At 40.1% G+C, this 72,089-nt stretch overlaps 1 long non-coding RNA gene across 2 annotated transcripts; it reads right to left on the bottom strand.

Annotated features, from left to right (window-relative positions):
- Window positions 1–33,650: 33,650 nt before the first annotated feature.
- Window positions 33,651–69,826, bottom strand: LOC143653229 (uncharacterized). 2 transcript variants are annotated; one of them, XR_013161180.1, is made up of 4 exons: window positions 69,614–69,826; window positions 66,088–66,188; window positions 42,392–42,471; window positions 41,292–41,386 (listed from the first exon to the last, which is right to left on the bottom strand). It is a non-coding gene; the product is annotated as an uncharacterized LOC143653229 (long non-coding RNA). The 2 variants fall into 2 exon arrangements; XR_013161179.1 differs by lacking the exons at window positions 41,292–41,386; window positions 42,392–42,471 and adding an exon at window positions 33,651–33,964.
- Window positions 69,827–72,089: the final 2,263 nt, after the last annotated feature.

Raw genomic sequence — 72,089 nt, 5'->3', positions numbered from 1 at the left:
TGTACTGTTCCTGGTTATTTAGTAGCTGCTCTGGAGGATGAACTAAATCCCACACCTCGCTAAGCCACCATCTTGGCACTCTCTCCCCCTCATTTGCTTTTATATGAACTTAACTTCGACAGTATCCACAAACCATGTTCCTATACTTCTCCATCCCCTCATCTTTATGTAGTCCTTTTTACAAATTACAGGTTTATACATTGAGTCACAAACCATTGATTTATCATTATATTTTATGCATTTGCCTTTTTAAGACCCTGTAGGAAGTAAAAAGTGGAATTACAAACCAAAAATACAATAGTACTAGCATTTATATTTATTCATGTTGTCACTCATACTGGAGATCTTTATTTCTTCATGGGCTTTGATCTATTGCCTATTGTCCTTTCCTTTCAACTTTCAGAAATCTTTTTAGCAACTTTCGTATGGCCTGGTTCATGGTGAAGAGCTCCCTTAGCTTTTGTTTATCTGGCAATGTGTTCATCTCTCCCTTATTTTTTGACAGTTTTGTCAGATATAGAATTCTTTCACCACTTTAAATTTGTCTTCCTACTGACTTCTTGTCTCCATGATCTCCAATGAGATATTGGCATTTAATCTTATTGAGGTTCTCTTGTACAAGGCCTGTGGCTTCTCCCTGTGGCTCTCAGAATTCTCTTTTTATCTTTGGCATTCAACAGTTTCACGATAATATGCCACAGCCTGAGTTTATTTGGGTACATCCTGTTTGGAATTCATTGAGCATCTTGGATGTGACTATTCATGTCTGTCGTTAAACTTGGGAAGTTTTCAGCCATTATTTCTTGAATATTCCCTTTGCCCCTCTTTTCCTCCTCTTGGACTCTCACGTTGCACACATTGGTAACTTGATAGTATCCTACAGGTTCCTGGGCTCTGCTCACTTTTCTTCATCCTTTCTTCTTTCTGCTCCTCAGACTGAGTGATTTCGATGGTTTTATCTTCAAGGAATCACTGATTCCTTCTTCAGCCAGCTTCAACTTGCTGTTGATCCACCCTAGGGAATTTTATATTTCTCTTACTGTGGTCTTCAGCTCTGTTTGGTTTCTTTTCATAGCTTGCATCTCTATTGATATTCTCTTTGTGTTCATCTATTGTTTTCCTTATTTTCTTTATTTCTTTGTCCATGTTTTCCTTTAGTTCTTTGAGCATATTTAGGACCATTTTTTAAAAATTAATAGTTGTACAATTAACCCCTTAGGTGCTAGCTTGATGCAAACATGTAACACAACACAAATTTTAAAATACTTTTTATTCTATATAAAAGCTGTCAAAAAGACCATCTTTTAAAAGTCTTTGTCTGGTATGTCTCAATTCTGGTCCTCCTTTTGATAGTCTCTAATGCTTTAATTTTCTCCTTTGCCTGGGCCATTCCTTTCTGTTTCTTTGTGTGTTTTATAATCTTTTGTTGAAATCTGGACATTTTGCCTTTTTAATGATGTGTTGTTCCTGAAACATAGACTCTGAGGCTCCTGTTCCTTAAACTATATATTTAAGTAGTGTTATGACAGCTTCCCTTAATTTCAGGAGCCAGCCCCCCAAAAGAAAACATCTTTTCTAATCTTTGCAGATGAACCTGTACAAGTGCTCTCACTCAGGGCTATCCATACAATGAGTCTAGATTATAGTCCTAGTGGTCTCCCTGCTCCTTTTTGCACAAGCGTCTTTTCTTGGGCATGCATATATGGCACTAGTTCACCAAATAGTTTCTTCTCAGTCCTGGTTGCACTGAATGTCCTGTAGCCAGCAAGCCGTTGTCTCAGGCAGCATAAATTGACTGTTCTCCCTCAACATTCTATAGGAGAGTTCAGTGATTGGTCTTTAACATACAGGACACGTTCTGGGATAGCAAGTCCCTCAGGCCACCACCAGATAGATTGGGCAGGGATTTGCACTGGGGGCATGGGACTGGTTCTGCACTGACGCAGTGAGGATTGGGCAGAAAGATCCTACTGCTTTTAAGTTGCCTTTTTTTTTTTTTTATTACAAATTCAGTGCTTACCCTGTTACTCCTGTTCTTTGACTATTTTCTGAAGCATTGAGAAAGATATCCAAAGCTTCTGTAGGGGGACTGCCCTGACGAGTCTTACCTGGTCATCTCAACTGGGGTGTGGCTCCTAGGGATTTTTAAGTTGGTAATTTTTAATAAAGTAACATTTCTCATTACTCAGTAATTACTTTATACAGAACATATAAAAATATATTTTAAAAGAGGGAAATAAAAATGGAGTTTATTAAGGGTTTTACTGGTTCAGATGAAAGTTTCAAGTATGTTGGAGAAAAATAAAAAGACCCTAATAGGAATTGTTTTATAGTCTGGCTTGCCCATTTTATATAGATGCTGAAAATGAAATTTGTGGGGAAAAGTCTGATTTTGCTGGATTTTCACTAACATCCCTTGTACAGCTGTAAGCTGGGTTTGAGCTGCAGTTTAACAAGACCCCCAGGTGATTCATATTCACATAGCAGTTTGAGAAGCACAGCATCCACAGCTTTTGCTATTCTTTGCATCAGGATAACTCTCCCCAGATTATTTCCATGAGCTGCAGGTGGACTCGCCCTCCCTTGCCAGTGAAAGGATTGTGCTACATAACAAAAAGGAAAAAGAGAGGACTCTATTTCAGCCCTACTCTTCCGTGAAACCTTCTTTGATCAACCTTTTCGCTACTCTGAATCACTTATTTATGAACCATTTTGGTAACACTGACCAAGGAGTATAAATAAGCTTGTATCTCTTATACCCTCTTTAACACAAGAGGGGTGGGAAAGTGCAGTGGTTAATATCATAAGCTCTAAAGTGGATGGCCATGGTTCAAATTTCATCATCTCTACTCACTAGCCAATGACCTTGAACAAGTTACTCAACCTCTCAGTTAAGAAGTAATTGAGCAATGCATGCAGGGTATTTAGAACAGTGCCCAGCACACAGTCATACTCAACAAATGGCGTGTTCATATTATCAAGGGTAAAAACTACATTACTCTCCTTAAAATCCTACCGAGACCTGATACAGTACCTGACTAACAAAAAAGTGCTCTGATCACATAAAGAAGGATTGTGGTAAAAACTAATCACCTCACCTCCTACAGAATTTTATTTCTTATTTTTATTTCTACCAATAAGATTGCACATTTTACAGGCCCCACCTATACTCCATCACGTTTAGAAGATGTAGGTGGTTACTTGTGTTGAAGAAACTCCCAGTTGTTACATTTCAAATATTACCTTCTGGAGGAAAGAAAGCACAGACAATAGCAACAACAACAAAGACAAAACAGGGTTCATATTAGTTCCTGCACTTGGGAGCCAACACTTTAAATCTTTTATTTGTGGACACATCAGTCCAGCAGCAGTTGACAAAGCCATTCAGTCCTCCAATTCTTTAAATAGCTACCATGTTATTGCCTTCCTGTCCCCTGATTAATGTTGACATCCTTTGAAACACCCAATGTTTTAGTTTGCTAAAGCTACCAGAAGGCAATATACCAGAAATGGTTTGGCTTTTATAAAGGGGATTTATAAAGTTATAAGTTTACAGTTCTAAGGCCATAAAAATGTCCAAACTAGACCTGCAGAGAAAGATATCTTGACTCTGATGAAAGGCCGATGTCTATCACATGGGAAGGCACTTGGCTGGTGTCTGAATACCTTGCTCCTAGTTCATTGATTCCAGCTTCTGATTCTGGTGGCTTTCTTTCTGTAAGCATCTGTGGGCCTTCACGTCTCTGGGGCAAAACTCTGGGTTTCATCTCTTGGCTTAGCATCTCCTGGGGCTGGAGATTTCTTCTCTTCAAGCATCTGTGTCTGGTTTCATATAGTTTCTCTAAGCATCTCTGTTGGCACTCCAGGAATCTCTAAACATCTGTGTCTGTGTCAGTTCTAAACTCTTTCTTTCTCTGTGAGCTCTCTTAAAGACTCCAGTAAACTAATTAAGACCCACCTTGAATGGGCAGAATCATATCTCCATCTAATCAAAAGGCCACACCCACAATTGGGTATGCTACCTCTCCCTGAAAACAATCTAATCAATAGGGCCCATCCTACAGTATTGGATCAGGATTAAAAGAAGATGGCTTTTCAGGAGTAAACAATAGTTTCAAACCAGCACAACCAACAAATGGAATGATATGTGAGTTTTAAGTTATCTTTTCATCTGCAGAATTTAGAGTTGTAGCCAATATCTTATTACTGGCATGAGGAGTTACATTAGAAGGAGTGGGTGCAATTTCTCTCCTTCCCCTTCTAGGGAAGACTATTTTTTTCATCAGTGAGCCAAGGATCACAAAGATCATGAGCCACCTATTCAAGGGGTAAAATGGTCTATACTGATTTTCCTACTGTCAGATGGGGGCTCAGCAGCAATGCTTCTACTTCCTGTCCTGAAACTGAGATGGACAAGTGTGTGGCAAGATGAAAAAAATTGCTAATATTTTGGTGGGAGATTTTACAGTCCATATGTACAAATTTCTATTAAGTTTAGTCCTAGCAGTCATTCTTAGAAAATTTTCAAAGATATGTCTTAATTTTATAAAACATACTTTTTGTGAACACCAGGGAGGCAGTTAGAGGTCACGTATTGAAGAGACAAAAATCCTAATATTTTTAAGTGCAGATTACTGTCATGATTTACTAGGGCCATTACTGCTGCTATTACTGTTCCCAATAACAATGACCGTGGCACTGCGTGTGGGCACCCCATTGTTCAGTGTAAGAGTACCTGGTCTGACCTCTGACCTGCATTTGGTTTATCCAACAACACTATGCATCATGTAGTACAGGAGTGGGCACCCCCTTTCCTGCAGCTGGGGGTGCTGAGGTCAGTGGGATAAAGTGATTTGACCTTACAGGGGATCAGGGACAGAGTGAAGATCCCCAGTCTGCTCTTTCCTCACAGAGCAGTGGGGACCAAATGACCATGACTGTGGAACAGCGTGGCACTGCGCTGGGGTCAAGAAGAACACGCCATTGCAAATCCAGAGATTGACATCCTGAGCCCAAACTGGTTCCTCGCTGCCGTGGATCTTAAACAAGTCATTCAGTTTCAGATTGCTCCCTCAAGAGTGAGGATGTTGGATAAGGAATCTCTAAGATCCTCTGCCTTATCACTTTGAAGCTCAGGAAGAGGTTCCAGAGCATGAAAGACCTGTGCCTTCTTCCCTGTGGCCCTTTTTCAGTAGAGTATTAGAAAAGGTGGGGGAGAATGGAAAGCTAAAGCCCCAGTGGAACCATCCCCAATGACTATCATGCCCAGACTCTGCATCCCTCAGAGGCATTTCTCTAGGATCCAGGTATGTCAGTGATCTAGAAGAGCCCACTGGTTGGAGTCCATAATAAGAAATAGGATTGTGGACCTAAGAGGGCATCTGGGTACAAATTCCAGATGAAGACCTGGAGCTTCAGAGAGGAAGGGAGTTTCCTGGTTTTCACTGTAAAGCAGCAATAGGATCAGGGTACTCTGTCCACTGCCCTTCCAAGGACGACATATTACCAATGAAGTTCATTTGTGGGTGGTAACTTCATGAAAGTAGGGCCAGGGATCTCTCTTCTGCTCCTGCATCTCCAGTTTCCAGCACAGTTGGGTGCTCAGGAAATAGCTGATAAATAGTTAAATAAGACAATGAACCAATGAATGAATTGTTGAATGGAAGGACGCATGATTTAGATCTTAGTTTCATAGCCTCAGATAGACTACACTCCATCCCTGTTGCAGGCCTCTTCATGTAGACTTTGGATCTGAGGTGTCCCAGGCAAGAGAGTATATAGGGATCTGTTCATGTCCATTCCAGCTCTTAGTAAACAAACTCACAAGGTGCATGTCCCATGCTATCACCCTCACCCCCATAACTTAAAGACAACTAACTTAAGGGGCTCCAAACTGGGCCAAGACTTGCCTTGGAGAAGCCTGTCCATGTGGGCAGAAACCAATCCAACTTTAACATTTGATTCAGTTAGGAGGCAAGGCTGGCCTCTGGGAAATTGTGAAATTGGTCCATTTAGTCTTTGGTTGTCATTCTCCCCAACCAACAGCCTATTAGTTCCAGTGTTCTAGATTTTTCTCTCATGGTGCCTGGAAGTGCCAGTTCTCAATTTGTGACTTTGACATGGCCACCGTCAAAGCTCCCATTGCCCAGATGCCTTATTTTCAGCTGTTGGAGTAAATGAAAGATCTGATAAGTATCTTCCCATTGAGTCATTAATATTTGATTAATGTTTCCCAGGGTAACTCTCTGAGGGATATTTGCCTTCAACGTATAGGGTGAGGCTCTTTTCTGACACAGGTTTTGAAGGAATATTATAGTGATGGAGATGGAAGGGGATTCATGTCTCTTAGATTCTCCTCTCCAGCCAATGGCCTTGTACACATGTGTGCACATACTTCAGAGGAAATAGGAATCCTGGCATAGAGCCAGTTCTGCCTCACTTGTATCAGGGAGGCTGGGTCTAAAACTTAATATTAGAGCTTCTCAGTCTAACTTCTTGTCCTCCTTCACCCCCTAAATAACTATTTTATTTGCATAGTAAAAAAAAAAATTCCTGATGGATCTCAGATTCTAAGCATTTGTAAGCTGATAATAAAAAGTACTTGTGTAATTAGGAATGCTTTTGTTACTAATTAATAATTGTTAGGCCATGTGAAAATGAGAAATAAAAAGTTGATATTGTGAATTTTATTGCATCAGCTGAAAGTTTTAAATTTTATTGGGGTAGAATACAGATCCCTACTTGGAATTGGTTTTATAAAGCTGGTGTGTGTCTTTCCTCCTTTCCCCTCTGCCCACATCTCCCAGGTCAGCTTGATGGAGGCTTTGCTTTACTCCATCTCCAGCTCCACTGAGTCAAAGCCACCTCCTGCCCACGCTGGTCCCAAAACCTCCTAGTTAGTCTCCCACTCTTTTGCCTCCAGCCCAGGAGGGTTATGTTGGAGGAGCAGCTCTTCTAAAGCCCTGCAGTGTCTGCCTCTAGTTCTGAGCATGGAATCTCACATCCTTACTAGGGGTGACAGCACTCTGCAGGGGCTCACCTTGCCTCCCTCTTATGCTGGACTTGCACAAGCCCTTCTGGGCTCCACGATCACTTCATGGATGAGACCTTGCCTCCCCTCCTCAGGGCCTTTGCATATGCTTTTCTTCTGCTTTGAATGCTTTTTGTCTCCCACTATCCCCTTTAAGTAATTATTTCTGTATATTCTACAGATCTGAGCACAGTTCTGAGTCTTCGGGAAGCCTTCTCTGAAACCCTGCCCAGATTACATCTCCATTCATTCACCCTCATACCACCACGTGCGTCTCTATTGTAGCACATGTTTCTTGTCATTTTACAGGTATCTCTCTGCACAGTTGTTTGTTTTAGTTAATATTGAAAGAACTATTCAGAACATATACAATAAGTAGTAATGCCAAGGGAAGGAATGGAAAGAAGAAATGAGACTACTTCTATAAATTTGTGGCTATCAATTAGTCTCAATAAATATTGACTAACCATAGCACCGACTACTGCTATTACCACTGATAGAGGATGGCTAAAAAACTAAATTGAGAATATTAGACATGAATAAAAAGGGAGCCATCTGGGCAGGATTATAGTCAAGGCCTTTGAGCTTATTTTGTTAGGACGGGGCTAGGGATCACTTTTTTTTCATTCAGTAAATATGTATTGCACAAGGGCACACTGAGTCACACACTAGTGAGAGAGCATAGCTCTGCTCTCAGGAAGCTTTCACACATGACTGAGAGAAACAGACTCTGCAAAACTAATTTTCAGTTATTATTTCACTGAATAATATTTCACTGAAATTGTGATAAATGCTTTACAAAGATGTCCTGGTGTTATGAAACCTAATAAGTTTTGTAAGTACAAATTCTAGTTGGTAGGGACATTTAACTCTATTATCTCCTAGGCTTTTTTTTTTTACATTTTTTATTATGAAATATAATAATATATAAAAGTGATAAATTTCAAAATACATTTTAACAAGTAGTTATAGAACAAATTCCAAAGTATGGAATGGTTTACAATTCCAAAATTTCAGTTATTTCTTTCTAGCTGCTCTAAGACACTGGAGACTGAAAAGAAATGTCAATATAATGATTCAGCACTCATACGCATTTGTTAAATCCTATCTTTTCTGTTGCAACTCCTCCTTTTCCTTTGATTCTTCTCCAAATCTTGGGATATTTGGACAAGAACCATTCTAACACCTTCATATTGAGAAGGGGTGTCAACATTATGGGTTAGTAGTCTGCAACTGGTTTATATTCTTGGAGAGACTGGTAACAGTGGGTTTCAGGACTTATCTGGCCTAGGAGCCATCTGGAGATATTAGGTTTCTGAAAAATAAGCTTGGTAAGTGAAACTTCTATGAAGTCTCAGCTAGAGCCCTGGGTGTTCTTTCAGGTTAGCAAAAATGATATTGGTTGGGGCTTGGCACACCATGGCAATGAGCAATATCTCGTTGAAGCTTGCGTAAGAACAACTTCCAGAATAACCTCTCGACTCTCTTTGAACTCTCTTAGCCACTGATATCTTATTTTGTTACATTTCTCTTCCCCCTTTTGGTCAGGTAGTCATTGTCTATTCCCACGGCGCCAGGGCCAGGTTCATCCCTGAGAGTCATGTCCTATGTCGGGGGGAGGGTAATGATTTTACTTGCAGAGTTGGGCTTAGAGAAAGAAAGGCTACATCTGAGAACAAAAAAAGGTTTTCTGGAATTAACTCTTAGGCACAACTATAGGTAGGCTTAGCTTTTCTACTACGGAAATAAAGCTTCATAAGAGCAAGCCTCAAGATCAAGGGCTTAGTCTATTGACTTGGGAGTCCCTTAATGTTTGAGATAGTATTAAGGGTTTCCCCAGTGGTAAAGTTTAATAGTTCTATATGTTTTCTCCAGTTTCTCAAGAGATTTTGCCAGATGTGGCCTCTCTCTCTCTAAGCCCAACATTGCAAGTGGGTTTCCCATATTCCTGAGGACAATTTATCTTCCTTGGCTTATGGCCATGCCCAGGGAACTTGCCAGGGCATAACCAATGGGAGCCACCAACCTATCTCTCAAAAATGTCAATGGAAAACTTTACTGTGTAGAGCACATAGTTAAGCAACAAAAGTCTGTTTGTGTCCTGTTAGTATTTCCAGGTGCACATTAATCCCACCACATGGTACTTACAACACAGGATGGTGCCCACCTGGTGAGTCAGACTACTAATGAAAGTGAGGGCAGATGACCTGCTGTTCTGACAACATTCATTTTGTATTTTATATACAAATAATCTAATTAGTTTTGGAATATTCCTAGAATTTGTTACAGGTGTCACCTGGTTCTTCAAAACTCTTTACTGTGAACAATTGTGAGGCAATCTCAGATTGCACAACAATGCCATCTAGATGTTAACTATTAAACAAAAAAATGTAGTTGTCTTTTTTACATGATTTACTATTGGTGTTACTATTTTTAATAACAGTAACTTAAAAAATGTGATTATAGCACTTTTCAGTTCAAAAGTGTCTTTGCATATACTAATGAACTGTTTTAGAGTCATACAACCATGCTATAGGTTAGATGAGGGGATCAATGCATTTGTTAAGGGCCAAATAGTAAATATTTGACTCTGCTGGCACACAGTCTCTGTCTTAACCAGTACTCAACTCTGCTGTTGTACGCACAAGTGGCCATAGACAATATGTGAATAAATGGGCATGACTGTGTGCCAATAAAATTTTATTTACAAAATAGGCAGCAGGCTGGATTTGGCCCACATTCTGCAGTTTGCTGAAGTCTGAATTAGATCATGCAGGATTTATCATCCCTCCTTTTGCATGTTTGAACTCTAAGGCCAAAGGATAAAATGGTTTTCCCAAGGCCATGCCGTGAATTAGTGAAAGATCAGTCTTGGCCCCCTGTCACCTGATGCCCAGTCCAGCTTTCCTCCTATTGAATTGCAATGGCAAAATTATAAATACAGCATAATGTTGGGGCCTCCTGCTGCGTATCAGGAAGGGCACGTCACTGCAAACTGCAGATCTGGGCCCTGGCTCCCTGTTGGCTCCTCTTCATCTGTGTAACCTTAATCAATACATTTAGCTCCTGTTGACTCATTTAAAGAGCAAGGAAGTTGGGTGAGGAGTCTCTAAGGTCCCCTCTGGCTTTAAAATTCTGTGTTCTTAAGATCAGGGATAGGGAAGGGATGATTTTTATTAAGTATTGAAGTGGATCAGTTATTGAAAATTTTGCAGCATTTGTTTACACAGAAGTCATTATGAACCAATAAATATTTATTGAGCTTATCATGCCATGAAACGATGGAAAACATATGACATATGACATAGTCTTTGTCCTCAAGTAACTAATAGTCTAGGTAGAATAGCATTTTCTAGCACTCATGGAAAATGAGTAAATAAAGAGTATGTAAGAAAAACTGCTGGGTAGACATGGCGACTTCTTTTGGGTTTCTGAGGGCAGACATCAGTAGGCACAAGAGGTCTCAGAGGAGAACATGTGGAAGGGGTAGACAGTACCCTGAGTTGAGGGGAGAGTGGAGTCGTGGCCAGCAGAAGTGTTCCAAGGCTGACAGGGGCAGACATGAAGACCATGTTCAGAAGTTGTTCACAGGAGCCATAGCAGGAAATGGGTTTGTTTAGGGTTGATGGGGTACATTGGAGAAGCATGGAAAGAACTGACGTTACATCACTTTGTGGTTAGTTGGAATATAGCGTCATTGAAAAAAATACATAGCACAAAAAGTTTTTAGCTTTACCATTTGATACAGACAGGGCTTAGCTCCAATTAGTGCACATGGGTGAGGTTTGCATGGATTTTATCCTGTTCTATGCCTCATAATGAGGCAGCTCTCACAGAGCAGCTGAACGTTCGTGATCATTCACTCAGGTTGCTTATCTCAAATTCTCCCAAAGGAAACTGGGCAGTCTTCTGCCTCCTCATAGGTGGTCTGTGGGGCAAAGGCTTCATTAGTTTCATCCTTGAAAACCCAAAGATAGAAATGAGGTGGTATCTTCAATCCCACCTAGTTCATTTTCTCAACCAGGGAGACAATTGGGGTGGGTATTTTGGTAGGGTAATTAGACGCCAATTCCCTTCAGTCACCAAAGGTATTTGGCTTGGCATCTGGTTTATTAACCTATGTGTTTCACCACCAGGTTCTCTAACACTGATGTCCCCTAATTACCTTCACCAGACCTCTGAGATGTTCCTTGCAGAGTCGATTGCAAAACATAATTGGAGCATTACACTGTGGCAGGTGCTATGGCTATTTCAAAAAGGAAAAGATTTAGAAACCTTTGAAGTAAAAGCCTGGGACACATCTGCCATGCCCTTTTAATCAACATCCTTATGCTGCTAAAGGGATGGTAAAGCTGCCCTGTGCTTTCCAGTGATGAGGCTAGCATTTTTGTTGAGAATTTTCTAAAGGCCAATCATTGTGCTAAGTTGTTATTTTTCATACATTATTCTCTCCAATCCTGGCAATATTCTATTTCTACACTCCTTGTACAGATGAAAAGCCTGGCTCTCACTGAGGCTAACTTGCTCAAGTTCACACACATGGGTTTGGAAGAGTGCAGTTTGATTCCAGAGATTTCATGATTCATCACTAAGTAAATTCATCAGGTTCTGACAAAGAAAGGGGTCAAGGAATTTAACCCCGAGACAGGTAGAAAGGCAGAGAAACATTTCCTTAAGGTCATCATGACACATCCCCCGGTTGCCATGGAGATACTGCTATGGGTAAGAGATGAATTGAGGGAGAGAGATGGGATAATCACAGCGTTATCATTCCAAGGCTCAGAAGACTTTCCCGATTGTATCAACGCACATTCAGTGCTCTTTCCCCTTTTGGCACAGCAGTAATTTGGGCCAGTTGATGATACATGGGAAAGCCAAAGCCTCAGTGAAACCACTCCCAGTGCCAGTTTCTCCTAGCCTCCTCAGCTGTCAGTGAGACTTTTAAGGTTCTACATGGCTCTCTTTCCAGAGATGCCTGGTTGCAGGTAATATATGGGTAGGGTCCTGAAGTTTGCAAAACTTGCTCTCAGGGCCCCAAAAGTCCTTCTAACTGCAAAAGGCATTGTGCATGTTGAAGTGAACTGGAAATGAAAATTTAACCTCCAGAAAATGATCAAAATTAAACACCCTTTAAAGCACTGAGACTTGTATCTCAATATCAAGTGAAAAATCAGGTAATGGGACTAGGGTGTTTATAGACAAGTTGCTTATTGCTATAATCCTCAGCGTTTCAAACATAAAATGAAAATATGAAAATCTACCTGAGTTTTCCCAATGACCAAATGAGAAAATGCCTACCATGGGCCCCAGCAAGTACTTAATGGTGGCTACTGCAGTAAGCTGTAAAATGTAATGATCACAGTAGCTCTGACTCTTACAAGCTCTGTGCCCTTGGCCAACATAGTCTGTGCCTCAGTATTCACAACTGTAAAATGGGAATAATGATATTCCCCATGCGATGTGGCACTTAAGGAATTAGACTAGGTAGTATGGGTAAAGTGCCTAGGATGATGTTGGTACAGGGTAGGCTGCAGTCAACCCAGTCATCGTCATCATCATTGCCATCATCACCACCAGCCTTACCATCCTCATTGCATCAAAAGTGCATTTTTGGGCAGGCCAGGGTGGCTCAGCAGGCAGAGCTCTTGTCTGCCATGCCGGAGACCTAGGTTTGGTTCCCGGTGCCTGCCCATGCAAAAGAAAAAAAAAAAAAAAGTGCATTTTCCCTTACCAGTGAGCTTCAGGTCAAAGACTAAAGTCTTTGCAACAACAATACTTGTGCCTTTTCTTTTATAAGTTATGAAGTAAAAGATAAGACGATTGCTGAAGAGGAAAAGTCTCTTTTCCAGGTAACAGCCACAACATCCTCCTAAACCATTTCCAATGTTGCTGCAGATTACTGAAAGTGCTCCTCCTCTCTGTACCTCTTTGGAGGCTAAAACAATCACAGAGAACTTGTAAGATGGGAGGGCTATCTGGGTATGCCACCTCATCCTTTGTTGCATTAGTTATTAAAAAAAAAATTTCCTCAATTACTAACTTGTTTCCAAACTGATATTTGATGGTAAAAGTAATATCCGTGTGAAGCACTGAGTTATAAGAAAAATGCTGAATAATTTGACAGCATTAAAATTATGCTGTTAAAGATTCCATTTTCTCAGAACCGTCTATGTCCCGTGATTTCAGTGGCACGGTATGTCATGAAGGTGGTGAGATTTATTTCTCTTCTAATTGTTCCATGGAAGCCAGTTTTACAGGAAATGTAAGTGTGGTGCTCACTTTTCAGAGGGGTGCAAAATCCATGGCACCACTGATGCGGGTGTTTATGTGCACCATTAGGAGAATGGCTGGTAGCAAAGCAGTCAGAGGGCCACAGGCTTAATGAAGCCCAGGGATGCTGATGGAGATTTAAGACAGTAAGCATCCTCCTTCCTGGGAATGGGAGTTTGACCTCTTTTGTGCAATTTTCTGTTTTGCATTTTCATGCATTAAATATACAGCATCCATTATTCACCCTTTACAGCCATTTCAAGGTCTGTGTGGCTTCCCCTTATAACCTCAGAAATTTGACACATAATTCGTTGGAGACAGATAATGATTTAGTGCTTAGGACCAGGGAGTAGAGCCAGTCTTGCTTTTCCTCCTTTGATCTGCTACTTGTGTCATTGTAACACAGTGTGGTTGATCTGCATTTACTCTGAATCTCCAAATGTTCATCTGTGTTCAGTATCATTCATTGAATGATTTTAAAGGGCACTTGTTTTGTGTTATTACTGAGGTCCATAGTCAGGAAATAAAAGCTATGTACCAGTCCTCAGAGTACCTGAGAAGGATATTGAAGAATTAAGACTTGTATTTATGGAAACCTAGAGGATGAAACTAAATTCTGTTCCCTCAGGTACCAGTGGGATACAATTAGAGGCATCACTGAGTGGCCAGCAGAGCTCAGTTACTGAGAGCGCAAATTTCAGCCTCAGGTTTTCCAGGCCCGGATCCCAGCTACACCACTAACCAGCTGCATGACCTGGTAGCTATGGGAGATTATACCATGCATGGCTAACCTGGTCTGAGCCTTGAAGACCTCCCCAAAGTAGTGTGGCCCAAGGTTATGTGGCATTTGCTTGCAAAAGTGGGAGTTGGTGTGCAGAAGTAGTGGCATGTGCAAAGGCCCTGAGCAGAGACAGAGTATGTTTGACTCATTTAAAGAAAGAAAGGAAATGATTGTAACTCTACAAGAAGCATGAGAGTGTCAGAGATGAGTTTGAGAAGGTGCAGGGGATGGGGGGGCGGCGTGGTTGTGGCAGGGGCAGACCACAGTTGGGATTTATTTTTTTCCTCCCTCAATATGTATATATATATGTATGCTGTATGGCTGGGGACACATTTCATTCTTTTTCTGTGTGAGCATCCCATTACTGCAGCACCATTTGTTGAATTTTTTGTTTGTTTGTTTGTTTTCTTTCTTTCTTTGCTTGTTTTTTGGGAAGTGCATGGGCAGGGACTCGAACCCAGGTCTCCTGCATGGCAGGTGAGAATTCTACCACTGCATTACCCTCGCACCCCCCAAAAATATATTTTAAAAATTAATAGTATGTGCACACGCATGGTACAGAATTCAAAAGGTACAAAAAGGTATTTAGTGAAAAGTTTCCCTCCTTCTTCTCTTCCTCACTTATGCAGTTTCCTCCCCTAGAGACAAACAAGCAAGCTTGCCACTATTTTGTTGGGTATCCTTCAGGACATGTTTTTCATCTCTATAAGCACATATGCATGCATGTTGTTGGTTTTCATAGCCATTGGCAGCATGCCGTACATTCTGTGTTGTATCTTTCTCCAGTCATGGAATGATTTTGGAGACCACTCGACACAAGTACGCAGAGAGCTGCCACAGCCTTTTTGATGGCTGCTTTGTATAGTTGTGTAGTTCCAATTGCTAGACATTTAAATTATTTACAAGTCTTATTTGCAAGTATATCTGTGGGCCAGCTGATTGCTTATATTTACTCTTCTAATTTTCAGATAATACAATCAACTCCTTGATATTACAGTTTTGAAATCAGTATATTTCAATCACCTCTCAAAATGCACCCCCTGCCCCAGATTATGATAGATTATAAGGTTTATTTTAGGGTTTGCCTTTAAACACTAGAATGTTTTTGTATGGTTGGTTGACAGTAATTATCCATGGGTCTCTTGTGTTTCTGCATGTCTTGCATCAGCTTTTGTTCCGGACTATCTTTTCAAGGCTGCTCATGTAGCAAACAGCTTTGGAATATACAGTGTACTCTCCAGGACAGAGGGAAGGAAGCTTTATTTTCTGTCTAGGATAATAAAGATAATGTACCCCTCTGGGCCAAAGGTTGGGCAGGGTTATTAGTAGTCTCCTTATAAAAGACTGAGGTTTTATAGGGTCCACCTGTGATGCAGATCTACTGTATGCAACATATCTGACCTCAGCTGCTTCAATTGCTCCTGTAGGACTTGGGGGACAAGGGGAACTGATGGGAACATGAAGTTTCTGCTGTTTTGTCTCTGAGGCACGGGTCTCATGTCCTCTGTAAGGCCCCATAAAACTGTCCTGTTAGCTTGCAAGCAATGTAAAATCTCAGTCCTTTCACATTTTTTGGCATAAGCTTCTATTATTTGATTTACCAGCTTTAGAGTATTTATACCACTTTACATGTTTTTCTCCTTCTTCCAATCCCAACTTTGTTCTATCATTTCTACTTTGTCAGAACTTCTAAAATATTTACAATCTATTCCATCACTATAACTCCCACTTTTTTCCAGTCTTAACTGTACACTTAATCGGACTAACTTTTTGTCAGATCATCTGTTGGTTGGTTGAAATTTGCCCTTTAGAATCTTCTAGAAAGTTATTTTCTATAAAGACTTATATTCCCAGGTTCTTATATGCTTAGAGATATTTGTTGCCTTTATACTAGAATGGTACTCTGGGAATAAAATTCTTGATTCCATTTTTTTCTTTCCTTGAGGACCTTTACATATTGCTGTATTGTTTTCTAGATTGACTCTGTGAGTAAAAAAGTATGAGGCAGATTGATTATTTTTATATGAATTAATCCTTGTGCCTGGTTCCACAGGGACTTCTTAAACTTTGAAGTTCAGTAATTTTGTGTGCATTTGATTTTGGCATGAACATTTTGCATCATTTTTTTTCAGAGACACGAGATGACTTTTTGATCTATAAAACCAAGGTGTCTTTTGTTCCTAAAAACTTTATGGAATTTATATACTTAAATATTTTTACAGTCCAGTTATTCTGTACAGGAACAACGATTTTGCATATGTTGGATTTGTTTAATCTTTCCTGTTATTTTCTCCATATTCTATCGATTTTTAAAAAAAATTTCTATTTACTTTTACGTGTTTTTTTCTTAAGTCTATTTTTCATGTTTCTAATGAACTTTCAGCCAGGCTAACCTCCTTTGTACTTCAGATATGACCTCCTTTCTGTAATGGTATTCATTTCTCTTCCACTTTTGTCCTGAGAACAGTTTTTCTTTTCTTTCTGTGGGGCCACTTTCCCTGAGCCCTTTTAGTTCTCTTCTTTGAATTTTTGTTTTATTGAGCAACTGCTTAAGTTCCATTTTATTTTAAAATTCTGGCAATATACTTGCTCAAAGTTTTTAAGATCTGATTTGTGGCAACGTTTATCTTGTGAGTGAACTCCCATCTTCTGGTCCTGCTCCCTTTTCCCCCCTTTTTCTGTATTTATACAGATATGTGTTTGGTTTACATATATTTACTTACTCATCCTTGAATGAGGTGAGTTCTCTCTGGATTTGCCTTTGGTAGGAATTTTATGGGATGGAGGAGCCAGGGCAGTGTTCTGGGTTAGCAGGACTTTCCCCTGATTTTTTTTTTTTTTTTTGGTATGCCATATGGATGGGTCACCTTTCATTATTTTTCCATGTGAGTACCCTGTTATTGCAGCACCATTTGTTGAATTTTTGTTTTGTTTGTTTTGCTTGTTTTTTGGGAAGTGCATGGACCGGGAATCGAACCCAGGTCTCCTGTATGGCAGGCGAGAATTCTACCACTGAACTACCCTTGCACCTGCTACTTTCCCCTGATTTACAATGGGTTTCTTATGACCTAGGGTTTACGTATAAAGTTGGCTTTGCTTTTATTTGTCCCAAGCCAATAGACATGAGCTATTGTAGAATGTCCCCAGTGCAGAATTTCTCTTTTCTACCCTCTTTCGCCAAGAGAATCCTTCCCTAAAATATGGCAAATTCATGTGATTCTTCATTTAGCCCCCAAACTCTTCTCCTGCCTAATGCTTTAACAGGTCCAAGGATGCTCCTACTGGCTCCAAACCCACATCCCAGCATTCTAAACAAGGAATTGTTGGGTTTCCTTCAGGGTATAGCACCCCCTCCGGAAAACTTTGCTCTGCCATTTTGCTTGGAGTACGAATCTGTAAACATTCTTTCTCTGTATTCTTCCTTCCCTCTCCTGTTTGACAATCACTGCTTTTGATGACTTTTCCTCTTACATTGTGGCTCAGGATTCCAGACGTTATCTAACTTGCCAATGTTAGAGCTTGCATTACTTGTTCTTGTAATTCTTGTTCTGAGTTGATTTCTCAAAGAAGGGGGCAACGTCATTAGATAGTAAACAACCAATATACATTTATCATATTCCTAATATATGTCAAGCCCTGTTAGGCATTCAAGGTATTAAGTAAATACCTCCCAACCAACATACATATTCTCAGATCTCTTGATTAATTGTGGAAAGAGTTAAATCCTGTAAGAGACATTCTAAAGTGATCCAGATGGTGGGGGAGCCTTTACATTTTTTGAGCTGGAGACTGACCAGTGGAAACGGCAGGCTTTACACTATGATGGGGTTGAGGGAAGGTCAATGCTACTAAACTACTCTAAATGACAGCTCAGATTTACAAACATGAATGGTTGGTCTTAAAGAAACAATGTCTTTTATCCAGTGGAGCTTTATATTTTGGCCTCAGTGAAAATTATTGCCCCTATTATTGTAGCTAGTTTCCAGACTGTTCCCTCTTATTCCCAAACCTACAAATGGGACAAATAGTGCTCTGTATCTCCTTCAGTGGACCTTGTCTTAAGAGATCATCTTGGACAGCTTCTCAGTCATGCTTGTCCCTGCCCACTGCTCCTGGACATCTACTTCTTTTGTACTTTTGGGAGCAAAATATTTATCAACAGTGCTTTGGTAATGTTCCTTTAGCTCAGATATTATGCAGGGCATGTACTATTAAGTGCTGCTTATATAGAGAATCCTCAGGTCTATATTTAATTAGCACTATGTTTAATTACCTGTGAATGTTCATGGCAGCTTATATATGGTATGTGTGAAATCAATGTTGATATTTAAGACTTTGCCTTAGATGTAATTGGGTCTCTAAACACAACGTTTTGTTGTGGCCTCTATAAACCACCTCATTGTTAGCTGAGTTTTGTTTGAGTACCTTCAGTATGACCAGCCCTGCACTGGGTGCTATGACTTGGGTGAACTTGAGCACACAATCCATCCCTGCCCTTGGGCGCAGGTCCTGAAACTTGGCTTGTCTGAAATTCAGTGCCCTCATCTGGTAAATGAGAATTGAAATATCTGGTCTACCTACGTCACACTATTGCTGTAAAAATAAAATGAAGACACAATGGTTAATTACCATGTTAATTATAGTAATGGCAACATTTGCATAGTATTCACTAGGTGCCAGGATCTTGTTTAAGTACCTTCTATTTATTATCTCATCTAATAAAAATTTTAACTGGCAAAATATGATATAAGGGCAGGTGACACTATTACTCTTCAAGACAGGGTGAGATTCTGTGATGTATAATGTGGATGCTGGAGGATTTCAGAGGGAAATGAGTCTAAGGAGGCCCAGAAGAGGTGGTCTACAGTTTAGGGCTATGATTGGTTCAAAGCTGGAAGGTTCCAGGTCTACATTATTGATTAAGATCACCAGCAATATAATCAGTATCACCCTTGTCATCATCATCACCACCACCACCACCATTAGTATTTTTTGAGTGCTTCTTTTCTTTTGAGCATTTCACATCCACCATTTCATGTAATGTCCACAATTCTGGGTGGTAGCTACTGAAAGTTCCATTTTATGAAAGAGGTAACTGGGGCTCAGAGTGCATACCATTTTCTCAAGTTGATTGGTGGAACAGAATAGAGTACAGTAACAGACCCAACATATGGACATATATGGACAACAGATTTTTGACCTAGGTATAAAGCCAATGTGCTGGAGAAAAGATAATCTTTTAAGTGGTGCTGGAAGAGCTGGGCATCCACTTTGAAAGATAAACTGCTATCTGTACCTTGCACTTTGTATACAAATTTACTTCAGATAGATCATGGATCTAAATGTAAAACCTGTAACTATAAACCTACGAGAAGAATAGTAGGCTCTCGGGTTAGGTAACGACTATTTAGCTATGATCCCAAAAGCACAATCCATAAAAGAGCAAATTAATAAATCAGATTTCCTAAAAAAAAAACAACAACAAAACATCTGCTCTATGAAAGATTATGTGAATGGAGTGAAATGGCAAGCCACAGAGAGGGAGAAAATATTTGCAAATTAATCATTTATCCTGTAATAAATCACTTAAAAAAATTTTTTTTTAGCTTGGGCAGGCACAGGAATCAAACCCAGGTCTCCGGCATGGCAGGTGAGAATTCTCACACCGCCCAATAAATCACTTTTATTCAGACTGTTTAAAGAACTATCCAATAATAAGAAAGTAAACAGTTAAAAATGGGCAAAAGATTTGAACAGACATTTCACCAAAGAAGATATATGGATGGTAAATAAGTACATGTAAATATGCTCACCTGTTAGAATTGCTAAAATAAAGAACACTGACCATACCAAGTGTTGCTGAGGATGTGGGGAAATGGGAGGTTTCATGCACTGCTAGAGATAATGTAAAAAGGTACAATCACTTTGAGAAAACATTTCCAAATAATTTCATTTATAGGAAATTCTAGAAAATCCAAACTATAGTGACAGGAGAGCAGCTGCTGCCTGGGGATGAGGCAGAGGTCAAGGATGGGTGGGAGGAGGGTTACAAAAGAGAACTAGGAAACTTTTAAGGGTGATGGATATGTTTATTGTCACGTAGGGATGGTTTTATGGGTATAGACCTATGTCAAAACTTTTAGGAACATTTTATTTTAAGACCACTGTACCTCAGCTTTATGCTGTTCAAATATAAAAGAACAAGGTAGGAGATACGAAATCACAAAGTATCCTCCATTCCAGCTTTGCCAGTAATAAATATCAAGTTTTACCAGTACAGATATCAAGTTAATGTTTATTTGGCTCTTTTTTTAACTGTCTGTTATCGGTTTGGTTAGAACAGAGAGAGGAAGATGGAGTGTAATTAGCACAGCTAACATCTCAAGAGGGTTTATTGGCTCTTCCAACTTCACAATGATTATGATTCAAACTCTCTTTTCTATTCTTGAAATAGTGTGGGTCTACTCTATAACTAGAGGGTTTCAAATAATAATTTTGGCAATTACTTGACTGGAGGGCTGATGAAATGGTCGTGCTAATTCTGGAGAGGACCAGACAGTTCACTTAGCTCAGCCTCCTTATTTTATAGATGAGGAAAGGCAGAGAAAGTTGTTTTCCCTTTCTTGTCCTGAGTCACACAGTTCATGTATAGCCTTGTGTGGGGAAAATCCCACATCTCTTTATATCTAGTACAGTCCCTGGCACAATTGTTGAAAAAGCTTCTTCTTGCAAGTCAGATAGACCTGGGTTTAAAATCTGTCTAACAGATAAAGAAGCTAGTGTGGTGCTCTTTAGTCATCATCAGAATTTCCATTTTTCAGATTTATGAACTGAAGTTCTGAGGAGTTAGATTATTTGCACTATTCATGGAGTTGCTGTAATGATCAAAAGAGATCATTTCTTAAAGCCTTTGGCATAGAGCATGCATTTGATAAATGAGAGCTGCTGTCAATATTATGATTATTGTTTTATTACTCCTATTTCTACTACTTCTACTACTGTGGCATCAGAGCTGCTCTCAAATCTTCTCAACATCCGTCAGTTACCTGCATTTAAGTTTCCTTCCTTGTATTCCCTTCCCAGTAGACTCTGTAATGTGTTTCCTTAGCCTGGATTCCTTGTCTGAGCCACATTTGGTCCTTTTTTAAAAACCTTCCCATTTGTTCCACCAACATCAGTTCCTGAGCCTCTGCCAGAAGAAAATGACCAGTGACAGCTGGTAATCTTTTACCACCATAAAGCTCATGTGATAAAACAAGAAGGAACTATAGAGAAGCAAAGGTTGTAGGATCCTAAGGAATATATGTCTGTTTCAGGCAGTTTATGTAAGTGGCAGGATTCAATGAGTTAATGCTTACAGAAGTCGGTTTCAGTTAATGAAATGAAGCATTTAAGAACACAGGTCTATTGCCATGACTTGCCATGGAAAGCAGTGGATTTGTTATTTGTGAATGTGACTGTATTAACAGAAGTGCCATTTGCTCATATTGAAATACTCCCCAGAGCAGTGATTTCGTTAATAAAGATAAAGGCCTTATGTTGGCTGTTCAATGTTTTTCTCCCGCCCTTGGAAATCTTCCAAACAGCTTCCTGGGTGTGGGACATGGACATCCTGGGACTTATACCCAGAGATGATCCAATTCATGTGGTATATTCACCTGTAATTCAGAGCCAGTGTGGCTACTCTGAGCTGGGCCCCAAGTTCCTTCAGTGGCTACTTGCTGTCTTGAGTTCATGTGCTTTTTGTGTGAAGCAGGGTATAAAGAGATGAGAATCCTTGCATCTCAGAGCTGAAGTGGCGCCATGCATTGTAGTGGGAAAATTATCCAGCCCCTCACTCCACATCTCAACTGTCCTCCTCACAGCCAAACTTGTTGACAGAGTTTTCTCCACTTTCTCCCCTCTCCCTTACTTCTCTTCCCACTGTCCTGTGGCAACTGTGCCTTCATTCTACTCGAATTGCTCTCATTCAGGAAATCAATGATCTCCAAGTTATGGGACAGACAAATATTGTTCAGTCTTCCTCTAACTTCATCTATCAGAAGAATTTCCAACTATTGGTCAATTCCTGCCTTTCTTGGTTTCCATGACTGCACACTGCCTTGAATTTCCTTTATTTTTTCTTGCTATTCTCCTTTTACATTCATGTTCCTCTAACCTCAGCTGAGAAATGCTGGTTTCCTTGAGGTTCCGCTCTTGGCCCTGTTTTTTTCTTACACTTTGCTTTATCCTGAAGGATGTATCCACATGCATGGGTTCAACTGCCATCTGTGTGCAGGTGGCTCCCCTCTGAGCTGTGGTTCCCTTAACCAGCTGACCCATTGAGGCATTGCAAACCCAACTCAAAATGTCCAGGTTCCAATGCATGAGCTTCCTGAAACATGGGCCTCTTCCAGCTCTACTATCAATTCTGAATTTAATGAATCAGGGATTCAGACATTACTCCCAATTACTCCCTCCTTGTACCCCATAGCCAGTTCATCAGCATATCCTACCTCATTTCTTAATTATTGCTCAAATCTCTTTCCACCCCCAGCCCCTGAAATAGAACCTGGCATATAGAAGCCCTCAGTAATTATTTGCTGAAAGAATGCATCTCCACCAATGGCCCTCTACTCCAGGCTACCATGCTCTCTGGCCAGAACAGTTATCAGAACCTCCTAACATAGAACTTGCCAAGTTTGCTAGCTGCTGCAATGCAATATACCAGAAATGGAATGGCTTTTACAAAGAGGGAATTTAATAAGTTACAAGTTTCAGTTCTAAGGCCATGAAAATGTTCCAATTAAAGCAAATCTATAGACATTATTATTGATAAAGCAGGTCTATAGAAATGTCTGATCTAAGGCATCCAAGGAAAGATACCTCGATTTAAGAAGGCCGATGAAGTTCAGGGTTTCTCTTTCAAGTGGAAAGGTACATGGCAAACGCAGTGTCATTCACTAGCTTCTTCTCCAGCTCCTCAGGAGGCACTTTCCTTCTTCAGCTCCAAGAGTCACTGGCTGGTGAACTCTCTGCTTCGTAGTTCTGTGGCTTTCTCTGCTCTCTCAGAATCTCATGGCCTTCTCTCTTGTTGTTCTTTAGGTTTTTCCAAAGTGCTTCTTCTTTAAAAGAATTTCAGTAAAACCAATGAACACGTCCACCTAATCAAGTTTAATACCCTTACTTGATTGAGTCACATCTCCATGGAGATAAGCTTATTAAAGTTTCCAACGTACAGTACTGAATAGAGATTAGGAGAAACTGTTGCTCACACAAGGTTGATTAGCATTAAAACATGGCTTTTCTAGGGTACGTAAACCTTTTCAAACCAGCACACTATGTTTCCCCCACTCTAAACAATTCTTCATGTTATAACTAAAAAGATCTTCCCAAAAAGGTGAATTTGAATTCATCCCCTCTTCCTCAGCTTAAAACACTTCAATGGTTTCTCATTGCTGCTAGGATGAATTTGTAAATAAAAATTTGTAACATGAGAAATGCCTTTGTAGTCAGTTTTCCCCTGCTGATCTGCAACCTCATCTCACCTCATATTCCACCTTCTCTCCTTACTTCAAGCATGCCAGTTGTGACACCCTGCTTTACCCCTTCACGTTTGCCACACTTCCTCCTGCCGTAGGAACTTCTGCCCGATCCACTTTTCTCCGCCCCCCTCCCCCCCACCCCCCAGTCATCTCCTGGTTAACTGGTACTTATACTTTAGCTCCTGGCCCATGTGTCACTTGTGTCCTTGGGGTCTGTATAGTGAAGAACTAACCCAAAGAGAAGCCTGACTATAGCCCATGGCTACTGGGAACCAATCTCTAGACCCCTGGCATGTCCTGCCTTGTAGGAGTGTCTTTATTTGCCTGGAGCTTTGCCCACCAGACAATCTGAAAATGTGAGCTGTGTTGGGGGCTTTGGGTTATGTTGGAAATCAATCTTTGGAGAAACAGATGACTGGAGACAAGAGATCAGCCACACAGCAATATTTGATTGAGCCTCAATAGGATCTCCGGACACCAAAGTTTCAGGTGAGCTTCCCTGGTGGGGAGCTTCTTTGAGTATTGTCAGGCATCTTGATTGGGAGGGTGAGGAAGTTCATATTTGAGACTCTCTCAGACCTCACTCTGTGTTTCTCTTCTTTTGGCTGGTCTTGCTTTGTGTTCTTTTTGCCATAATAAAACTGTAATTGTAAGTGCAGAGGTTTCTTGAGTTCTGTGAGTCATTCTAGCAAATTATTGAACTTGAGAGGGTAGTGGGAAGCCTCAAATGAATAGTAGGAAGCAAGTATGCACTTGGGAATCCTGAATTTGCAGCTGATGTCTGAAATGAGGGCAGTCTGTGGAGAACTTTGCTTTCAGCCTGTGACTTAACCATACTCTGGGTGAATAGTGTTAGAAGTCTTTGCAGGTTCACTTACCCCAACCCTCCACATAATGCCAATCCCTTCAATTTTATGATCTCAAGACATCATATATCTCTGAGAGTTATACTTTTCATGTATTATTAAAATTTAAATTTAATAAATTATTAATATACTTTTAATATTATTTAAATAATGCCCATCTCTTCCCAGAATGTGAGCTCCATGATGACAGGAGCAATATCTGGCTCTGCCTTCTGTTGTGTCCTCACAACTCAGCAGAGCTGGTGCTCAATATTATCTATTAGATGCATTAAATAATTGAAAACCAAGAGGCCTGGGGCTGCTTTGGCTCTGCCTCTGATAACTGCATGACCTTAGGCATGAGGGAATGGTGCTTGGATTACAGAAACCTCTGTCCTTCATTATTGAGATTTATTTGTAACAGCACAAATGCTGCCCACCGGGGAACCCAGTCCCTTTCCTGATAAATCATGTAAGCGAAGGTCTCAGTTTTTGGAAGCTTGGATCCAGGTGAATGGCAATACTCAATTGCTTGAATCTGATTTCCCCAATCCCCTCTATTAGCAGCAGAAAATGCCCCAGGGTGCAGGTTTGACCTGAATTTTGTATTAGGTACCTGTTCAGGTAGAGATTCTTGTGGGGCTGCAGAGATAGAGAACATGCACAGCTGATAACACTCTGGGCTGCCTTGGCTTGCCCTTGTTGCTTTATGCATGGAGATTCCATTCAAGTCTGTTGCCTCCTCCTTCTCAACCCTCTATTTCTGCAGCACTTACATCAAGTGGGCACGTAATTTATTATAATTGAAGACTGTGAACAATTATGACACATTTTCACAGGCTTTGTCACATTTTACCTTTGAGAGAATCTTGTAAGTATTGTTTTAATTCCAGTTTTTCAATTAGGAAACTGAGATTTAGAGGAAGCAAGTGGCCTATTCTCTATGACTGCTTTTTTTTTTGTTTCTTTTGGTTGGTCAGGAAAATGCAATACTATGCAATGGGTCATCTTCCACAATAGGAATTTATTAGTTCATGGTTTTGAAGCTAAAAGAAAGTATAAATTAAGGTCCCATCAAGGCAGGGCTTTTTTCCCAAAGACTGGCACTCTAGGTCTGGCTGCTGGTGATCTTTGTGCTTTAGGTTGTCACCTAAGCATATGTGGCTTCTTCTGGTCCTAGTCTCTTCTCTTCCACTGATGTTCAACTTCAGGCTGCTCCTGTGGCTTTCTCTCTGTCTGAATTTCACTCTGCTTGTAAAGGATTCCAGTAATAGGACCCATCCTGATTGAGGTGGCCCACATGTTAACTGAAGTAACACGGTACTAGCAGGAACCAAACTTTCCTTGGAAACATGGTGGAAAGATCTGTTGACTCATTCACATTATAATGATAAGAAGACAGACTGTCAGCTGCAGGCTGGGCTCTGCTCCCTCTCTCTTGAACCCCTCTTCACTGGGCTTCCCCAGAGGGGCAAGCTATCTTTCCACAAGAACAATGGCTCCATCTGAAGGCTGCACAGCCTTTGATGGACAGTAGCCTCCATTGTTTTCAGGAAATGGCAGCCAAGCAAAAGAAATAAATCTCAAGAAGGCTCAGACAAATGCTCTTGGGTGGGTGGAAGGCCTTACCTGGCCTCAGTGCTGCCTTTGGCTGTATTTGCCATGTCATCGCCTCTATCTAGAGCAGTTACAGGCGGAACAGCAGCTATGCAAGACTTACTCTCAGGGAGGGGATTGGAGGGAAATTCCTGGGTTTACACCATAGCCACATACCAGAAGACCTGTGGATAAAATGGTGCTTACAGAATTTTGGGTCCTCTCTTGGATAAGAGATGCTGCTGGGCCATAGATGGTACTATAGTCCACCCAACTCTCATGGTGTGGCACCTCACTTTATGTAAGAGTAATCAGCAGTGCTCCTGAAAAGTTGGGATGGTTTAGTTTTTTAAAGTAATTTTTTCTTCTAGAATAATTTTAGATTTGCAGAAAAATTGCAAAAACAGTACAGAATTCCCATATATACTCTGTACCTAGTTTGCCCTGTCATTAACATCCTACATTAGTATGGTATGTTTGTCATAATTTATGAGTCAATATCAGATACATTATTATTAACTAGAAACCTTACTTTATTAATATTTCCTTAGTTTGTAACCTAATGACCTTTCTCTTTTCCAGGATCCTATCCAGGTTACCACATTGCATTTAGCTGTCATGTCTCCTTAGGCCCCTCATGTCCATCAGTTTCTCAGACTTTACTTGTTTTTGATGACTTGACAGCTCTGATTTTGGAGAATGCCCCTCAACTGGAATTTGTCTGATGCTTTTCTCAGGATTAGAACATGGTTATGGATTTTGGGGGATGAAGACCTCAGAAGTGAAGTGTCATTTTCATCACATTATATCAGGAGTACACACTGCCCCATGACCATCATGGTTGGTGTTGACCTTGATCACCTGACTGAGGTCATGACTGACGTCATGTCTCTGTAAAGTTACTCTCCCCCACCCCATCCTGTACTTTTTGGAAGGAAGTCACTCTGTACAACCCATGCTTAAGAGGTGGGGATCAGTTTTCTACCTACTGATGTTTGAGCCAGTTAGATTTTATAATCTGAATCCTATTTATAATCCAGGACAACTCAATATTTGAGGGAAGCACGAAGTGAATCATTTGGAATCTCAAAGATTCCCTTATTCTGTGAAGAGCCATGGCTCTCAGAAAAGTGCTGAATAACTATCCTAAGTTTAGTTTTACATTTTGGAATGTGGACGCCCACAATTTTCCTTCAGAGCAGTTCTGCTTATTCTTAGGCATATGGTTCTTCATTTTAAATGATGAGCGTTGGTTTTTACTTTGTGGTCAGCAGATTCCCTTCCAGAAACGTACTCTTCAGGTTGGCATCTCTAATAATATCATGCTAAAATCTACATGTGATAAACATATTACTCAAGATTGTGTTCAGGGAAATGGAGGGCTAAAAGAAGCTAGCATATGATGTCTTGCTGCCTGTTGGGGAACAGAAGCACTGTGCTCATCATGCCATCAGGAAATATCACATGCCCAGGACATGCATCAGAGACATTAGTGAAGAGTTAAAAACAAACCATGCAAAGTGGGGGGGGGGGGGGTCATTGTCTTTTATATTATTTGTGTGTGGTGGAAGAAGGGTAAACACGAGCAAAGGGAAAAAATGACTTCAGGAGAATAATAATTTCTGAGTTATTGTACTTATACCTAAAATCTAAATATACTCATAGATCACACTTCAAAATAGAAGTATAGCTCGGGTTCTTTCTTTCTTCTAAAAATTTTGAAGTGCCATTGCCATATGGATAGGATTTGTACTAAAATGAGTCACATTTTCTGCAGCTCACTTTGAGAAAAATGAAGGGCCCATTATGAAAAATCTCAAGTTGTCTTAAAAGTCTCACAAGGCCTGCTCTGTTATGTTCCCACAGACAATTAACTCATCCACTTACTGAGTCTTCCTATGCCTTTATTTTTAAGAATATTCAAAGATACTAAGGTCAACATTTGTCAGTGTAGGTTGAGCAAAGCGGAAAATACTGCTTATTCCTCAAAAATCACATAGGGGCCAGTGAGTTATTTGTCATAAAGACACAGTAAATTGCTCCCTGCTATAGGTGCGTACACAAAGAGAAAGTGAAGCTGGGGGCTGGTTGCACATGTGCCCTGGTAACCTGCGTTCTTTTGCTGCTGCATGGTCCACACCATCAGCTGCCTGGAGGTAAGAGCCTTTCTTCTGTCCAATCTCCAAATAATAGGAGATCAGAGCCTACTAGAGAGTGGTCCCTGAGTCCTTGGTCAGGAGAGAAGAACCGCCTTCCATCTGGGGTCCTAGCAGAGCCAGCCTCAGGCAGGAAGCCCTTGATGTAGTTGCAGGAACAATGACATGTCTCTTGGCCATGGGCTACCTAGAGCCTAAGACAAGTGTAGGATTTTCAGGATGGAATGATTTAAGGCTCGCTCCAGCTTGGAGTTTCTGTACCTACACTGTCTGATACCAGACACATGTGGCTATTTAAATTAAAATTGAAATTGAAATGAAATAAAATTAATAATTCAGTTCATCAGATGCACTAGCCACACTGCATAATAGCCACATGTTGGTCAGATATATTTATATCTGTTATCTCAGGAACTTGTTTGAATGGTGCTGCTCTCGGTCGTATTTGAGATGTCCTCATGGCAGGATCTTTGAGGTTAGAGGCTGGGTTTTAGACTTTTTTCCATCCTCCCACCCCCACCCTGCCCAATGCCTAGAACATGATGGATACCGAGCAGATGGGCTGATAGACTCAGATGGACTTGAAAATCTTTGACTTCAAAATAGCCCAGGGCAATGCTATACTCCATTTCCAGTTTCTACTCTGATGTGTCCAAAAGGGTGAAACAGATGTGCTGCAACTGCTCAGGAGCTATACAATTCATGGCCCTACTTTATTGAGCTCTTGGCAGAGAAGCTCTTGAATGATTCACTATCTAACATTGTTTGAAGCAGATTCCCCTCCCGCCCCCCCGCCCCCACCCCCCGCTATTTTTTTGGAGGGATATTGAGTGGGCTTGGTCAAAGTTCAGGTTTCTTTTATATTTGTTTTCATGGAGAGTCATCCTGCGCGTTTCTTCTGCCTCACACAGTAAGTTACCCACTAAAATTAAAGATTAATCATTATGTTACTTTATGAAAGGATTAGAAAAGCAGGAAAAATAGAGCCCAAAGGGACTTTGCCCTAGCCCACACTAACCTCTTGGTCCACTAATTCCAACATGTATTGTTATTATTATTAGAAAATTTATAGCTAGATATATTAACTAAACTCACTGTCGAGCTCGTAGAAACGCACAGGACTTTTTTTTTTACTTTATTTAAAAAAATCTTATTGATATATATTATATATTCACATATTATGTAATCACCCAAAGTGTACATCAATGGTTTACAATATCATTATATAGCTGTGCATTTGTCATCACAATCGATTTTTTATTTTCTCTTTTGTGAAAAATAACATATATACAAAAAAGCAATAAATATCAAAGCACATTGCAACAATTAGTTGTAGAACAGATTTCAGACTTTGGTATGGGTTACAATTCTATGATTTTAGGTTTTTACTTCTAGCTGCTCTAAGTTACTGGGGACTAAAAGAAATATCACTTTAATGATTCAGTAATCATATTCATTTATTAAATTCTATCTTCTCTGTATAACTCTACCATCACCTTTGAGCTTTCTCCCATTCTTTAGGGGTATTTGGACTATGCCCATTCTAACTTTTTTGTCTTGGAAGGTGTTCTAGTTTGCTAGCTGCCGGAATGCAACACACCAGAGACGGATTGGCTTTTAATAAAAGGGGATTTATTTTGTTGGTTCTTCAGAGGAAAGGCAGCTAACCTTCCACTGAGGTTCTTTCTTACATGGAAGGCACAGGGTGGTCTCTGCTGGTCTTCTCTCCAGGTCCCTGGGTTCCAACAACTTTCCCCAGGGTGATTTCTTTCTCCATCTCCAAAGGCTTGGACTGAGCTGCTAGTGCTGAGATGAGGAATGCTGAACTGCTTAGGCTGTGCTACATTGCATTCTCATTTAAGCACCAGCCAATTAAGTCAAACTTCACTCATTGCAGCAGACACGCCTCCTAGCTGACTGCAGATGTAATTAGCAACAGATGAGGTTCACGTACCGTTGGCTTATGTCCGCAGCAACAAGACTAGGTATGCTCACCTGGCCAAGTTGACAACTGAATCTAACTAACACAGAAGGGGTTGTCAATAATATGGATGGGGGATGAAGCTAGCTGATATTCTGGAGAAACTGGCCCTTCTGCATTTCAGGACTTATCTAGTCCAGGGACCAATCTGGAGGTTGTAGGTTTCTGGAAAATTACTCTAGTGCATGTAACCTTTGAGAACCTTATATAATGCCCTATGCATTTTTTTTTTTGGCATGGGCAGGCTCCAGGAATCGAACCTGGGTCTCTGGCATGGCAGGAGAGAATTCTGCCACTGAGCCACCATTACACCACCCACTATGTGTTCTTTAGGATTGGCAGGAATGGTTTTGGTTGGGGTTTGGCAAGTTATGGTAGGTAGCAATGTCTAACTGGAGCACGTGTAAAAGTGACTTCTGGAGTAGCCTCTCGACTCTATTTGAACTCTCTCAGCCACTGAATATCTACAGTTTTAAAGCTGAAATTCTTTTGTAGAGAAGGTTGTTTTCTGATTTCTTTTACTTCTTTTCAAAATCCCCTGAACTTGATCATTAATCAGGGAATTTGCTGGAGGGGCTAAATTTAAAAAATACATATAGTTGCCAAGAGTTCTGGCAGGATTTTTTAGCCAAGCAAGGATCATTTGCAAAATGCTTGTTTGTATATCCAGACAACTTCAACAGCTTTTTCTCTGATTACTTGGCAATTCCTGTTGCAATTATTTTTCAAAAAAAAAAAAAAAGCTTGGGTGAAACCCAGATTTTGTGCTGCTGGTTGATAGTTCCCCAAATCTAAAGTTCCTCACTTTTTACTACCCTTCTTTAACTTTTCCTACATTCCTTCTAGAGCACAGCTCTTTGCTACTTAGTCTGGAAAACCTATTCACAGACAGTAATTAACTCATGCAATAGCACACCTGATTCCTTTCAGTTCCTAATTCTCACAACTTCCAGTAAAGAGAGATTTGAACAACTGTTTATGTGAAAATATTTTTACCACAGTCAGGATAAGTTTGATGGTTAAAGCAGAAAGACATTCAAATGAGAAATTACAAATGGCTCTGCTCTTTTATTTATGAACAAATTGGATGGTTTATTGAATTTAGGTTCCAATATGCTATTTCCTTATAAATGATGAGCTCTCTTAGAAAAAGGAAAACATGCTGAAAGCTAATCTCAATAAGCTCCTCAAAACTCCTTTTGATTTTTTGTATAATTATTTATTACATTGTATCACATTTATTGTATTTAATAAAAGTGATTTTGTAAAAATCAGAAGCAGAAATAATTTAAGGTAAATATGGATGTAATTAAACTTTCCATTTAAATGGGGTAAGAACCTAGAAATATACACATATACACGCGTACACAAAGCAGGATTTCTTTAGCTAGGTTCATAGAAGACCACATAGCTTTTGCCTCCATAATATATATAAATATGACAATACTAATAGCTTTATATTCATTTTTTTCTTTCCTATACCACCTGATCCCTTCTCTGAAATTGAGCTTACAGATTTCTTCCCAATTTAATACACAAATATGGTTCAAAATTGAAGTTAAGATTATTTTAAGGAACACTACATTGGCACTAAGAGAACATCATCTGTGCCAATAATTAGGCTACTATCTCTCACTTCCAAATCCACCCATCTCTACTGTGCTTTAATGATGATAGCATTGGGATTCTAGAAACTAAATTTCCCCTTTTTTCAGATGACTGTCTGTGGGGTTTTCCCCATCAGGAGGCACCCCATTGGAAGTGGAAGGAATAGCCAGGTACCCTCTCTTACTCTACTGAGGTTGAGTCCCAGCCCTTCAGACCCCTTCTCTAAGCTCCTGAGAAATAGTAGAAGCAGCTGGCAGCACCCCTTCTCAGGGGCCTGGGTCTCAATTCTGGGGGGCCCATCCCCTAAGGTCTAATCCTGACCTCTTCTCTTTGTCCTCCCCCCCACCCCCAGCCTAATGAGCGGTCGCCATTTTATGCTATAGTGCTTCAGTATTCCAGTGTTTGCTCTTTCAGTCTTTTAACAACTCTTTAGTCTCTTAACTACAGGTGGGGTTCATTTCCCAGAGCCTGCCCATGCCCCCCCCAAAAAAAATAGTTAACTACAGGTGTATTAAATTATCTCTGTTGCAATGCCTACTGTGGTGTCTGTGTTCCTAACTGGACCCTGCTTCGGATACTGTACTTGATATAAGCATGGCTCCAGGGAGCAGAAACTTAGAAATGAGATTCTGGGATGGATTTCATTGTAGTCCTGATGATAAACTTGGTGCTGAGCTCCTTGTCAATGGCAAACAGGATTCCAGTAATCCTCGACATGCCATCTTGTCATCGTTAATTAAATTATCACTCATATATGGTTGACTGCAACTAAATGTCTACGTAGCACGAACTTTGGGAGAGCAGCGGCAACTGAACTTGGCAATTATGGGGTGAAATGGCTGTTTCTGACTGCACTGAAGAACTTTTAAAAAGAAAAGGACAAGCTTAGGAGTTTAAATTTTAGTTCAAGTTACTACCCAAACACGAGAGTGCTTTTATCGTCATTTTTAAATTTCTTACAACTGCAGGTCTAACCTCACTAAAAATCATATCCCCAATTTAATTCTGGTGCATATTTTAGAAATGCAAATTAAATTGAACTCACCTGCTCACTAAGTCAAGGCAGGATGTTGATTTGAAAAGACTAAGACCCTCAACTTTGGAATGGAGACATTTGGGTGTACTCAGATGAGGCCAGGAATCTCAAATCCCTGGCTGCTCTGAGTCTCCCTTGCTAGAAGATGTGGTCGTTTTTCCTGTATCAGGGGAGATTAATTTTCCTTTGCTTGAAAACCTTGTAATAAGCTTACTGATTCCTTGTGTTAAATCCATTCTTTCAAAATAGAACACAGATTCTATTTTCCCAACTGGATTTTGTGTGTGCAGCATTCTGAAACATTTTATTCTCCCTTAAAATAGTTTCATGAGCTGGGAGAAATTGATAGTAATGATTATTGTTTTGGGTTTTATTTCTCTCTCACAACCCTCCAGATCACACCCTAGGATTTTCCATTCACACTTTAAAAGAACTTAGTATATTAATTTTTTTTCAAGTTCCTTAAATAAGGAGATCTTCTCTTGACGTTATGACATTTCTCAATTTGTAGTTCCCTGCCTTCTCATGTCTTTTTTTCCTCCTTTGATTTGCAGTAAAAATAGCAACTATTGATGAAGCCAAGTAGTTAAAACTAAATTTTGGTGTCCATCTGACCCTAAAGCTGAATTTTCTCTTGAGTCTCCAACCCTTTGTCATTTAATCGTACTAAGTGATCTCAGTAATCTCAGTATTATAGTCATGTATACTTTAAACTTAAAATCAACTTCAGCTTCTTTCTTATTCAATAGCTTGCAAATTCTATTCAGTTGAACAAATGTTTGTTGAATGCCACTCAATAAGCCTCTACTACCTCAGTGTTTTAAAACATTTTTTTATTGTTGTTTGGTTATTTCTGTTCTTGGCATGGTCCCTCTGGAAAAAGCAACATTTTCACTAATTTCTTTTTATTTCTATTGCTCTCTTCTTGCAATCCCCTACCTGGTTTTCTTGACTCCTTCTTCTCTTCCTCTTTGTTTTATATTTATTGACAGGATTTTAATGCACTCACTCTGGAGACAACACATATTTTGTGCCGTAAAGAGGATATCAGCTTAGCTTTAAGACTCGGGGAAAGAGAGAAGAGCATAGCATGTCTCAGAGGCCATCTGACTTCCTTTGTTGTTAATACCCTTACATCTGAAAGATATAAAATAACTTAGTAAGAAGAACTATATGATATAGTGGTCCAGTGATTCCTCTAGAAAAGAAATCATTTTCTCTAGTCTTAGTAGTACGATATTCAATAAGGTACGATATTCAATATTCAATATTTACCAAGCCTTTATATGAAAACTATCTATGCATTGACCTAAGCAATAATTGGCTCTTGCCTTGGCTGTTTATGATTCTGGTAATGTAATTCATGCCTCACTGGCCTCTGCTGATGGCATCTCCAAGCATCTCTGTTTGATAAAATAGCTAGAAGCAGCAATGCTGGATGTTGATTTGCCATTAATGAAGAAAAAGATCCGAGGCTGGACTGACCTTTACTTATCCAGATTCCATTTTAGTTTAGCAAAATTCAATCTGCTTGGGTTGAAAAGAAAATTGACTTTCTCATTTCCATTGTCCTATCCTTCCTGGGGGGAAAAATAAACTAAAGAGGTGAATAGAGGTGCCTGGTCATCACGCTGGGCATGGCTGCCTTGCTGCCGCAGTGGAGAAATCGGAAATTGAAATTTACAACACCAAGGCACTGCCCCTCCTCGGAAACAGGTCAGCCCTGTGATTGTGTATTACTGGCTTTGCTTTACATATTCACGACTATTCTACCTCAACCAGCTCCTTTTGAGAAACCCATGTGGCTCTGAGATCAGAGTTTTACCAAACATGGGTGGGCAGCACAGAGCATGTTGCGTCAATATCGTTCCACTGGGAAATTTTATTTCTCTCACATTTTCGCTTTCCTCTTCTGCCCGCCTCCACCCTGCCCCTGCCCCTTGAATTAATTGCACTCATAGAAGTCACCTTGGCGTCCCTGCAGGATTTCTGGATCTCATAAAAGTCCCCCAAAAGGTTCAAAATCAGACAGATCTTAATTTGAGATTGGTCCTATCACCCCAGAGCTTAAGGCAAGTTCCTTCTAAGCTTCAGTGTTCTCATCTGTAAAACAGGGTAGTACTAGGACTCTCACACTGACTTATCTGAGTCATAAATGAGAGGGTGTGTTACATTCTGCACACTGCCTGGCACAGAGTTGGTATGCAATAAATTCTGGTGATCACAGGACTCCCAGATATAGCACCTACCATGCAGTCCCAGCCCTCTTCTACTTCTTGGGAAATGTACATTTCATAGATACTCCTTAAGATCTGGAAACCAGATTTTATAAAGACTTCAAAAATACATTAAAAAACAAAAACTCATGAGTAACTGTGTATGGGCATAGGATCCTAGGCAACCTGCTGATGCAGCGGGAGCTGGAGCTGGCGGGAAGGGGAGGCAGAGGGCCGGGCTGTGAAGGGCCGGACTCAATGAGAAGGTCACAGCACCAGAGAGCTGCCTGTGCACAGTCTGTGGTTTTCCCCCTCGTTCTTCATAGCACATAAGCAGGGTGAGACTATGAGAATCTTAAGGTAACTGCTCCAGGGCCCAGAGCAGAGCGCAGATGTCAGAAGTTGAGATGTGCTAGAGATAGCTAGGCCAGAGTGAAGGCCACACATCAACACCTGGGCTGCTGACTGAGAAACAGGGGAGGCCACACCTTAGGAGGAAGACCCTGTCCTAAAACAGCAGGAGTGAGGCTCAGAAACAAGGCTAAAGGTCTTGAGGGTATAGAGTAACCTCACCAGTGGAACTAACGACACTTCTGGTATTGGTTCAGGCACTGCAAGCAAATGATAATCTGCCTTCACTTCCATGAAAACGTTGGTGTCGATATATGTAGACCTTGTATCCTAAGTGAGGTTGGTGTCGGTAACAGAACAAACACTTCAATAGGCACGACTTGAATAAAAAAATAAGCAATTTTACTTGAACATTTCCTTGAAAAACCAAATAAATAAATAAATGATAGTTATTTCATTCTATGGCTATTTTCTGGTCTATCAGCCATCATCTTTTTGTCAAGTGAGGCCCAGAGACACACACCTACGCTGCCCAGGGCATGCCATCCACCCCAGAACTCCTGATAGTCCCTTGCAAGTAGGAGAAGATGCCAGACATGACTTTCCACTGCAGTGGGAGTCACACACTTCCTCCTCTATAAGTTTCTGCTCATAAACTTCTGTTCTCTGTCCTGTGATGATGAACTTAACTCAGTGTTCTTTACTGTTTTACTTTCGGTCTGTTTATTCTCTTATGCCTGCATATATTCAACTAAATGAAGCATTTGGGGTCCTAGACTCAGCCATCTGAAATGGCTTTGCATGATCTGAGACTGTTTTCATTGTTTTGATCATTGCACTATGCATTCATAACAGGCTATCTACTGAGCACCTACACCTATGGAGTGCCAAGGTAGGCAGGAGAGATGGGGCCAAGAGAGAGGCATAGTATTTGATATTAAAGACCCTGATGTCTCAATGGAGAGACAGATAAGTAAATAAGCAATGACCATAGAGTGTGGTAAGTGCCTTGATGGGATAAGTGGGGTTCTTTTGAGTGCCTTACCCCAACTTGGGGGAGTGTATTAGTCAGGATTCTCTAGAGAAACAGAGCTAACAGGAGAGATCTTTAAATATAAGACTCATAAAGGTGTCTCGTGCAACCGTGGGAATGGTCCTTCAACATGGAGTCATTGGAAGGGAGGATTTGTCTTGACTATAAGAATTAGTAGGCTGCTATTTAATTTCAGCAGGTCATCCCTCCTACAATGTGCTGTATATAAATCAGAATTTCTCTCACTCTTCTCCTATCACACTCCCAGCTTTCTGGTTTTTAACTATATGTATCTCTTTTCCCCTGTCAGAAGTTTGTATCTCTGAATTTTTGCAGGAGGTTTCTTGAGAACTTCTCTTCTTGTTAAACTCCCCATTGCTTCATAGATGATTTTGATACTATGCCTGGAAACAGTGCCTGGGTAATTGGCAATCACATCATCTGCCCCACTACACTCAAACTCCATAAAATTACAGTGCAACTAAATGAATGTACAAGAAATAATGCAAGTGGAATATTTAAAGACCCTAAGAGATTTTGGAATGCATATTAAAATATGCCATTACTTTAAGATTTGGTTTCTCAGTGAAGAGAATTTTTAAAGGTATGGTTAAAAATATAGTTAAATTAAAATGTGGTTAAAAGTTTCCCCAGGTTGAATTCTTGATATTCTCACAAGCAGTGTGGACAACCAAAGCTATAGGCTGAGCCCCCGGTCTTGGGGTTTGTTCATATGAAACCTAACCCCACAAAGGATAGGTCATAAAATTTAGGCCTAAGAGTCACCCCCAAGAGAGCCTCTTTTGTTGCTCAGATGTGGCCCCTCTCTCCAGCCAACATGATGAGCAGTCTTACCACCCTCCCCCTCTCTGCGTGGGACATGACTCCCAGGGGTGTGGACCTTCCTGGCAACGTGGGACAGAGATCCTGGAATGAGCTGAGACTCGGCATCAAGGGACTGAGAAAAACCCTAGAATGAGCTGAGAATTATCATCAAGGGATTGAGAGAACCTTCTTGACCAAAGGGGGAAGAGTGAAATGAGACTAAGTGTCAATGGCTGAGAGATTTCAAACAGAGTTGAGAGGTTATCCTGGAGGTTATTCTTATGCATTAAGTAGATATCACCTTGTTGTTCAAGATGTAGCGGAGAGGCTGGAGGGAACTGCCTGAAAATGTAGAGCTGTGTTCCAGGAGCCATGTTTCTTGATAATGATTGAACAATAATATAGCTTTCACAATGAGACTCTGTGAATGTGAAAACCTTATGTCTGATGCTCCTTTTAGCTAATGTATCAACAGAAGAGTAGAACATATGGAATAAAAATAAATAATAGGGGGGACAAATGTTAAAATAAATTTAGATTGAAATGCTAGTGGTAAATGAAAGCGAGGGGTAAGGGGTATGGTATGTATAATCTTTTTTTTTCCCCCTCTGTTATCGTTTTATTTCTTTTTCTAAATCGATGCAAATGTTCTAAGAAATGATGAATATGAAACTATGTGATGATATTAAGAATTACAGATTGTATATGCAGAATGGAACGATATCTTAATGTTTTGTTTGTTAATTTTTTTTAAGTAATAAAAAAAGTTTTAAAAAATGTGGTTAAAAGGTAGAACAGTACCACTCATGAAAGCTCATCTGACTCAAAAATCCCAGTGGAAGTAAATGTCTTCTGCACACTTAGGCATGGTTTATGGCATCTATATTGTGCTGAAGGAACAATAACAAAGTTTGCAGCTCAGTGAGAACATTGAAATTGATTTAAGTTTCTTTTCATTGGCGCATAGATTTATGACAATCACTGTGAGCAAGTACGAGTTTAATTTTCTAATTTTTTTTTTTAAGAATCCACAAAGCTGTTTGCTTTCACCTCCAAGGAAACTTCTGAGCAGTTTGTATTAGCTGCAACATATTTTTCCTTGGGAAAGTTTGAAGCCACCGAAGTTGCTTAGCCTGGAGAAGAAATAACTGTGGATCATTTCAGGTGAAAGATAATAAGGCCCTGTAGGAGTTTTCTGTGTGATGTGGTCATCAAAAATGTTGATGGGATCTTAAAAAGAATTAGACCTTATTCCTTGGTGCTATTCAGACCACATTCTGGAGTATTGATTTCAGGGTCACTCCTGATGAGATGTACGGAAGTGCAGTCAGAGGGCAGGGACAGAAACATTTCTATACATTCAATGAAGAGTTGAAGGCATTAAGCGACTCCACCCGGGGAAGAAAGTTCTGGAGGAACATGATGGCTGGGTTCAAACATTTAAAGGGTTGTGATCAGAACTGTCTGAAGATGATGGCAACGCGCTTACTGTCCCTAGGGTTGCTCAAGTAGAGCCAGGAAACTTGTAATCTCTTGTGTAGCATTAAAGCTCAAGTTGCTTTATGATGCTACATGAAAGTTAGACCTATCGTGTGTTGTGAAATAAAATGAGGCTATGAATTAGGGCCCCTAGTTACTTTGCTTCCTTTGTCCCCTATTTACCAGACATTCCTGCTCCTTGGCTGAAGATCTTACGGGGTCAGGCTAGGCCTCTGCCCCTGCTGAGAAGGAACTCGGGTCTCTGTCCCCAGGGCCTGATATCCACAGAGTACATGGGATAATGAGGTGGCTCTAGGCTAGCAATGGCAAATATATGCCACCATATCCTCCTCCCTCCCATGGAAGATAATCTAAATGATCACAGAGGTCTCTTTTGCCCCATTGGGATAACCTCAGAATCCTTCTCAACACAATATCATTATTAGATTTGGCACACAGATGAAACCTGTCTGTTATCTCTGCTTGAGGACAAATTTGGTGTCCCAGTTACAAAGCTACTTGCCCTCAGTACCAAACACAACCCTGTGTACTCTGTGTTGTGATGCTGGGGTCGGGACTCTGCAAAAATCATTTCTGCTTTGCCAGTGGTTAGACTAGAGGGACAAGGGATTTTGCTTTCCTTTCTGCTTTCAATTTTTTCCCCTCTTTGGTAAGCATCACCCAAGCAATATCAGTGTTTTTCTGTAGTAGCAGAATCAGTTTCATGGATCCCCAGTAGCACTAGTAAGCCAGCCCGGCTTCTACTTCAAAGGTTTAGACATTCCAGTGCCTTGCCTTTATTTCCTTATCCCTAAAAGTAGTAACTGCTCCTACAATGGATACTTCTGTGATATTTGCTGTGGTCATTTTGCCTTTTTAGTTACCTGTGACTTCATACCTGATTAAAAATTCTTTAATTTTCTGTTCAAATAACTGGTATGCTTATGTCTCTTCACTACCCCTTTACACATCTCCCACCAGCACTCTAGTTCATTCTCTTGACGTTTTGTCCTTCCCTTCTCTCACTGGTGCCCAGCCTGTGAACTGCTAATCCTTGCCTACATATTAACTAATAAATGAGGTTTGTACCAACCCTGCAAGGAAACAGTTGTATAAATCGTGGCCTGGAAAACTCTAGGGGGCGCCATTCACATATAGAATCGATAAAGATTTAAACATTTATAACAAGTTTTCAGCAGTTCAAGAACAGAAAGTATTTTGTTATTTATAATAAGCTAGTGTGGGCTGTTTTAACCTGTAAGTGATGAAGAGCTAATTGTATTTCATTTTAAATTTAATTCTAGAGAGTTAGAGATGCAAGGGATTCTCTTCATCCAATTCAATTTCCTTATTTTAAAGATGAGCAAACTCAAAAGTGTAAGAATCGTGTCACCTCCTGTAATAAAATCAAACCCCAATGTTCAAGGTCGGTAAGAGATCGGGGGAATTCTCCGTGGCCGCATGAGGCAGCTTCCTCAAGAGTAAGAGCTGCGGTGCGCTCTCGGGGCGTAAGAACGGTCCCCAGGGTCCAACGTGTCACCCTGGTCCCTGGAGAGAGTCTCACTCACGACCCACCCTGTCGGCCTGGGGGTGCTTGGCTCGAGGGCGCAGACGCACTTCCTTACAGAAGCTTCTAGAAAAGCTTGGAAACGCTATTGAAATCATTCAATCTAGTAAACAGATGCTATTACTGGCATTTTGAGTCCTGATTGTTTTGTGAGGCTGAAATCTCTTACTACTGTTCCTCACTTCATTCTTGAGACGGGCTGGAATCGTCCGACTGCATCTGCATACGCATATATAATTCTCATTTTCTAAGGCATAGCTCATCACCCTAGGGGAGCAGTTCACAGCTGGGAGTGACTTTACCACCCACCCCTGGGGGACAGTCTTCAATGTCAGGAGTTTGTCTTGTTTGTCACAAGTAGAGGAGGGTGCTTCTGGCATCTAGTCGACAGAGACAGGGGAGCTGCTCAGTTGTCCCCCCCAACAAAGAATAGCCTAACCAATAATGTCAATAGGGTTGAGACGGAGAAATCTTTTACTAGGGTAACTATCTTTTTTTTTTTTTAATACTGTCATCGTTCTCTGTCACATTTAGAAATCAGAGAATACACTTATCCTTACTTGGCTCATGAGCTAAATTTGCCCTTATGTGTAGTGCAGAGACTTCCAGGCTCCTAGGAGTAAATACCCAGACAAGTAATGACTTAGAAAGAACCAAGATGCCCAGACTAGGTTCCCATGGGGATAATACAAATAGATGATAAGAGTATGGGGGGTAGTCCCTACCCTGATACAACAAGAATTTGGGCAAAAGTCTTCTAACAGGGGTCCAGTAGGGACCCAGCTCTGAGATGGTGGAGGAGGTTGGGTTCCTGGATCTGAAGCTGGGGTTTTGTCTTGCAGACCTCACCTTCAGCTCCCAGTCCACCCTGCCCAGAACTGTTATTTTCCCTTTGAAGCATGTGTTCCCTTTCCCCAGGTAGGTTAAAGATCCCTTGAGGACAAGGTTTTCATTTATTGTTGCTCTAGTTTCTAGCCCATATCTCACCTTAAATGTGGTAGGTTCTTAACAAACAGCTGCTGTGAAATATGTGGCAAATGGAATAGAGTATACCTTCTTTAATTGGGTTTCATCCAGGGAGAGGAACTCTGATGATTTGAAAATTATCAGAGGAAAGGAGAAATGTTAGTTATTTAATATCTTTTCCACGTATTAAAAAAATCTTCAGTTGTAAAATGAAAAATCAATCTTATATTCGTATTATAAATACCCTAATGCCAATAAAAGGTATTCTGAGATGAGGTAATCTCCTTCTTTGACTAGGTTGCTGGCTAGAGAAGTCAGACTTTTATTTCCCTTTGCTGTCACAGAAGTTATTAATTTTGTAAAAAGAAACTAGATTAGTAATTTATCAGAAATGAAGTGAGTATTTTTGTCTCTTATTTCCTCGCTTAGCAGCAGTGCTGTCTTACGTTAAAGTCAATCTTAGCTTTATTTTATATTATGTATTTCCTGGTCCAAACCAAGAAATTTTATTTTATGCAAATCTCTGAGCAATCACCACTAAAAGAAAACTGTTTCTGAAACATCATTCTTCCTTTTTTTATTAAAAAATATCAGTGTTAATAAAACCGTAGTGTCTAGTTACATTCAGCTTAAGAGTATTGCCCACCTGGAAATCTTTAGACACTTAGATAATCCTTTCATTTCTGGAATGTAAGAGTTAGAGAGAATGTTCTTTTTCACAGTAAATTAAAAATAAGTATTATGAAAAGTGACTAGAGAGAAAAATTACTTCTTGTCATAAAAATGCTTCTAATGACTAGACAATATGGCTTCCTCTGAAAGACTGTACATACAAAAAGTATTCTCTAATGGAGCACCCTTTTGGGAAGAATTGTGGCTTTTTTTTTCTCTTGTGGTTTATAGAAACTCCTTTGTAGGTCATATTTATTTTCAGATAAAATTACAAGATAATGACATTTTGCTTATGCCCAATGAGCTACTGGTCCCTAAAAGTTTCCACATACTACACGGCAATAGATTGATGTACGGTATTTGTCATTCCATCAATTTTCATCAACAATTTATTAAGCATTCACTATGTGCTAGGCACTATTCTAAAGGTTGTTAAGATCTAAAGTCATGCTTACTTTTACAACCTTCTTTCTTAAACCAAATGAGAATCCATCCATTCTCCAACCAGCTTGATGCTATGTACCTTTAATTTGCCCTTTGGGATAAAATAAGATGATGCTTTTTGAAATGTTTGAACTAATCTTTATAAAGGATTAAAATCTTACAGGTTGTTTATGGTATAATTCCTACTTTAGCACATGAATTCTGCAATCTCATGGAAAATGTGACCCAAGGATACTAAGTAAGAATGTAACATTCATCTTTAATGTTAATAAGTAAATGAGTATTCTATAGCTCGATAATATTATTTTCTCATCTCAAAATTATACTTTGTGAAAGTCAATTTATACAATTCAGGACTTGTCTCTATATGGAGTTCATCTACCTTCTCCATTGCCCCAGAGTACTTGGGTTGAGGACTGTGTGTGTGTGTGTGTGTGTGTGTGTGTGTGTATGGAGGTGGGGGTGTGTGTGCACAGGTGAGCCTCTGCCTGTGGTATGACTATGTGTGAATGTGTGTGTGTGTGTGTGTGTGTGTGTGTGTGTGTGTAGTAGCACGCAAAATTTTGGAGCACAGGTGTGGAATAAGGTAGCCCAGTGTTTGAATCCATCACTTTCAGAGGGTGTTATTCAGCAAATTATTGAACCTTCCTGAATCTCACTCTTCACAGAACCGGGGGTTTACAGAAAGCTGCTTGGAGCTGTTGTGAGAATTAAGAATAATACATTTTCAGCACTGCCTACATAGTGGGTCTTCAGCAAATGGTAGGTGTTTCAGTCAATTTACTATCTTCTCCAACTTCCGCTTTGTGGCATTCGGGGTGGGGGAGGAGGGAAAGGAGGGAAAGAGCTCTTCTGATCACATGCTAAGTATTTGTTGAGTTGAATCCCTTGGTCCAATGTCTAGGTAAGGAACCCTTCAGCATCTCCCATTTCAGAAATAATTCAAATTTGTTTTCAAGTTACCGATGGATATGGAAAATATGTCCCCAGCCAAGGCTCCTCCTTTCTAGCATGCACTCAAATCCAATATCCCACACTGACCTTTTATCATTTGTAGGTATTCCCGAGGAAAGGACATTACAACCATTTGAATAACTTTCTTACAATTTCCTGCATTTAGATTTCATTTTCACAATTCATTAATGAGAGAATAAGAGTATTAAAAAATGTTAATTTTTTATAACAGCCAGACTAGCAAACCCATAAAACTGTCTTAATTTTAAAATTATGCAATGTTACAGACATTCATTCCTTGCCTTTAAACCATTGGCCGCTCTTTAAACTTTTAGCAAGAAGTATTGTCCGGTTATTGACTCAGAATAAGATTTGAAGCAAATCAATCTGTTTCCATAAATGAAGAGGAAGACATTTTGTGATAATTGGTTTGGTTTAGTTTTTTTTTTTTTTCCAAACTTGGGTCCGACGTGCCTCCTTGCACCCCTGACACGTGTAGGCTTCTGGAAAGGACAGCAGCCCAGCTGGTGGGAGGCATAGGCGTCCGTGCAGGTCAGCTCACTACCTATAGGCCATTGCTCTGTATTTCATTAGGCCATGTTGTAGGAAATAAATCCTTTAATATCATTCTTCTAAAGAAAATTGTCTGTTGCTTCAAAAAGTACATGAATGGATAAATGCATTGTGGTATGTACACACAATGGAATATTACTCAGCCATGAAAAGGAATGTATTTCTGAGACACACGGCAATGAGGATGAGTCTTGAAGACGTCATGTTGAGTGGAATAAGCCCGGCATGAAGGGACAACTATTGTATGAGCTCATCTATACGAAACAACCAAAATAAGCAAATTTGTAGAATCGGAAACTGGAATATAGGTTAGCAGGGACTGGGCTGGGGTTAGGGAATAGGGAGTTCATGTTTAATTGGTCCAGAGATTCTGTTTGCGATGGTGGAAAGTTTTGGTCATGGATGGTGGTGATGGTGGCACAGCTTTGTGAATGTGATTAACAGCTCTGAATTATGTACTCGAGTGTGGTTAAAAGGGAGAATTTTGGACTGTATATATGTTACTAGAATAAAAATTAAAAACAGGGCATTATGGGCACAAACAGTGATTCCCAATATTAACTGTGGACTGTAGTTAATAGTATAATTATAAAAGTATTCTTTCGTCAAGCGTTACAGGGGTGCCACGCTATTGCAAAGTGTTAATAATAGGGGAAGTATATGGGAACTTTATATTTTTCTGTAAACCCATAGCCTCTCTAATAAAAAATTACGCATGTGTCTGTATATATATATAATCAATCTAATGATTCTGTGTCCCAAAAGTTTCCCCATGGCTGTTAGAGGAGTCATAGGAAGATAGCAGGTGGATAACAGGGGGAGGAAAGGTGACACAAAACAGGAAATTTTAACAATTATTTTCCCACAAATTAAACATTTGTTCATATTAGCAGATGCTAATGGATGTGCTATTTTAAAGACACCAATTTCTCCCATGGCTACTTGTGTCACAGTGCTGTTTCTTATAACTTTTTAAATCTTAAGACTTTCTTGAAGATCTAAGAAAAGCTACATTCCCTTCTAGACTTATGCCAAGAAGGGAAACAACAACCATCTTCCAGGCAATCTCTGAGAGTCATTAATACAACATGCAAGTTGTGATAATTAAGCAGGGAGGTAAACAAACTGGAACGCAACACCATAATTTGAGTAAGTGGCTAATTCTGCTTTTAAGATGCTCTTTAGGTCCCCCACTTACTGCTGGGGAGAGCCAGGACTAGAAAGCAGTGCTACCTGGTGGACCTGCCTGCCCCCAGCCCACCTGGACAGCTGCCCATGGGAAAGGCACTGCTGGGCTCAAATGTGGGGCCTCAGTACCACGGACCTTGGGCCTGGCAGCATTTATTATAAAATTGGTTGGGAGAGCTGGGCTAGAGTCGCCCAACAGCTCTTGACTCCCAGGCCAGTTCTCTTCCCAACACTTACGTCAAATAGAGTGTGGGATGGAGTTAGGACCTTGGGTGTTGAGGCCAGAAGGATTCGGGTGCCAGGGTCAGCCCTGCCTCTTGAACAAGGAACTTAAACTCCCTGAGCCTTGGTCCCTTCATCTGTCAAATGTGAATAAAAACAGGGCCTGCCTTGAAGGGTAAGTGTGAAACACAAGCTCCAGGGCATGGGATTTGGTGGGTGCTCACTGATACTGCTGGTGCCAGAACTCCATTGCGAGGACATGTGGGTGGTCTTTTGGGGTCATCAAGGGAACCATAAAAGGCTTATGGTGCAGGCCTGTCTGCCACTTATTAACCGTATGACCTTAGGCAAGTCATTAACCTTTCTGTGCTTTAGTTTCTGTAACTTAAAAAATGCAGAATATCATCCTGTGTATCTTATAAGGTGTACTCAGGATGACATAATTCAAAATTTGTAAAGTGGTGTGAATGAATTTATTGAACCCATCTTCCCCTTGTTTGGAAATAACAACTCAGGATTTTCTTTATGTGCGGTGTCAGATTGCCAGTCAGATCTGAGCTAAAATCAGTCCTTTGCATGGTTAATTATGGCAAATCTTGGTCCTCGCTTATTGTGCTGGCTTGAAAGGATGTATGTACCCTAGAAAAGCCATGTTTTAATCCTAATCCCGTTTTGTAAAGGCAGCTGTTTCTTCTGATCCCTATTCAGTTTTGCATGTTTGAAACTGTAATTAGATCATCTCCCCTGAGATGTGATTTCATCAAGAGTGGTTGTTAAAATGGATTAGGCGGAAACGTGTCTCCACCCATTCAGGTGGGTCTTAATTAGTTTACCCGAATCCTATAAAAGAGAACAAGAGAGAAAGCCAGGAGATTCGGAGAAATTCTGAGAGAGCAGAAGGACATAGCCACGAGAAGCAGAGAGCCCACCAGCCAGCGACCTTTGGAAATGAAGAAGAAAAACGCCTCCCGGGGAGCTTCATGAAACAGGAAGCCAGGAGAGAAAGCTAGCAGATGCCGCTGTGTTCGCCATGCGCTCTTCCAGCCGAGAGAGAAACCGTGACTGTGTTTGCCATGTGTCTTCTCACTTGAGAGAGAAACCCTGAACTTCATCGGCCCTCTTGAACCAAGGTATCTTTCCCTGGATGCCTTTGATTGGACATTTCTATAGACTTGTTTTAATTGGGACATTTTCTTAGCCTTAGTACTGTAAACTAGCAACTCATTAAATTCCCCCTTTAAAAAGCCATTCCATTTCTGGTATATTGCATTCTGGCAGCTAGCAAATTGGAACACTTACTTTTCAATGAGGGACATCTTTAATGTCTCAGACCACAACAGATTCAGATGGCTCAGGGACAGGTACATGGCATCTACCCCCTGCCCCAAATAAAAATGCTCCCAAAGCAGAACCAATGGACTCTTTTTAAAAATTACTTTTTAAGTATCATTGTAATAGATAAATTGAAGGCAAAATCTTTCATTCCCAGGAAATCCAGAAAGATTTCGGTTTCTAAAATATAATGACTTCTTTGCAAAGAGCTCCTGGAGGAAAGTTCTCAAGGTATGGATACTAGGATTTTTATTTGGTCTTCTCTAAAGGGAGGTCTGCTGGACTCTTTAATGAATCAGCCTTTTGCTGATTTTCCAGTCTCAACGCTGTAAAAAGTAGGTTTGAATCAATTCAGTGACATTTTTACATGCAGCCTGAAAAATTGGATATCACGAATGTCAACTTCCACAAACCCCACAGGCCTTTCTTTCTTTAAGAACAATATTGAAGTGAACTCGAAGTGAAACTGATGGAATGTTCTTTCATGCTGAAAGCGCAGGAAGATTTATAAGCATATGTCTGAGCTTCTCTATGGACATATTATGATTTAATGCTTCATATTTTGCTTTTCCAATAGACTTCTTTGAACTTTTCATTGGGATTCGTGGAATATAACACATTTGCTGATGAAATTTTAAGAGGACGGAGGCCAGTGAGATGTGGTGATAGAATTGTACAACATTATGCAGATGTTAGTTCTTTTTAAGACAAAGGGCCCTATGTCATTATGGAGGTTATACATTTGTTGGGGGATAGAGCAAATACACATCCAGAAAAATACAATACCACCAATAAAATGATGATTTCTAAATGTTGGGTTAATTTCTTTTTTTTCTTTAATTAATAAAAAAAATGATGATGATAATACAAAGTGATTTAAGATATGCCTGGAAGAAAGGTGTCATGCTATTCTCTAAGAAACAGAATGATCCCTGTGAGGTGAGGTGATCAGGGGAATCTGCAAGCTGCTTGTAGAAAGAACAGTTTGGACTCAAATTTCTCAGAAAGGAAAGCTACCTGTGTTTATTGTGGAGCTCATAGGGCACTGCAGTGCAATCTGAATCTACAGTATACCTGGTTTACAGTCTCAGAAGGGGTCTTGCATTTCATTCACGGTGATCAGGGTAGAAGGTATAAAAAAATAGAAACAGGATGCCCTTCAGAAAATTATGGTTGATCAGTGATATGGTTTGAATTGATTGCCCCCCCCCCCCAAAAAAAAGATGGGTGATCCCTAGTACTTGTGAATGTGACTAATTTGGAAACAGATTCATTGCAAATGGAATTAGTTAAATTAAAATGAGGTCATGTTGGAGTAGGGTGGGGACTTAATCCCAAATCCCATATGACTGTTTTTCTTATAAGAACGGGAGAGGAGATATGACACAGACATACAGAGAGAAGATGACCAAGTGATGATGGAAGCAGAGATTGAGTTATGCTGCCACAAGCCAAGGAATGCCAAGGATAGCTGGCCACCACTGGAAGCAAGGAGAGTAGAAACAGGACAATTTCTACTCTTCAGCTTTCAGAGGAAGCATGGCCCTGCTCACACCTTGATTTTGGACTTCTAGACTTCCGAACTGTGAGACAGTGCATTTCTGTTTTTTTCTTTTTAAGCCATTCAGTTTTTAGCACTTTGTTATAGCATTCCCAGCAAACTAAGACAATCAGCCTCTTCACAGAAGCTGAAATGCAACTGAGAACCAGAGCCATTTGGGAGAGGATGTGGAGATGCCAAGGAGTGGGGGCTGGAGCAAAGGAGTCCTGAAAGGGGGCTGAGAATGCCCACTTGGTGCCAACCTTGCACATCAGTATGGATAATTCCCCCTCCCCAGCTGCTCTTGCACTTAATAGCCAACTTCTGACTCTGGATTATGTTGACTCAACAGGATGCAAAGCAGGGATTCTGCCCTCCCAGTCTCCCCCTGGAGTGCTCCTGCCTATGTGAATGATGATGGATTTGGTCAGCCAGGCATTTGCATGCATGTGGCAAGCTACAGCTGCCTTGAAAGAACTGTCAGTGTAGACATGGGTTTCCCTACCACCAAATGTAACAAAAATAAAATAGGGGCCAGAACCAGGTCCTATCACCAGGAGCCCAGAGGGATGTTCATTAGGTGATTTTAACAAAATCATGGACTTCCACTTACTCTCTTTCTCTGACCACTGACGGATTCATACTAAAATCACTTCCAAATTCCTCTAGTATGCCACCCTCTGCTTACAGACAGGAAGGTGCTTTTCTGTGTGAATTTATTGGCATGATATTCCAGTCCTTCATTCAGAAAACCTGCCATTTGTATTCCTAACAAACATATTCAAAACCCTTTGGATCTTTCTTCCACTCACAGTACTGTTCTTCCCTGCGGAGGCCTTGGCCCTGCCCAAAGATCAAAAAAAAATGTGAACTAATATGTACTTTAAAGAGAAAGCAATGTTCTGGAGAAACACCATCAACTAAAGTACTGCTTGGAAACAGGATCACACTTCTTGCCCGAATGCAATAAATTTGGCATGAAACAAATTCACTAAAAAAGTTAACCTCTGTCTAAACTCAAGGCAAGTGAGCTTCCCAGGGGCTGAGAGCCCAGAGCTTGTACTTCTGAGGATCTTGGAATGAGCTGCCATTCCTTCTGCTCATCATTTGGGAAGAGACAAAACCTCATCTGTGAATGGCCCAGTCCCAGAGGTGGAGACTGGTGCTACTCATCTTCCTGGGTGGGCAACTCTCCTTTCCAGAATGTCTCGTCTCTTTCTAGAAAGCTCGTACTTTTAATCACATGGCTATCTAGGCTCCAATCATCTTAGGGTGTGTAAGGAGAAAAAAAAAAAAGGAAATGATGTTAGCAGGATACCTTGCCCCTTGAGATCTAGACTGTTGACAAGTGCCCCCTCTACCAGCCCAAATTACAGAAAATCCCAAGGCTCCCGAGAGTCCAAAGCCCTGCTCAATATTTCTGCGAATACCATGACCTCCTCTGTCTCTTGGGCTCCAGCTCCTTATTCAGGTTCCTATCACTCATCTCCCTGACCCACACTTCCTCATCAACCTCCCATCCATGTGCCCCACTCACAAAATACCAGTGACCTCATGGAAAGGGTGGTACATCACGTGTCTCAGGACAAACACCATGGCCTATTTCTTCTCTCCCAAGGGCTTTTTGGCAACCTCATCACTCAGAACCTAGCCCTCAATCCTTTCTTCCCTCTAAGCTCTCCTGTGTCTTTGCTCTTAGTCTCCTCCCTCCGTAGGGCCACCAATTCCTCCCTGCACTGGGCCTCCCCCAGGAAGCCCCTGGTGCCACCTGATTCCAGGGTCTCACCTTCTCCATTAAGCACTTGACTTTCCATGTTTGTATTTCCCTCCCTAAATGGAATCCTGGTGCCTGTTACTGGGATAGTAACATGTCCCCCCATGTTGAGGGATTAAGAGCTGCCTTGCAGCATCTGTGATAATTCTGAGCTGGCTCTGCCACTTACTGTCCCCCTGACTGAAGAAGGGCTCACCACAGCCAGTCCCTACTTGCGATATTGCCTCATCACATACCAGCAAAGACCCGCTCTTATTCCTGGATGAATCACAACCTCCGAGTCCCTTAAGTCAGTGTCCCCACTGCCCTCCTTTCAAAGATCCACCAGCACCCTCTCTGGTAAAAGACTACTCACTGCTCTACCTGGCTGCTCTTCTTCAAATACAGAGACAATATGGCAGTGTGGAAACAGGCCATGCCCACAGAGAGCAATACAGAGTAGAGATTGCCTAGAGCAGATGCAAACAAGTGCAAAGCTATATTCAAGTGACTGAAATCCAGGGATTATGTCACCCAAGCATCTTAACTAATTCAAGTCAAGTTCAAATCTATCACTTGTTCACCAAGCGGACTCAGGTAAAATGGGTTAGCTGTCCTCCCTTGTTTGTACCATGAGGCTAATGTTCCTCATTCCACATGCATTCAAAGCACTCAAGACTGTACTTAGCACAGAGTACATATTCAATAAAGGGTGGCTTTCACAAAGATAAGTCACGCTGAAAAGGAGCCAACACAAAAGTTGAGCTGTTGATTTTGCCAAAGCATTGTTAATGGACGTTCCTTTTGTACAGCCCTGTCCTGAACGCAGAGCCACCTTTTTGCAGGGACTTTTAGAGGCTTATTCATAAGCAAAACACATTTTAGTCCAGCACCCTAAAACCTATCATTTAATTACACTAACCCTCTTTCTTGCTTTCCTCTTTGTAACATATTGAAAGCAGAATAGGAGAGCCTCAGATGTTTTAATCTTGATGTGATATCATGGCCAGTGCCTTTTTATTTCCTTTTTATTGTGCTTAGAAACAGAACCTCTTCTTTCTGAACCCTTTACCAGGTGGTCAACACAGGCCTTATCAGTAGTAAACATGGCAACTGCAATATCAAAAGACCCAAACTGCAAATCCTGGATTTGGGGGTGTTGGGGTGGGAAATCTGTTATAGAGCCAGACAGCAATATAATAATTCATTTAGCAGATACTGTGTGCCAAGCTCTTTGGTAAATGATTCTCAGGAAGTATTTCATTTACAACCTCAATTCTATGATATAGGGATTCTTATTAGCCTCATGTTTCAAATGTAGAAGCTAATTCCTGGAGAGTTCAGATAAATTGCCCAAAGTCTGGCAGCCAACAACCTAAGATTTGAACCTAGATCTGTCTGAGGGCAGAGTTCAAGCTCTTAACAGTGAATAACTTCCAGTTTACTCTGGATTTTTCAAAGACAGAACTTTTGAATAGAGGAGATCACTGGACAGATAGTGGAGGGGGCACAATAGCCAATGGAAGTAAGGAATGTGTCGAGCAGAAATGAATATAGAGACGCTCTTCAGAAAGCAAGCAGCACTATCCTCTCTGCAAATCCCTGCCTGCATGGGGTACTCTGACACACAGGATTGTTCCTATGACCTCATTGGGGAAGTAGCTGGAACCCCAATACGTGTTGTTTGATGGATTGACTCAATCTGTTCCTCACTTCCTCCAACCTGTCCAGCTGTAACAGGTAGGACCTATGAGAAAGACACTCTTATCATCATAATCCAATGAGTGAAGCTTTTAAAACTCTAATTTCATACACACACAGACACCCATATATGAATATAACTACAACTGGGGAAGGCTGAAAAAAATCAGTCAGTAAGTAATTGAGTAAGATCAAAATCATTAACCTGGTTGTGATATTTTATCATAGTTTTACAAAATGTCACTGATGGGGAAAGTAGGCAAAGTGATCTCTATTGTTTCTTACAAGTGCATGTGAATTTACAACGATCTCAATAAAATTTTCAATTAAAAGAAACTTTAATTACCACACTAGAGGTTGGCTCTGATCTCTCTCCCCTTCAGTCTCTCTGGCACCTTAAGTTGCAGAGAGAGTATAAAGCAGTGCATAATAAACTTAATTATCCATCTGCAACCTGGATGGTAGTTGGCAATATGTATTTGTTGCTGGGAAACAAAACACACAGACTACTAAGTCTGGCTTCAGTTATCTGAGAACAAAAACTTCCCAACCATCAATAGCCCCTGTCTAAAGGCAACTGGCCACCCTTTGCATGACCACCTCCTGGTACCTGTCACCCCGCCCACACAGGTCCACCCCCAGCCACCCTCCATTGGGTCAACGTTCTTTGCTTCTGGGCTTCCATTTGGGGTTTACATATTGGGCTGGGATGTATTTTTATTTTTTATGGTTGTTATAGAAATGTTGCCCTAATGAAATAATGTATTCATTTTAAGAAACAATGGACAGATAGATGGCTTGCAGATTTTTGTACCCAATGTGTCACTTGTAATTGAAAAATAATGAAATGATCCATCTGCCTCCTGTCATGTATTCTTCTATTTTCTTGCGTATCTGTGGTGTTTAAGAGCAGTTGGCATTTTTTAATATTAATTACTAACTAAAAAAAACTGCAGAGAGAAAATGACTGACTTTGCAATGCAATTTGGCCAACACATGTTGTTGCTGTTTATGATATGCTTAAGTTTGACTATGATGAATTCTCTTCTTATTAATAGTTTTCATTTTATCATGCCAATACTATAGAAATTTCTTTTTATTTGTATTTTATAGACACTGCAGAAAATAATATATCATATAATAGGTGGAACAGTAATCTAATCTATTATCCCTGTAGTAATTTCTTATAAGAAGACAGAAAATCTGCACAGGTTACACCTCTGGATTCAGTCTCTGTGCTGATATTGCTCAGAGGTGAAGGATGAAACAGACAATAGTCTTTGAACACGATTAAATATAATCATACCAATCTCTCCCCATGGCTTGTAATTATCCCACCATGTGGTAGCACATCATGCTAGAGAAAAGAAGAATTTTTAAAATTCAATTTTCAAGCATTTTATCTTTTCCCTGCTCAGGAAACTGGCTTTTTTTTTTTCTGTCTCCAAATCCGTGACAATATTTGCAGCACTTTGAGAGGAGGAGGGTGATGTCTTTTTAAAAACATGTCTTCATTGACCATAATTTATTGTTTTGAATTACACAAGGAATCTACGCTTACTGTTAAAAATATAAAATACAGGTGAAAAATAAATTGCTATGCTCTTATCAGAAGGAGATAAACATAGCTAATATTGTTGTTTTCTCCTCCAGACTTTTTATATACATTATGCATTTAAAAACCAAAGCGATGGCATAAATACTCTATTTTTTTGCCTACTGTTTTCTCAATCAACAGTATATGAATAATTATCTCTCCATGTCAACAAACAGATCATCACCTTCACTTCTAATGGCAGGAAATTCATTCGTTATTACAACAGCTCATGCTGGTGACACCTAAGCTATTCTGGTATTGCCAGCACTTTCGATTCAGGTTTAGTTTATTTCTGGTAGCGTCCCTGAAGCCTAGAGAGCAGATATATATGAGCAGGCCTTTCTCACCTGTAATGAGACTCTGTGGCAGAATTATTTTCGCTTTGTTGTAATATGAAAAAAAAAAAAAAAAAAAAACCCAGAGATTTAGCTGAGGATTCTGTTTTTCTACCTTGAGCTCTGTCCTCTTTCTCTCTGCTCTCTGCACCTGCCATCGCTCACACACAGCCCTTATTCCAGGGCTGGGCCTCAGCCTCCTGCCTGTACAGCCCTCACGGGCACTGCATCCAAGAAGGGAAGCACCTTGTATCTTGCTTTATTTGTAGCAGATCCTGAAACTGATGCGATTTTATATGTTCCCTGTTATTTCAGGGCTTGGGAGAAAAACAAAAGTCATAAGGAAAGGAGTTTCACTTTCCTTTTAAGAATATGGTGAGAAAAAAATCACATGGAAAGTTTAGATGTCTCTTTCATCTCTCTTATTTTCCTGTCTCTCTGTCTCTAAACATTCTGGCAAAGAAAAAAATGGCAAGGCTAGGTAGTGTGATTAAATTTTCTTCACATGGAAGAGTCATCTTGCAGTTGGAGGGTGGAGCTGACACCTCCCCCTGTCCTACTGCCCTAATCCCTGTGCCATGAGCCTGGGCCATCCCCAACTCAAGGCCGTGTGGACTCGCAGCAGTTCCTTCCTGTCCTCGGCTGCCGCTCCTCAATTATTGCAACCAGCTTCCTGGACCAACTGTGACCTTCCCCAGACGTAATGTAAGAGTCTCAAATACAGCTGCCCCAATAGGAATGTGATCATAGGTCTGCTTGCCAACTTTGACAATGCACATCCTTTCCAGAACTGGGAACTTGCCTTTTTAATCCAGGTTCATTAGCTTATAGATCAATTCCAGGAGAATGCTATTGTGAAACTTGCAGCTACCACGGGTACCCCAAGAACGAGATTCTAACTTATTCACCTTAGTCCAGCTTAGAATTGTCATCTCCTCACCTCCCCGGTAACGCTTTCTGGACAACCAGGACCTGAGTCTCCCAGACCCCTGTGGGTCTCACACCTGGACTTAACACCTGTCACAGCCCCTGATGACGTTCCTGATGTCAGCTGAAATGACTCCTATTGAATACCTTTCTCTGAACTTTCATGGACACCAGGATTTACCTGCTTGCTGCTGTGGAGTTCCTTCTCTGAGATTTCACCCTTTATTGACAGAGGCAGAATGAATTGAGACCCCAGAGCCTTAGTTCTGAACCGCAGCAGGCTAAGAACCTCCACTTTAACGTGTCCATCTGGAATATGTTTAACTCAACAACTCTTCTTGGTTGGCTTTCTACTATTCTCTTCATCATTTCCCCCTCTCCCTCCCCCTGCTTCCTGGGACTGCCTTCCATGTAAACTCTTTGGGTTCAAATCCTTGTCTCAGTGACTCCTTTTCAGGAAGCCCAATGCAAGACAACTCCCTGGCTTAAGTGCATTTTATGGGTCTTCATTGCCTGAAGAGTAAAGCCTGAACATCTTACTTCTTCTGGGCCACCGTGAAGGGACCTACCCTTCACTCCTTAGGTTGTTTCTCACCACTCCTCAGGGGCTCTTGGTTACAACTGGACCTGCACCCTGTGGCTCTCCATTCATTCGCTACGGTCCCTGCTCTGCTCCCACTTCCTTACTTTTGCCCTTGTCCGAAATGCACTACTGTGATGGAGGGTTAGGAATGCAGTTTCAGCAAGAGCTACAGAAATCCCCCAATTTTTACTCCCAGGAAGTAATTTACTTTGTTTTGCTCCCAGAAAGTAAAACACAAGTTTAAACTGTAGAAGGGAAATAGTGGTCCAATCCTGCCAGCCCATCTCTACTAGAGGCCAGGACAGACTCCTGTGCAGCTTCATATATAACACAAGAAAAATAAAACAGCACAAATGAGAAGATAAGGCCTTATTTTGTACTTTTAAAAAAGTTCCACGAACTGCTAATCAAGGCTGTCTTTGACAATACTGTGCAATGTTTATGAAGCACACAGAAACTCAAAGGAATTCAAACTCTCACAAAGGAACATTTTTGTTATCCAAATACATGTCTCTTCTCAGTCCCTTCTCTACTTCCTGATTTAAGGATGTATTCAGGGCACACATACAAAAAATCACTATGTTAAGATGGTAATTTGGAAGGAGTTCTGTGGAAAGGTTTCTGCTCTATAATTGAAGAGATGCTTCTCATTTACTTCCATGGAGCCTCTGAACTCTAAGTACAAGTCACTGCCAATTTTTGAAATGAGCCCTGATGATGTTTCAAAGCAAAAACTAGAATGAGTTTTCTCACCACAGAAATGAAATAGGGTTACATTTTCTTCTTCACTGCTTCTGGGGACTGTACCCCTATGGAAGCATATTGCTCAGACTCATTTGATCAGTCAAATTCACTTGTATTTGTATCTACTTGTTACTTGAGGACCTACTATGCACCCAGCACTGCTGAGATAAGCAACAGAATGATCTGTTCGGATGTATGTTGTCAGGCTGGGCAGGTTGCATCTTAGGCCTATGGAGAGACTTGCCTTTCCTTGAACACAGGAATAATGTTTTGACTTACTCTGTTGCTGCTAGGAAATCACAAGAGAAGAGTGGACACTGGCAAGCTTTAAATCGAGACAGAGACTGACTAGGTGACTGACATTATCCCTCAACTATGGTCAGACCAGAACCCTGCGCTGTTTCTAGCACCAAACAAATTACACATTGCAAAAAGTATCTAGGCAGTGCTGATTTGTGTTAATCATACAGATTGAAAGCTCTAGATAACACAATACGTGTCTGTGCTTGGTTATGATCAATGTTTAATTTCAACTGTGGTTGCCAGTGGAGAAACTATACTCTAATGGAAGGAAAGTCGTTTGGCTTCCCCATTCCATTCCGTCCTCTAGCTCACCCCACTCCTCCTCCCCAGTTCCATCGAGCAGGAGCTGACCATCTGTGCTGGTTTGAAACTGTTGTGTACCCCAGAAAAGCCTTGTTCTTTAATCCTGATTCAATATTGAATCAGTGGTGGGATCTTTTTGATTAGGTTGTTTCCATGGAGATGTGTTTCCATCCATTCAAGGTGGGGTTGCTTACTGGAGTCCTTTAGGAAGGAACCATTTTGGAAAAAGCTTCTGAGGACACACAGCCAGAAACCTTTGGAGATGGTGAAAGAAAACACCCCCAGGGAAACAGATTGAAAGGAGAAGCCAGGAGAGAAAGCTAGCAGAAATTGCCATGTCTCTTCCCAGCTGACAGAAACCCTGAATATCATCGGTCCTTTCTTGAGTCAAAGTATCTTTTCCTGGGTGCCTTAGTTTGGACATTTTTATTGCCTTAGAGCTGTAAACTTGTAACTTAATACATTCCCTTTGTAAAAACCATTTTCTGGTATATTGCATTTCTGGTAGAATCAACAAACTAATACACCATCTATAAGATGGATGATAAATGGACTCCCTAAAGAAGAGTTAGCATCTTTCTCTAAATCTGTTTATATGTCTGTTTTGCGGGAGTCAAGTATAAATCATCATTTAAAAATCCTTCCTTTCTAATTCCTGAGGTTCTAAAGAACCTATATCAGAGAGGTGGGAAGGGGGATTACTAACCCGACTATTGCAAATTTCAATAATATTTCAAAATTCAAGTCATTTCATAGAAAAAAATAGGAGTCACCAAATCCTTCACTTCAACTAATTTTATCAGTGTCAGTCTATTAGATAAATAGAGACCTACCATTCCCTTGCTTTAAAAATTCAAGTAATCGGGGTGCACGGGTAGTTCAGTGGTAGCATGCCCACCTTTCATGCAGGAAACCTGGGTTTGATTCCCGGACCATCCCCCCCCCCCAAAAAAAAATACCAGTAATCACAGGGACACAAACTGGCTTATAGTGTTTAATAATGATAAATATTAAAAAATTCAGTGTTAATTTGAAGTTAAGGCCCAGGTTATATTGCTTTTCATCTACTGTTCTAGGCCATATTAATTTGAGTTGACCTTGGCATTAGCTACCCAAACTCAGTTTGAGTTAGGTGGGGATGAAACAGGCACAAACTCTATGACTTTGAAGAACACTTAGATGCAGGACAGATATATACCCCAATTTACATGGGATTATCGCTAATCTGATGTAATTTGTGTTGATAATGTTTGAATGGTTGCCCGTTGTCTTCAGTGAATATGTTGATATTTATTCACTCTCTGTGGTGCCCAATAAAAGAAAATATAGCAAAATCACATGATCATCTCAATTGATGCAGAGAAGGCATTCGACAAGATTCAACATCCTTTCCTGTTGAAAACACTTCAAAAGATAGGAATACAAGGGAACTTCCTTAAAATGATAGAGGGAATATATGAAAAACCCACAGCTAATATCATCCTCAATGGGGAAAAATTGAAAACTTTCCCCCTAAGATCAGGAACAAGACAAGGATGTCCACTATCACCACTATTATTCAACATTGTGTTGGAGGTTCTAGCCAGAGCAATTAGACAAGAAAAAGAAATACAAGGCATCAAAATTGGAAAGGAAGAAGTAAAACTATCACTGTTTGCAGACGATATGATACTATACGTCGAAAACCCGGAAAAATCCACAACAAAACTACTAGAGCTAATAAATGAGTACAGCAAAGTAGCAGGTTACAAGATCAACATTCAAAAATCTGTAGCATTTCTATACACTAGTAATGAACAAGCTGAGGGGGAAATCAAGAAATGAATCCCATTTACAATTGCAACTAAAAGAATAAAATACCTAGGAATAAATTTAACTAAAGAGACAAAAAACCTATATAAAGAAAACTACAAAAAACTGTTAAAAGAAATCACAGAAGACCTAAATAGATGGAAGGGCATACTGTGTTCATGGATTGGAAGACTAAATATAGTTAAGATGTCAATCCTACCTAAATTGATTTACAGATTCAATGCAATACCAATCAAAATCCCAACAACTTATTTTTCAGAAATAGAAAAACCAATAAGCAAATTTATCTGGAAGGGCAGGGTGCCCCGAATTGCTAAAAACATCTTGAGGAAAAAAAACGAAGCTGGAGGTCTCGCGCTGCCTGACTTTAAGGCATATTATGAAGCCACAGTGGTCAAAACAGCATGGTATTGGCATAAAGATAGATATATCGACCAATGGAATCGAATAGAGTGCTCAGATATAGACCCTCTCATCTATGGACATTTGATCTTTGATAAGGCAGTCAAGCCAACTCACCTGGGACAGAGCAGTCTCTTCAATAAATGGTGCCTAGAGAACTGGATATCCATATGCAAAAGAATGAAAGAAGACCCATCTCTCACACCCTATACAAAAGTTAACTCAAAATGGATCAAAGATCTAAACATTAGGTCTAAGACCATAAAACAGTTAGAGGAAAATGTAGGGAGATATCTTATGGATCTTACAACTGGAGGCGGTTTTATGGACCTTAAACCTAAAGCAAGAGCACTGAAGAAGGAAATAAATAAATGGGAACTCCTCAAAATTAAACACTTTTGTGCATCAAAGAACTTCATCAAGAAAGTAGAAAGACAGCCTTCACAATGGGAGACAATATTTGGAAATGATATATCAGATAAAGGTCTAGTATCCAGAATTTATAAAGAGATTGTTCATCTCAACAACAAAAAGACAGCCAACCCAATTACAAAATGGGAAAAAGACTTGAACAGACACCTCTCAGAAGAGGAAATACGGATGGCCAAGAGGCACATGAAGAGATGCTCAATGTCCCTGGCCATTAGAGAAATGCAAATCAAAACCACAATGAGATATCATCTCACACCCACCAGAATGGCCATTATCAACAAAACAGAAAATGACAAGTGCTGGAGAGGATGCGGAGAAAGAGGCACACTTATCCACTGTTGGTGGGAATGTCAAAGGGTGCAACCACTGTGGAAGGCAGTTTGGCGGTTCCTCAAAAAGCTGAATATAGAATTGCCATACGACCCAGCAATACCATTGCTAGGTATCTACTCAAAGGACTTAAGGGCAAAGACACAAACGGACATTTGCACACCAATGTTTATAGCAGCATTATTTACAATTGCAAAGAGATGGAAACAGCCAAAATCTCCATCAACAGAAGAGTGGCTAAACAAACTGTGGTATATACATACGATGGAATATTATGCAGCTTTAAGACAAGATAAACTTATGAACCATGTAATAACATGGATGGACCTAGAGAATATTATGCTGAGTGAATCCAGCCAAAAACTAAAGGACAAATACTGTATGGTCTCACTGATGTGAACGGACATTCGAGAATAAACTTGAAATATGTCATTGGTAACAGAGTTCAGCAGGAGTTAGAAACAGGGTAAGACAATGGGTAATTGAAGCTGAAGGGATACAGACTGTGCAACAGGACTAGATACAAAAACTCAAAAATGGACAGCACAATAATACCTAATTGTAAAGTAATCATGTTAAAACACTGAATGAAGCTGCATCTGAGCTATAGGTTTTTGTTTTGTTTTGGGTTGTTTTGTTTTGATTTTACTATTATTACTTTTATTTTTTTCTCTATATTAACATTCTATATCTTTTTCGGTTATGTTGCTAGTTCTTCTAAACCAATGCAAATGTACTAAGAAATGATGATCATGCAGCTATGTGATGATGTTAAGAATTAATGATTGCATGTGTAGAATGGTATGATCTCTAAATGTTGGGTTAATTTCTTTTTTTCCGTTAATTAAAAAAAAAAAAAAAAAAAGAGAAGGGATAATTGGAGATGAAGGGATACAGACTGTACAACGGGACTGGATATAAAAACTCAGAAATGGACAGCACAATACTACCCAATTGTAATGCAATTATGTTAAAACACTGAATGAAGCTGCATGTGAGGTATAGGTTTTTTGTTTTTGTTTTTTTTGTTTTTTTTTCTTTCTATTATTGTTTTAATTCTTATTCTGTTGTCTTTTTATTTCTTTTTCTAAATTGATGCAAATGTACTAAGAAATGATGAATATGCAACTATGTGATGTTATTAAGAATTACTGATTGTACATGTAGATTGGAATGATTTCTAATTGTTTTGTTAATTCTTTTTTTAATTAATAAAAAAAAAATCAATTTACCATAAAAAAAAAAAAAAAAAAAAAGAAAATATAGCTCCTGCCCCTGCCCCAGCACATGCTCCATTAAAGAGCAGTTGAGTCCTCAAGGAAAGTACCATTTTATTCTTATTTATATACACAGCTACTTTAAACCACAACTAATAGCCTTGTCTCTCATATCACCATTAAATTTTCCTCCTAGATAAAGCCTTTCTCTCTACTCAAATAAAGACAAACACCCTTTAATCTTATAGTTGGCAGCAACCTGACCTTAAAAAGCAATGGTAACCAGTTGCCTGTGACTGATAAACTAGCCACAAAGTCACCCTAGATGCTGAAATTCTTCATAAAATGTATAAGAAGAGGAGAGAGAAACTATCCCGAGACCATCTGTGTCCTGGGCAGTGGTGCAGACTGAGGGTCAGAGTCCAGCTGCCCCCACCGGTGAGGGCTCCAGGCTGACCTGGGCAGAGGCCATGCCCTTAGCTGGTGGGATGCTCCAGCCAAGGAAGGACAGAACATGTGCGACATGAAGACAATTTTATGTGAGAGCCCTTGGCAGGAATGGATTTATTGATCTTCAATTCATTCATTTGATAAATGTAATTATCTGTTCTGTCGCCTGCACTGCTGCAGTGTTGGGGGTAGAGCGGTGAGCAAGCCAGGCTCATTTGCAGCTGCCATAAACCTGACATTCCAGAGACAGAGACAGAAAACAGCCAAGGTAGACTCCATTTGAGGACCTCAAATAAAAGGAGGCCTAATGCAACAAAATGCCCCCATCTGCTTCTTTCCAGCCCTCTAGATAAAGAAGGCGTTTCTCAAAAAGACCTGATCAGATCTTTGCTTTAACCCTGGGTCTTCTCCCTCCCTCTTTTGCTCCGACAGACTAGACATTTGGATTTCACAACAGTAAAATTTAAAAAGAAACAAAAATAGGAGGATCCACGTAGAATTGCCAACTTTTTTTGGGCCATGCATGGTTTTATGTATGTGTATAGATGCAAACATATTTATTTACATTTAATCCACTTATTGTATAGATTTTAGATGGTAATTTATATCACCATTTATTCTTAGTATTAGGTAACACTTACTGAGGTGTTAAAGTGTGACTGACACTTTACATTTGGTCTGCATAGAGCTTATGCCATGCTGTTAACATTCCTATTTTACGGATCATGAACTGGAAGCTGTAGGAGGCTGAGCGCATTGCCCGGTGTAACCAGCCGTGGGTGGTGGGGCCGGCTCTGAGCCCGGGCAGTGGGACGCTGGAGGAGGTGCTCCTCTCACCACCCCGCTTCTCACCCTTACCATGTCCTAGCAAACACAGGAGCCAAAGAATACTCACCAAAAATGTGCGAAGGACATAGTGTTAGAAGTCCTAGTGTTATCTTTAGAAAAAACTCACTTGTTCTTGTTTTTCTTTTTTTCCTATGGACTGTGGAAAGCTTTGACCAGGGCCAGCCTTGGCCTGAAGACCTATAATCAGACATCCTGGCCTCAAGACACCAGCAATGGAGAAGGTTTTAATGTACATCCTAGGCCTATTTCTGGATATTTTAGATCAAGTTTATAACCATGTTATTCATTTAAAGGATGTTCATCATTCCTTGTGGGAGTGACCTTCAAATATTTATAAAATTCCTCCATTTTAATCCCCTTTCCCACTTTGTGGTTTTAATAATGCCTTGGGGGTTCTGGAAACTTTTCAGAGTCAGAAGGCTGGGTGGTGATCCTTGAGTGAGGCAGTGTCCTTAGCCCAGTGTCTGAGGCCTTCCAGGGGTCTGAGAATCCCCTGAAATGAAGCACAAATATTTTGCCAGTTTGTGCAATGCCACCCCCTCCCCAAGCTCTACAGGGGAAATCCCCAGCCTTCCAAGAATTCTTAGCAGTTTCTGTAACCCCAAAGAGATTACAAACCAATGCTCCAGGCTCAGTCACTAACTATGATATTGGGCAAGTCACTTGACTATTCAGTTTCTCTATTCGTCACATTGAAATTCCTCCCTATTGGAGGTACCTTCAAAAAGGTGTTTATTAAGTGAGATAAATGTGTGCATTCCTCTCCTTTCCCTGCTGAGAGAGCTCGTGCAGTCAGTCTGCAGTTTCAGGAGGGTTATTCTGAGCAAGCTCCATTTCCCTGTGTCATTTAGAAGTTTTCTTCTCATGCTTTTATTATGTCATCATCTTTGTAGAGAGCTTGTATTCTATACTTACTGTAAACTGAAAATTGTTATTTCTGTCTCCTCCCTAAAACCAATATAATTTTAAATTAAGAATAAATGGAAACATAAATGTTGTGTGTTTATCAACATGTGGCTGTGTTACTGGACAAAGGTGGTGGATTTTTTGTTTTTTTTTAACATGGGTAGACACCAGGAATCGAACCCGGGTCCTCTGTCATGGCAGGCAAGCATTCTTGCCTGCTGAGCCACCATGGCCTGGTGGTGGATTATTTTACCTGTGTGCTCAAGTGACCAGTTTCTGAGACACTGGGGTTTCAAAGACAGAAAGAGTTTATTTCTAGGCATGAAGCAGGGAGCTCAGACGGCCTGTTGGCCTGAAAATCTGTCTCCCTGACCTGCACTAATTCTGGTAGTTTTATATCATTAAAAGATGGGCAGGTTTTAGGATAATGAGCACAATGGCCCAGATGATATAATTGGAGGTGATTGGATTATTGAGCATGTGAAGATTGATTATATGCTTAATCACAGGATGTATGTAAGAAAATAATGGCCTTAATATGATGATGGGGATGATTTTTAGTATTATAATAAGGTATAGGTGATTTATAGATTAAAGTCTAAGCAGCTGTGTATGTTAGGAGGGCCCATTTTGGTGATTTGGGTGGGTTAGTTATAGGCTGATGCAAGACCCTTCATTGACAAACATTAGCGGCTGTCTTTAGTGATCACGAGAGTCTAGAGTTGAACAACTGGATAAATGGGTATAAGTGAAGGTTAGTCACAAGGTTTTCACAATCACATGGGCGCAAGACAAAGACCATGCAATCATTACCAGAGATCAAGGCAGCTGGATTACAATTCAAAGATTTCAGGTATTTCCCTCTGTCTACTCTAATATAACAGAAAGTAAAAAAGGAATATCTATATAATAATTCATTAATCATAATCATCTCTTCAATCCTAACTTCATGGCTACAGCTGGGAGATAAAGCAAGCAGGCAAATACCCCCGCGGTGTACAACCACTCCGTGTAGATTAGGGAACTGCAGCAGGGTTGTTTAAAAGCAGAGCCACTCTTGGGGAGACAGCCAATGCTAGGTGGTTGTGTTGGACATGTCTTCCAAAACCAAAGTATTTCCACTCAGAAAAGGAAATTCCAAATGGCATGATTTTGTCCCTGATGAGAAAGATCTTTTGGAGCCCAGCGGACACTGAGAATTCTGCCTTTTTGCTTCCTTCTGGTTTCACAGATCATGCAAGGGGATGGCACATGCGCACATCCCAGCAACACCTGGCTCTCAGATGGCATTTAGGAGAAATGCAGGAGGAACTTTCAATAACCCGATTTTATTGACTAGTTCCTGGCGTCCATGGTGATTTGCCTACTGAAACCTCATAATTGGGCATCATTTATGAAGAAAGTTTTATTAAATTACCCTCCCAAGGAGTGAGGCTTCTACCATTGGCCTCAGCAATTTGCACCTTCTAAAATACTGGTAACAGGGAACATTTAGGAAAGAAGGTGATGGGGTGAAGGGAATAAAGGAGAACATTGTTTCCTTGAAACTGAATGACAGAGTCTCTCCACAGCCCCAGGAAAGAGCACTAAGTATCCAGTCCCCACCATGGACCATAGAATTAGGACTCCTTCCTTGAGGGATGGTTTGCAGATGAGGATGAGGATTTCCCTAAAAAGTATGTAAAGGGGTACAGCTACACAGAGAAAAAACATGTTCTAAATTAATGGGGTCCTAGAAGATCAGAATTAGATCAGACAATGGATGGCATTTAGTCCAACCCTGAACTGATGCTTGGATTTCCTATATAACGCTCGGAAGGGTTGGCAATGCTAGAACACTGTCAGTGATGGAGAACTCACTGCTTCCCATCACAGGCGGCTCTAATCATTATAGAATTATGCACTTATTCAAGCATTTATTAAGGCCCTACTTCACTAGGCAGGGGGAACACAGCAATGAATAAGAGACATTTAATACCAACTTCAGGGACCTTAGAATGGAGTGGAAAATGAAACGAAACAAGTAACTGTGATATTGCATTCTTCCTTATTGAATTCTCATGCCTGGAAATACCACTCACTGTTTAAGCACACACAATAAGCCTAATCTATATTCCATAGGACAAATCCATCTGGTATTTGAAGACAATGTTCGTATTTCCCTTTAAAAACTAGAAATCTGCACCTTCGTTTCTTCTTCACTCAAGTAAACTAGGTAAACCTTATCAGTTAGGACAAGAAACAAACTAAACCCCTCCATGTATGCACTGCCATGATAGTATAGATTATTTAAAGACAAGCCAGCCAATATTTGGTTTCCCTTCTTGCCTTCTGAAAGTAAAATAAAACTGAATTATTGAAGAAAAGGGTCAAAATTACTTTCTGTATAAAAATTTCTCCCCTTCCCTCATCTGGTTGCAAAAACTCGTTCCCTCAACCATTAAGACATTTATTATACTTTTCATGTCCTTGAACTTTTCAATAAGAGACACAAAACCTAACAAAGAAATCTAAACAAGTTAAGTGGAAACTATTTTTTTTTCACACACATAATGGATTTAGTTTTACTTTACAGAGGTCTTACATTTCATTATTATTTAAAATGTCAGGACAATTTTGCCTGCTGGGAGCACAGATTTTCCTCCTATTTTTAAAATCTTACTCAAAATCTCTTATTGCATATTGTATGAATTATAGCAGCTCTTACTTGTTGCTTTTTAAAATATCAAACTTCAAGGCCCATGTTTGCATTCTGCTAAATATTCTGCACATGTAGGGTATATTAAGCATTTATAGAAAAAAATGCAAATGACAGCAACATTTTTGGGATGAGTCTATGCTTGCGTGACCTTTAGAATCAGAAATCGGGCTTTATTGTGGGAACAAGCCGAGTTCCTCCACATACTAAGTTAGTGCATTCTTCTTTCATGTTGGGAGCCTGATCTCTCTCTTATTTCTCTTCTCCCCCTGCCAATCTATACAGTCCAAAGAGAAGCCACACCTTACCATGCCCTATTGCCTACATGTCCTATTGTCTACGTGCCAAAATGGATGCAAAGTTGTAGACAAATGGGAAATCAAAGCAACAGCCAGGCCAGTAGAATATGAAAAGCAAGAGGTATGGAGCAGCTAAGTTTGAACATGTGTTTTGGGGCCACCCAGAATCCACATGTCCAAATCGGTTATAATAACAGCTTCTTTAGCAGCAGCTCCAGCCATAGAGAATGACATGGAAAGAACAGGTTGACACTCACCAGATGTTGCAGTTACATCTATTCATATATATGAGCATATCAACAGCATCACCCTCAAACCCAAAGGCCGGTGATGAAGGCAGCACAAACGAGTGTCACAGCTGAAACCAATGGCAGAGAAGAATAGTGAACACATTCGTTAGACACAGTTTAGGTGAAAGTCAGTTGTTTGTTACTTGTGAGATGACCTGCCTTAATAAAAGCCATGATGTGTCTATTATTAAATTAAAATGTGTGTGTTTCCCACACTTATGTAAAACTTTATCAATTTTATCATTTCACAGCTGGAGTTGACTTAGGTTTTATTTCTAAAATTATCCTAGTCGTAAGATGAATGAATTACTGTCCATAGTAGAAGTCAAAACAGAGGTCTTATTCATTAATTTATTGAATACTTTCTCTCTCTCCATTCATTTACTGAATGTCTTCCCTTACATCAATGTTAGTCACTGTTTCATCTGTAGCTCCGACATTTTGTGAGCCCCAAGCTAAATTTGCACAGGATAATCTTCCCTTGAACCAAATTTTGTTGAAAATAATGCTAGCCCTAGAATATAAAAACCTGGCAGAGAACAGTTTTGATCTCTTCTCTCTCTTTATTACGTAGCATTTTATTTTTAGTGCCCCAGTCGATCTACACACCCAAGTACAGCTGGTGACTCTTTTTGTCTTCAAAAACAGACTCTCGTTGCATTGCTGGCTGTCTCCTTCGAATTGTAATATGAGCACTTGCCATCTTCAGTGTAGCTTCTGTCATCTCTGCTGTTTTTGGAGTATTTCTTTTAAGGGGCGAGAGAAAGGGAAGTCTCTTTTGTTGAGTGCTCAGTGGTCAGTAGAGGCTCACAGAGATCTTGGTAAGCAGTCCCTCCTTTCTGGCCACCAGGCTTTCCTGTGGACATTTTTGGTCCATCTTGTGTGAGTGAAATGTCTCCTCTGCTTTCATTCCCATCAGGGCAATGTCATATAAGTATAGAGCTGGTGATCAAATTCTGACTTATGTGCCAACACATGGAGCCAAAGTCATCCAGAGGCTCTGCTCTGCTCAAGTCACCTATATCCTTGCAGCCACTCGACTTGCTCCTTCTCTGAGCCCACCACTAACAGGACTTTGCTTTGCACAGAGTATAATATCCCAATATATCTGGAGTCAGAAATCCCTGGATGAATATGTTCTAATTCCTGACTGTCTATAAACTTTCCTACTGGGCTACACAAAGTAAGCACAATCATATTTCTACTTCTTCACCCTTCCATTTTCTAGGTGATTAATATATTTAGGTATATTCACAGCCATAGAGAGAAGAAAAACTTCTGGAACAAATTTTTTTTGCCCTTTTCTTCTTTTTTCTTTATCCTGTCCTCATGACAATACATAAAACTTGAGCCCTAGGTTATAACGTAACTTCCCTTCTTTCAGTGCCTTCATGACTTTGTAGAATTCACCCTTCTTAATGCTAAGATGAGAGCACTATCCCTTGATAGATACTAACCTAACATGCTGAGCAATTGAGATGTTTGTCCTCCCTCTAATTTTCTAAAATACCCACAGCTCATTTTCATGGCCCGTTTCTTAAAATGTGCTCATTGTTCAAATATCTATTTTCCAAGATCACATTTTCAAGGTAATAGCATTACCACAAGGAGTTATTTGATTAGTGTACAATGTACTATCTAAACTGCTTAAGTTTCCTCAGGTTTTGCTTCCTATCATGCAGAACCATCTTTAAAATTCACTGTCAGATGAAAAAGGACTGAGAAAATGTGGGTCAGAGTTTGGAACTATTTCTTAAATAATTTTATGGAGGCCTATAATTCATATAATAATTCACTCTTAACAAGTGTGTAATTCAATGACTTTAAATAGGTTGACCAAGTTGGGCAACCACCACAAGACATTTTAGGACATTTTTATCACTCCTATAAGTAAGATCACTAATGCACATTTATTATTCACCCCACTCTGACCCCCTTCTTTAGGCAATCACTAATCTGGGTTTTCTGTCTCTACAGCTTTGCCTTTTCTGGATATTTCTTATAAATGGAATTGTATTACAATATGACATCTCATGTCTGGTTTCTTTGAGCATCATATTTCTGAGGTTCATCCATGTTGTAGCATGTATTTGTAGTTCACCCTTTTTATAAGTAGTCTTCCATTGTATGGGTATGCCATATTTTGTCTATCTATTTATAGGCTGATGGACATTTAGTCTGTTTCCAATATTTGGCAATTATGAATATGCTGCTAAGAACACCCATGTTCAAGTCTTTGGGTGGGGAGGCATGTGTCTTCATTTCTCTTGGGAAAATACGGAACTAATTTTTTAACAGCTATATTGAGTTATAATTGACATACAATAAACTCCACGGCATTAAATGTACAATTTGATGTTTTGATATATATAGACTCAGGAAACCATTGCCACAATCAACAAAATGAACACATTCATCACCTTGTAAAGATTCCTTGTGCTGCTTTATAATACCGCCTGCTTTTCCTCCTTCACACCCCTCCTCATCCTCAGACCACTAGTGACTTGCTTCCTATCAAAATAGATTGGTTTGTATTTTTTAGATTTTCTATAAGGGGGATCACACAGAAGTATTCTTTTGTCTGGCTTCATTCATGCAGCATAATTATTTTTATAATTCATCCATTTTGTGATGTATATCTATAGCCCATTGCCTTTTTAAAAATTGCTGAGTAATATTCTGTTGCCTGAATATACCACAGTTTAGTCATCTGTTGATGGGTATTTGGGCTGTTTCCAGTGTTTGGCTGTTGCAAATTACAGTGCTGCTTTGATCATTCTTATTTGTAAGAACATATTCTTTTCTTTCTCTTGGATAAATTCTCAGAAATGGAATGGCTGAATCATATGGTGGGTATAGCTTTAACCACGTAAGAAATTGCCAAATTGTTTTCCAAACTGGTTATTTCATTTTACATTCCCATATATTGCATGAGCATTTTAGTTCCTTCTCAATCTTGAGACATGTGTATGGTTGTTCTTTTTAATTTTAGTCATTCCAACAAGCTCATTATGGTTTTAATTTGCATTTCCCTAATGACTAATGATCTTTTAAAAAATTAAATTGCTTGTTTTCTTAATATTGAATTTTGGGTAGTCTTTATAAATTGGAGATACAAGTCCTTTATCAGACATATGCTTTGAAAATACTTTCTTCCAGTCTGTAACTTGTTATTTTGTGAATCAAAAGAAAGTTGGAGTGGCTGTATTGATATCAGACAAGATAGATTTCAGAGCCAAGAATATTATCAGGGATAAATAGGTTCATTTCATAATGACAATAGGGCAACTTATCAAGAGAACAAAAATTCTAAACACTTGTGCAGCTAATAACAGACATTCAAAACACCTGAAGCAAAAATTGTTAGCGTTACAAGGAGAAATAGGCGTATCCACAATGATAGTTGGAGAATTACTTCCCCTCTCCCAATACTCCATAGTAAAAGTAGACAGAAAATCAGGAAGATATCTTAGACTTGAACAATACTATTCACCTCCTTGTCCTTGGTCCTTATAGAATGCTCTACCCAACAGTTTGTAGTAGAGCAAACATCTTTTCAGTACATATAGAGTGTTCACGAAGATTGATCATCTCCTGTTCCATAAAATAAGTGTCAGTAAGTTCCCTCGTATTCAAATCATATGTAGTATTTTTCTTTGCCCTCACAATGTTGTGCATGCACAAAGTGTTACTTAAAGTCAGCTCCTCAGCTCTCACGCCCTCATGTAGACACTGGTATGTAGACACTGAGCCCAGTCTCGCGGGAACATCACAGGCCTGACCCAGATCACATCCAGCTTAAACCACACCCAACAAATAATCACACACAGAATCTTCCATCACCCCAAAATGTCCCAGGAGCCATACTTCTCAGCAATTGAGGGAAGCCTGCACTACCTTTTTTTACCCCTATGGATTGGTGTACATATAAAAAATTATGGAAAAACAACCAAAAGGAGTTAGAAAATTTTACATGTTCATATTTTAAAAACCAATGCTTTTAACACAACTGACTAATAAAATAATATTTAATAGTGCACAACAGGTCATATGATTCATAAGTGTAACTTTATTTAATGAATATCTTCTTTCACTCATTTTAGGACATCTCTATAGCTACAGGCATCATCTCATTCTGATTTTGCATCAGAAATTGATTTGAGCCCTTCAGAAGCTCATGCTAGGCACTGGAGCTTGCCTTCTTATTTCCTCAAGAAACTTCTATCTTCATGAACAGCTGTTGCCCCAGCCCATCTCCAGACCTCAACTAACTTCGCCTTAACTCTGCATTGGTCTATATGGATAAATGTAAGTTTCCCAGTCGCAATACTGAGCCAATATACTAATTATAAATCACTCATTTCATTCCAGCAAGCAGGTCTGATGAGTATACCAAACAGTGATATTTTGCATGGAAAAACTGGGTTATTTCACTGCTCCCATCATGACATTGAGGCATATGGATTGTGAGTTGGACAAAGGAATTTTGAGTTCCATTATTACCAGGAAGAATCATAATTAAATTATGAACATTTTACCCCAACCTTAGGTATGTTATTATTGGAGAAAACATTTTATTCAAGGAAGGGTATGAGCTCTAAAGACAGATCAATCTGAATACAAATATCAATTCTGACAATTACTAGGCAAGAGGTCTTGAGCCCATTACTTAACCTCTCTGAGTCTGCTTTTACTCACTTTAAAATAAAAATGAATAAACCCTGAATAATGGTTTTGTGCTAAGATTTGTGTATTCCGTAAAGCGCCAACTACATACATAGTGGTTATCATAGTAAAACCGTGATTATCCAGAGGTATTTTAACAGTAGTAAATAACAAGAATAGACATTGTATTTGCAAAAAAACCTTCGTCTTTCAAATCAGTTAAAATATTTACAGGCTAGCAGGCAACTCTTATTTGTATCATGGAACCCGCTCCCCCGCCCCCCGACCCTTTGTATCAGCTGCTTATGACATTAGTGCATGAAGGCTATTTTACTCTTGGGAGTAAATGTGTTCATGGAAATCACATAGGCTCATAGTCAGACCAGATAATATATAAACTAGGGTTTCAGAACCTGGGTACTGATGATATGGTAATGTTACTTGGAGGAGAGGAGGGAAACGATGGGAGAGTGAGGGGAAAACATGCATTGTCAAAAACCAGGTGGTCCCACGGCCACCTCTTCTGATTGCTCCGTAGAGCTGGGGCATTCTTTCACCTGGGCACAGAGCCCTACGGCATTTCCAGCTTCCATGGTGGTCAGGTGTGGTATGCCTGAGTTCTTGCCCATGGAATCTGAGCCGAAGATCCGTATCTCAGTTTTAGGCCCATAAAAGTCCTGCAACATGTGTTTTCTCTTTTTTTTCCCCCTTCAATGGTGGGTGACCTAGAAACTCTGGTGGGTGGCAGGTCCACAGGATGGAGGGATTCTGAGTCCCTGAGTCACCACCCAGGGAGGAAAGTCCCCACCAACCAAGAACACAGTCCTTGGGCTGTTATCGAAGCAGGAAATACTGTTACTGTGTTTGATCATTTACTTTCTGGGATTTATTTATTCCAGCAACTGTCTTGCACTAACTATTATAGCCTTGTATCACATTTTGTCACTTGGTCTGCCTCATGGACCATGGAAAAACAAAGATAGGTTTCTCTGTAACAGATAGATATATTTTCCTGATCATCAGGTGCAATCATAAGGAAATACACTTGCTTTAAATCCATTTTACAATATTAATCATATTTTGCACTGTTCTAATAATATTTTAACCCTTACCTTATCTCCCATCCTGCCTTATACCCCCAATTGAGAATTATCTGTTTTAGGATTTTTAAGAAAGATCTATGTAGATTGCTGACTCCCTGTCACTTAGAGATCCCTTGGCTGTCTGCTCCCCCTTCCTAAATCAAATCTACCCACCCTTCAAGCCCCACTCAATTCTCCCTTCTCCAGGAAGCACTCCCTGAT

This window comes from Tamandua tetradactyla, chromosome 13, assembly GCF_023851605.1.
Source record: "Tamandua tetradactyla isolate mTamTet1 chromosome 13, mTamTet1.pri, whole genome shotgun sequence".
Classification (NCBI taxonomy): Eukaryota; Metazoa; Chordata; class Mammalia; order Pilosa; family Myrmecophagidae; genus Tamandua; species Tamandua tetradactyla.
The sequence above is the reverse complement of the archived record's forward strand: the minus strand, read 5'-3'. Positions and strand labels throughout refer to the sequence as shown.